The sequence below is a fragment of the Eucyclogobius newberryi genome, unplaced genomic scaffold (genome assembly GCF_026437365.1).
Source record: "Eucyclogobius newberryi isolate DKJ021-1_F unplaced genomic scaffold, fEucNew1.0.hap1 SCAF_3, whole genome shotgun sequence".
Lineage (NCBI taxonomy): Eukaryota > Metazoa > Chordata > Actinopteri > Gobiiformes > Gobiidae > Eucyclogobius > Eucyclogobius newberryi.
In genome coordinates, this window is record NW_027315945.1 from 742,501 (window position 1) to 812,500 (window position 70,000).

The 70,000-nt window shown below is 50.1% G+C and overlaps 1 protein-coding gene across 1 annotated transcript; it reads right to left on the bottom strand.

The window, feature by feature from the left end:
• Positions 1–8,179: 8,179 nt before the first annotated feature.
• On the bottom strand, positions 8,180–40,185 carry nr2f5 (nuclear receptor subfamily 2, group F, member 5). Its single transcript, XM_072459971.1, has 4 exons — positions 39,769–40,185; positions 14,118–14,398; positions 12,242–12,488; positions 8,180–8,736 (listed from the first exon to the last, which is right to left on the bottom strand). The coding sequence occupies exons 1-4, from the start codon at positions 40,130–40,132 to the stop codon at positions 8,417–8,419; spliced, it is 1,212 nt and encodes a 403-aa protein (XP_072316072.1). The 5' UTR covers positions 40,133–40,185; the 3' UTR covers positions 8,180–8,416.
• Between the last annotated feature and the right edge of the window lie 29,815 nt (positions 40,186–70,000).

Below are 70,000 nucleotides of genomic sequence, written 5' to 3' on the forward strand. Positions count from 1 at the left end.
CGCAGAGCCTCGTTCACCTGCAGAACCTCGTTAACCTGCAGAGCCTCGTTCACCCGCAGAGCCTCGTTCACCTGCAGAGCCTCGTTCACCCGCAGAGCCTCGTTCACCTGCAGAACCTCGTTCACCTGCAGAGCCTCGTTCACCTGCAGAGCCTCGTTCACCTGCAGAGCCTCGTTCACCTGCAGAGCCTCGTTCACCTGCAGAGCCTCGTTCACCCGCAGAGACTCGTTCACCCGCAGCCTCGTGCGGATCGTCCCCAGAAGAGCAGCACGTTTCCGCGTGTCTAAGCGCATGGATCCATCATAATATAGTTCCCTCAGTGTACGGGACAAAAAGAAGACGGAGAAAGACTGTTCGAGCTGACTCAGAAGAAGACGGAAATCTACGGGAGACGAGATGCGATGTGATCCGTCGCGCTAATAAACAAACGCACGTGTGCGTTGTATCAGTCCACTTGGGGGAGTGGCATGTGCACGGGGGAGTGGCATGTGCACTTCCGCCTGAGTTCTCAAATCGCCGAAAAATCGTCCATTACACCTTTTAATATAGATTAAGCCCACTACTGTTGTACTTTCTTTTGTCTTGTTTTCAAAGGTTGTGCTCATACTGAGCACAGCCCGAAGGAGCGACGTGGGGCCGCCCTCCCGTGGGCCCACCACCCGCAGGAGGATCCATAAGGGGCCGGTGCAAAGAAATCTGGGCAGCAGTCGACGGCAGGGGCCTCGGCAACCGGATCTCCAGACACAGAGACTAACTCTGGGAACATGGAATGTCCCCTCGCTGGAGGGGGGGGAAAGAGCCTGAGCTTGTGCGGGAGGTTGAGCGATACCGACTAGATATAGTCGGCCTCACCTCCAGCACAGTTTGGGCTCTGGAACCATCTCCTCCAGAGGGGCTGGACGCTCCACTTCTCTAGTGTTGCCCGCGGGGAGAGGCGGGGCTGGTGTGGGCTTATAGCCCCCCAGCTCAGCTGCCACGTGTTGGAGTTCATCCCAGTGAACGAGAGGGTCGCGTCCCTCCGCCTTCGGGTGGGGGCCAGGTCTCTCACTGGGCCGAACAGCAGTGCAGAGTACCCGGCCTTCTTGGAGTCCTTGGGAGGGCTGCTGGACAGTGCACCGACCGGGGACTCCGTTGTTCTACTGGGGGACTTCAACGCCCACGTGGGCAATGACAGTGACACCTGGAGAGGGGTGATCGGGAAGAACGGCTTCCCCGATCTGAACCCGAGCGGTGTTCAGTTATTGGACTTCTGTGCGAACCACGGATTGTCCATAACAAACACCATGTTCAAGCACAAGGGTGTTCATCAGTGCACATGGCACTGAAGCCGGACAGACTTTGCAGACCCAAGTGCATTGTGGGCGTCTGTTGGGAACGTCTTGCGGAGCCCTCTGTCAGGAGGGTCTTCAGCTCACACCTCAGGGAGAACTTCTCCTATGTCTCGGGGGAGGCTGGGGACAATGAGTCCGAGTGGACCATGTTCACCGCCTCCATTGTTGATGCGGCTGCTCGGAGCTGTGGTCACAAGGTCCGTTGCCTGTCGTGGCGGCAACCCCCGAACCCGGTGGTGGACACTGGAAGTAAGGGATGCCGTCAGACTGAAGAAGGAGGCCTATCAGGCCACTCTGGCTTGTGGGTCTCCTGAGGTCATCGACAGGTATCGGCAGGTCAGGCGGGCCGCAGCTTGTGCTGTCACAGAGATGAAAACCCGGCCCTGGGAGGAGTTCGGGGAGGCCATGGAGGAGGACTATCGGTCGGCCCGAAAGAAATTCCGCCAAACCGTCCGGCGCCTCAGGAGGAGGAGGCTGTGCGGGTGGAGGCCTGCTGACCTCGACTGGGGATGTCGTCGGACGGTGGAAGGAATTCTTTGAGGATCTCCTTAATCCCACCGTCACATCTTCCGAAGAGAAAGCAGAGACCGGGGACTCAGGGGCTGGCTCGCCCATCACCCAAGCTGAAGTCACTGAGATTGTTCGCAAACTCCTCGGTGGCAGGGCTCCTGGGGTGGATGAGATCCGCCCTGAGTACCTTAAGTCTCTGGATGTTGTAGGACTGTCTTGGCTGACACGTCTCTGCAACATCGCTTGGCGGTCGGGGACAGTGCCTCTGGACTGGCAGACCGGGGTGGTGGTCCCTCTGTTCAAGAAGGGGGACCGGAGGGTGTGTTCCAACTACAGAGGGATCACACTCCTCAGCCTCCCATAAGGTCTATTCCAGGTCCTGGAGAGGAGAATCCGACCGATAGTCGAATCTTGGATTCAGGAGGAGCAGAGTGGTTTTCGTCGTGGAACACTGGACCAGCTCTATACCCTCCATCGGTTGCTCGAGGGTTCATGGGAGTTTGCACAGTCCACATGTGCTTTGTGGATCTGGAGAAGGCTTTCGACCGTGTCCCTCGGGGTGTCCTTTGGGGGGTGTACGGGGTCCGGGGCTCTTTGCTCAGGGCTGTCCGGTCCCTGTATGACCGGAGCAGGAGCTGTGTTCACTGCAGTAAGTCAGACCTGTTCCCAGTGCATGTTGAACTCCTCAGGGCTGCTCTTTGTCACCGGTTCTGTTCAAAATTTTTATGGACAGAATTTCTAGGCACAGGATTCCATCTCTGCTGTTTGCAGACGATGTTGTCCTGATGGCTCCATCAAACCCGGACCTGCAACATGCACTGGGACGGTTTGCAGCCGAGTGTGAAGCGGCTGGGATGAGAATCAGCACCTCCAAATCCGAGGCCATGGTTCTCGACCGGAAAAAGGTGGCTTGCCCTCTTCAGGTGGGCGGGGAGTCCTTGCCTCAAGTGGAGGAGTTCAAGTATCTCGGGGTCTTGTTCACGAGTGAGGGAAGGATGGAGCGTGAGATCGACAGTTGGATCGGTGCAGCAGCTGCAGTGATGCAGTCGCTGCATCGACTGTTGTGGTGAAGAAGGAGCTGAGTCCAAAGACAAAGCTCTCGATTTACCGGTCACTCTACGTTCTGACCTCACCTATGGTCATGAGCTTTGGGTAATGCCCAAAAGGACAAGATCGAGGATACAAGCGGTCGAAATGAGTTTCCTCCGCCGGGTGGCTGGGCGCTCCCTTTGAGATTTTGAGATAGGGGGAGGAGCTCGGCCACACGGGAGGAGCTCGGAGTAGAGCCGCTCCTCTAGCTGAGGTGGCTCGGGCATCTGTTCCGGATGCGCCCTGGGCTCCTGCCTGAGGGAGGTGTTCCGGGCATGTCCCACCGGGAAGAGGCCCCGGGGAAGACCCAGGACACACTGAAGAGACTATGACTCTCGGCTGGCCTGGGAACGCCTCGGGATCCCCCCGGAGGAGCTGGAGGAAGTGTCTGGGGATTAGGAAGTCTGGGAGTCCCTGGTTAGACTACTGCCCCCGCGACCCGGCCCCGGATAAAGCGGTAGAAAATGGATGGATGGAGGAAAATGATACTGGGAAATGTCTCCACCTCCTTTGGGACGCTTCCAAAGCAGTTTTGAGAGGACAGATTATTGACATAGCCTCCGGGAAAAAGAAACGGAGGAAAAGCCAAAACATCTGCAAGAAAAATTACAATTTGGAGGAAACCCCTGCCAAAAAGGGATGTTGTAAATGCTACAAGAAGTTAAAAAGAAAAGAGGAGAAATGAATGAATTTCTTAACAGGAAATAGTTAAGAAAATGCTCTTTACCAGACAAACATATTATGAGAGTGGAACAAAGGTCAAAATTACAATCTTAGAAACTAAGAAAACAACAAGCTGAAAAAACATGTTATTAAATACAGGACAGGAAAAAATATGTAATCTTAACCAAACAAGACCAAACTCTATCAGCATTTTGAATAACTTTTTTTTTTTAAATTCGCTGTGATCAAGAAGACGATATAAACTCTTTTCTGGAAACACTACATTTGGCTGTTAAGTCAGAAGAACAAAATAAAAAAATTAGAGCTGAGAAAACAGTTTTTAAAATACAAGGCCCGGTCAAAAGATTAAAGAACAATACATATCCGGGAGCGATGGCTTCACCTCAGAGTGTTATAATGCTCTAAAAGACTTTGGACTGTGGCTCATAGAGACTATTTCTCTTCTGAATGTGGACTATCATTTATTAATCTCAATTATGTCCAAAAGAACGGAACCAGTCCTCCCAAACCAATCCACAAAGATCAGACACAAGACGTCATAAGACCATCTTTACACACAATGAGACACACACAAGAGACATAAGACCATCTTTACACACAATGAGACACACACAAGACGACATAAGACCATCTTTACACACAATGACACACACAAGAGGACATAAGACCATCTTTACACACAATGAGACGCACACAAGACGACATAAGACCATCTTTACACACAATGAGATGAGACACACACAAGACGACATAAGACCATCTTTACACACAATGAGACACACACAAGAGGACATAAGACCTTCTTTACACACAATGAGACACACACAAACGCAACTAAACAAAAATGGAAGAATAAGTCTGGACTTATTTATTTAAAGTGATAAACACATTTCAAATTGACGATTTAATTATAAGAAATATTGGGGCTCTTTACGATGATCAAACATCAAGAGTTAAAATCAATGGTCATGTGACAGATCCACTGACTCTGGACAGAGGGGTCAGACAGGGCTGTGCCTGGTCTCTCCTCCTGTTTGCTTTGTATTTGGAACCATTGACCCAGTTTATTTTATTAGACAATCAAAAACTATTCAGAGTGTTACAATTCATAAAGAATCATGTAACACAGATGATGTTCTATTATATTTGTGCAAACCAGAAATTTCCATTTGCATGTGATGCATTTTCATCCAAAAAGGTGAATATGGACCAGTGGATTCACTCTGTCACTGCATCCAACAGATCAGTGTGTGGAGCGGCCTCCTGCTGGTGCCAGAGTCAGGGCTAAACATGAACCGGCCTCCTGCTGGTGCCAGAGTCAGGACTAAACATGGACTGGCCTCCTGCTGGTGCCAGAGTCAGGACTAAACATGGACCGGCCTCCTGCTGGTGCCAGAGTCAGGACTAAACATGGACCGGCCTCCTGCTGGTGCCAGAGTCAGGACTAAACATGGACCGGCCTCCTGCTGGTGCCAGAGTCAGGACTAAACATGGACTGGCCTCCTGCTGGTGCCAGAGTCAGGACTAAACATGGACCGGCCTCCTGCTGGTGCCAGAGTCAGGACTAAACATGGAGCGGCCTCCTGCTGGTGCCAGAGTCAGGACTAAACATGGACCGGCCTCCTGCTGGTGCCAGAGTCAGGACTAAACATGGACCGGCCTCCTGCTGGTGCCAGAGTCAGGACTAAACATGGACCGGCCTCCTGCTGGTGCCAGAGTCAGGACTAAACATGGAGCGGCCTCCTGCTGGTGCCAGAGTCAGGACTAAACATGGACTGGCCTCCTGCTGGTGCCAGAGTCAGGACTAAACATGGACCGGCCTCCTGCTGGTGCCAGAGTCAGGACTAAACATGGACCGGCCTCCTGCTGGTGCCAGAGTCAGGACTAAACATGGACCGGCCTCCTGCTGGTGCCAGAGTCAGGACTAAACATGGACTGGCCTCCTGCTGGTGCCAGAGTCAGGACTAAACATGGACCGGCCTCCTGCTGGTGCCAGAGTCAGGACTAAACATGGAGCGGCCTCCTGCTGGTGCCAGAGTCAGGACTAAACATGGACCGGCCTCCTGCTGGTGCCAGAGTCAGGACTAAACATGGACCGGCCTCCTGCTGGTGCCAGAGTCAGGACTAAACATGGACCGGCCTCCTGCTGGTGCCAGAGTCAGGACTAAACATGGAGCGGCCTCCTGCTGGTGCCAGAGTCAGGACTAAACATGGACCGGCCTCCTGCTGGTGCCAGAGTCAGGACTAAACATGGACCGGCCTCCTGCTGGTGCCAGAGTCAGGACTAAACATGGACCGGCCTCCTGCTGGTGCCAGAGTCAGGAGTAAACATGGACCGGCCTCCTGCTGGTGCCAGAGTCAGGACTAAACATGGAGAATCTGTGTTTCAGTTTTATGCAGCTGAAATCTGGAACATTCTTCCTGAAGATGTGAGACAGGTTCTGCTCTGACAATGTTCAAATCTAAGATAAAAACAGTTTTGTTTAGCTGTGTTTGTGACTGAGAGGATTTTACCTGCTCTCTTCTCTTTTAGGTCTTAAACTGTCTTTGTGATTTGAATGCATGCTTTAAATTGCCTTGTGTCCAAATGCCTTGCCTAGAAATAACAATTAAAAGAACAGTTCATTTGGAACTAAAACCAACAAACCGTCAATACTAAAAAGTTGGTATCTGTGTTTTACTCCAGCATTTACATTTCTATTCTCAGCTTTTGATCCTACGATGTGGACTCTAAGAGGAAGTGAGCCAAGTCAAGTGAACACATGACAGGAAGTGAAGAAAAGTGAGCGAAATAGAGGAACACGGCACGAGAAAAGCTTTGATGTGCATTTTTATCAACAAAATAGTCTTTAGTCTGATCAAATAGGCCAAAGTATGTCTGTCGCCGTCGCCATGTTTCAGTTTGTCCTTTTGACTTCCCCCCAAACTACAATGCTGCGCTGTGATTGGTCAGCCTCACAGCAGAGTCTGACCAGTGATTCTCAAGAGTTTGTCAAACAAATATCTCGAGAATCCGTCTGGCTGGTCAGGTTATTACTTCCTCATATTTGTATATGCTTTTGTATTTAGGTTCCATCGAGACAAGACGCAAGGGACTTCAGAAGGGCCCCGGATGGAAAGGACCGGTCCATACGGGGCTTCAGAAGGGCCCCGGATGGAAAGGACCGGTCCATACGGGGCTTCAGAAGGGCCCCGGATGGAAAGGACCGGTCCATAAGGGGCTTCAGAAGGGCCCCGGATGGAAAGGACCGGTCCATACGGGGCTTCAGAAGGGCCCCGGATGGAAAGGACCGGTCCATAAGGGGCTTCAGAAGGGCCCCGGATGGAAAGGACCGGTCCATACGGGGCTTCAGAAGGGCCCCGGATGGAAAGGACCGGTCCATAAGGGGCTTCAGAAGGGCCCCGGATGGAAAGGACCGGTCCATACGGGGCTTCAGAAGGGCCCCGGATGGAAAGGACCGGTCCATACGGGGCTTCAGAAGGGCCCCGGATGGAAAGGACCGGTCCATAAGGGGCTTCAGAAGGGATGGAAAGAAACTCTAAAATCCTTTTGGATTTCGGCAGAATCAATGAGAGAAGCACAAAATGCAGTGGATCTTGTTGAGCTGAGAGAACCTTGATTTTGTCCTGGTGGAGAATGAGTTCCTCCTTTTCACACGCGTCACTGAAATGAACAAATGTCATGACTCGGTTCTGAGTTTGATTTGAGGGAGTGACCAGACTGATCCCTCTGGAGAACAAAATACAGTTTATTTCTGGACTTTCCAGGCAGCCAGATGTTGGGTCAGGCTTACCAAATAAAATAACTACTAGATGAATAACAGCAGTAAATTTTATTTAAAATAAAGTAGAATCCAAACAAAAATAAAAGTCCTCATAGGGATAAAACAATCCACAATACTGTACAATAATACTGACATAGGGAGCACAGAGCCCTGCTCCTTAAACAGATCGGAGCTTGTGATGTACAGGTCACATGACACAGGTGAGCGCCTCTCGCCCCGCCCAGCTCATACACAGGTCACATGACACAGGTGAGCGCCTCTCGCCCCGCCCAGCTCATACACAGGTCACATGACACAGGTGAGCGCCTCTCGCCCCGCCCAGCTCATAGACAGGTCACATGTGGCACAGGTGAGCGCCTCTCGCCCCGTCACAACAGTTCATACATTATGGCACATTCTTAAGAAACGCTTAGTGAGACGGTGTCTCTGCTCTAGGCATGTTCAACCCACATGGACAATCTAAGTGTCTGAGGTCATTCACCAACTTGAGCTGTGGATACACACACACACACACACACAGACACACACAGACACACATACGGACACACACACACACACACACAATCATAAGACTTACATCACTGTGGTCTTTGAAAAACAGCAGTTCTTACAACATCAGAGAATCACCAAAGCAATGGGGGGGATCTATTAAAGGCGCCAGCCGAGTAGGACTGAGTGGTACTAGTGGACTATAGGGCCACCATTGTACTGTAAAGAGCAAAGCCTGGGCCCCTGAGCCCCCCCAGGCTCAAGTGACATCACAGCCTCAAATGTCCAGACGGCCCCTGAGCAGCTCCGTCCTGTGCTGCCTGCTGAGCTCCAGTGCTTTGTCAAAACAGGCTTCAGTCCAGGAGCCCAACAGTTCTGACCCCAGTGCATCGTCACACGGCCGGCCCCTGCCCCTGTCCCTGCAGAGGGTCCGTTTCAAGTCCAGAGGGTTATGTGGGCATGTTCTGAGGGAGTCCTAATGTGTGAGTGGACAGCAGGATGACAGTCATGAGGGGCCACAGAGCCTTCTCAGGGGCCGTTCTCATTGTAGTGTAGGGACAGGGACCGCTCCCTCTGCACCGGGGGCATGTAGGGCCAGTTATAGCTGGAGCCAGACAGTAGCATGTCCCTCAGCAGAGTCTCTATGGGGGTCTTCCCCACCAGGCGCACAAAGAAAAGCTGCTCGATGACAGGGGACGACACAATGCGCAGAGATGGCAGGCGCAGCAGCAGCCGGCCGAAGCGGTTGGGCTGGTTGGGATACTGGTTCCTCACATACTCCTCCAGAGCACACTGGGACTTCTCCTGGATGCTCTCCACGTGAGCCACGTCCGACAGCCCCATGGCATCTGCACACAGGACAGACAGGGGCACACACAGGACAGACAGGGGCACACACAGGACAGACAGGGGCACAAACAGGACAGACAGGGGCATGAGGTCAGGAAAACAGGCTCTTTCACTACTCTTTTGCATGACCAACAGAGACTTGAGAACACTCACACACCACAGTCTCACACAGACAAAGGAGGTGAAGTGTTTTGCCCCAGGGCACAAGGACAGCATAGATCCTGGGCATTAGGTTGGTGGACTTAAACTTGAACCACTGTGGCCCTGTGTATTTAAGAGTGAGTTGGCACACTTGCCCCGGGCGCTCTGGGTCCAGAGGTTATGGAGGTCAAAACTAGCGGTGTTAAACTCTGGTCCTCCTCCACCGCCCCATACATAATTCAGGGTCTGTAGGGCTGAGGGGCAGGGGTCAGGATCAGCTGCCTTGGCTTTGGAAGGGGGGCTGGTGGTGGTGTGGGGCGCCGACATATTTGAATTATAGATGTTGACTGATAGAGAAGGCTGTCTGTTATTACTGTTGCTATGGTCTTTCCGATGAGTGTGCCACATTTGATTCCATGAGAATGATCTTGACATTTGGACTTGATGCTTAAGCCATCACCATCTGCATGTGCGACACACTGATCTCTAAAATCTCTGATTCTATTGGGGGTTTCAGTCGTTTTTTTCTGATATGGATGCCATTTTTAGGACTTTTGCCAATTAAAATATAAATAAATATATAAAAAACTCTCACCTCACCCTCCGCGGGTGGTCCCAAGCTTGGGTTCTCTACCAGAGGCCCCTGGGAGCTTGAGGATTCTTCAGTATCTTTGCTGTTCCTGCATTTTTCTGGACTGAGATGTCCGATGTTTTTCCTGGATCTGCTCAAGTCATTCCTCCAGTTTAGGGGTCATTCCTCCAGTTTGGGGGTCACTCCTCCAGTTTGGGGGTCATTCCTCCAGTTTGGGGGTCACTGCCCCAAGTGCTCCGATCACTACGGACTCCACCCCGATACCTTCACGCTCCAGGCCTTCTTCAGCTCCCTGCAGTTGTGTGGGTCTCAGCAGCCCCTTTCCACCACCTACACCCTGCCATGATCAGGGCCTCTCTCCTTCAGACTCTTTCTAGTCATTGGCAGGATTTCGTGATATCAGCCGGTGGTATATATATATATATATATATATATATATACATCTTGCACTGCAGGGTGTAAGATGCTGCAGGGACAGCACACATGGAGCTCCATCACAAGGAGCTGACATAGTTACAGAAACATCTGTGCAGAGTACGAGCTGGAGACCCCAAGGACAAAGTGGGAAACACTGTCAAAGGTGGTGGAGAACGATGGAACCAAGGTCCTCTGGGACCTCCAGATACAGACAGACAGAATGGTAATGGAACCAACCGGTCATAGTGGTGGTCTCAAGGGTCAGAGGAAAGCCGTGGTGGTGGACATTGCAGTGCATGGGATGGAAACATCCGGAATAAGGAACATGAGAAACTAAAGAAATACCAAGGCCTCAGAGAGGAGCTGAAAAAAGGTCTGGAGCGTGAAGGTATCAGTGGTGCTGTAGTGACCGGAGCACTTGGGGCAGTGACCCCCAAACTGGGGGAATGGCTTGAGCAAATCCAGGAAAAACATCAGACAACTCGGTCCAGAAAAGTGCAGGAACAGCAAAGATACTGAAGAACCCTTAAGCTCCCAGGGGCCTCTGGGAGAGGACAAGAGCTGGAAGGGGGAGAAATAGAGACCACCCCCGGAGGGTGAGAAAGAGTTTTTTTTTAATTAATTATATATATATATGTATTAGATACTAGTTTTAATATTGATTAGTATTGCTAATGTGTGCTCTCTGTGGAGATGTAGAGAGGTCATCCGTACTGATTGAGGCCAAGCCTGTTAGCTACAGTGCTAGCAGTGTCCCAACTGACCCGTGTAAATCTGTTAGCGCTGTGCTGCACCTGGCTCATGTTAGAGGGATGTGCTCTCGGACAGAAAAAGCCAACGCTAATCCTCCTAGCTTACAGTGTTTGAGCCGGCACGCCTTTGTTTACGGTAAACACTCCTTAAAACAAGAAGATTTAAGCAGAGCAGAGAGAGAAGACGAGGCAATGGAGAGAGAGAGAGAGGGAGAGAGTGGCTCATTGACGTGAGTGTGTTTAAATCAGTGTGTTGTTAGGATTCTAATGTGAGTGTGTTGACCGGGGCGTGTTGACGCGGGGCGTGTTGACGGGGGCGTGTTAACGTGGGGCGTGTTGACGGGGGCGTGTTAACGTGGGGCGTGTTGACGGGGGCGTGTTAACGTGGGGCGTGTTGACGGGGGCGTGTTAACGTGGGGCGTGTTGACGGGGGGCGTGTTAACGTGGGCGTGTTGACGCGGGGCGTGTTTGACGCGGGGCGTGTTGAGGTGGGCGTGTTGACGCGGGGCGTGTTGACGTGGGCGTGTTGACGCGGGGCGTGTTGACGGGGGGCGTGTTGACACGGGGCGTGTTGACGTGGGCGTGTTGACGTGGGCGTGTTGACGTGGGCGTGTTGACGCGGGGCGTGTTGACACGGGGCGTGTTGACGCGGGGCGTGTTGACGCGGGGCGTGTTGACGCCGGGCGTGTTGACGCGGGGCGTGTTGACGTGGGCGTGTTGACGCGGGGCGTGTTGACACGGGGCGTGTTGACGCGGGGCGTGTTGACGCGGGCGTGTTGACGCGGGGCGTGTTGACGGGGGGCGTGTTGACGGGGGGCGTGTTGACACGGGGCGTGTTGACGCGGGGCGTGTTGACGCGGGGCGTATTGACGGGGGGCGTGTTGACGCGGGGCGTGTTGACGTGGGCGTGTTGACGTGGGCGTGTTGACGCGGGGCGTGTTGACGCGGGGCGTGTTGACGCGGGGCGTGTTGACGCGGGGCGTGTTGACGCGGGGCGTGTTGACGCGGGGCGTGTTGACGTGGGCGTGTTGACGCGGGGCGTGTTGACACGGGGCGTGTTGACGCGGGGCGTGTTGACGCGGGCGTGTTGACGCGGGGCGTGTTGACGGGGGGCGTGTTGACGGGGGGCGTGTTGACACGGGGCGTGTTGACGCGGGGCGTGTTGACGCGGGGCGTGTTGACGGGGGGCGTGTTGACGCGGGGCGTGTTGACGTGGGCGTGTTGACGCGGGGCGTGTTGACGCGGGCGTGTTGACGCGGGGCGTGTTGACGTGGGCGTGTTGACGCGGGGCGTGTTGACGGGGGGCGTGTTGACGGGGGGCGTGTTGACGCGGGGCGTGTTGACGTGGGCGTGTTGACGCGGGGCGTGTTGACGCGGGCGTGTTGACGCGGGGCGTGTTGACGTGGGCGTGTTGACGCGGGGCGTGTTGACGGGGGGCGTGTTGACGCGGGGCGTGTTGACGCGGGGCGTGTTGACGGGGGGCGTGTTGACACGGGGCGTGTTGACGCGGGGCGTGTTGACGCGGGCGTGTTGACGGGGGGCGTGTTGACGCGGGGCGTGTTGACGTGGGCGTGTTCATGTGGACGTACTGCTGGTCCTGACCTGAGGTGAAGAGCACGATGGACTTGAGGCAGGAGAACTCGGCCGTGTCCACCTGCAGAGCCTTCAGCTTCTCCACCTGCTCCTGGAACACTCGGATGTGGTCCATGAAGGCCACCACACGCTCGGCCGACATGGGGGAGGCGTGCAGGCCGGCCGCAGCCAGGAGAGGAGCCACGTGGAGAGGCATGGAGCACTGAGCAGCATTCAGAACAAACAGCTCGCTCCAGGACATCCGCAGCAGCGCCACCTAGAGGGACACAATGCATTTTCAGTTTAAGGCCAGACACAGCAGCTCAATATGAACAGAAATCGTGAGGAGGTCCCAGACCAGCTGAGAGACCTAGTCTCTCCATCGTGTCCTGGGTTTTCCCCAGGACCTGTTCCTGGTAGGACATGCCAGGAACCCCTCCCCAGGGAGGCATAGTTGGAACACACTCTCTGGTCTCCCTTCTTAAACAGAGGGACCACCACCCCGGTCTGCCAGTCCAGAGGCACTGTCCCCGACCGCCACGCGATGTTGCAGAGACGTGTCAGCCAAGACAGTCCTACAACATCCAGAGACTTAGGTCCTCAGGGCAGATCTCATCCACACCTGGAGCCATTGAGGAGCCACTGAGGAGCCAACAATGTCAGTGACTTCAGCTTGGGTGATGGACGAGCCAGCCTCTGAGTCCTGTCTCTGCTTCCTCTGCAGAAGATGTGACAATGGGATTAAGGAGGTCCTCAAACTATTCTGTTTGAAAGAATTTCGTTGGAATGACATAAAGTCGTCCCCCATGGCCTCCCCTGACCCTAACCCGCCTTTTTATCTCTGTGACAGCACGAGCTGCGGCCCGCCTGACCTGCCGATACCTGTCAATGACCTCAGGAGACCTACAAGCCAGAGTGGCCTGATAGGCCTCCATCTTCAGCCTGACGACATCCCTTACTTCTGGTGTCCACCACCGGGTTCAGGTGTTGCCGCCACGACAGGCACCGGAGACCTTGTGACCACAGCTCCGAGCAGCCGGAGGACGATGGAGGCGGAGAACATGGTCCAGTCTGACTCCCCCGGGATCTGGGAGGAGCCGGAGGTGTGAGTTGAAGACCTTGCTCACGCCAGACGTTCTGTTAGGAACGTCTTGCTCACGCCAGACGTTCCTAACAGACCCTCAGGATGCCAAGTGTGTCCGTACAACAATAATTAAAAGACAAATGTATTATTTTGCAGGTTTTTCGTCACCAAAGTTATGAACAATGATATTCAAATGTTCATTATTATAAGAATTGTTAGAGCCCAGAACGATCATGTTTCTGTGGGACCTGCTCTGTTTGTGATCTTGATGGCAGAAGAACCGGCCGACTAAAGCATGGCTTTTTTCTATTCATATGTTTATATCATTTTATAGCAGATTTTACAGATAAAAGACATATTTGACTGAAAAAGTGATGTATGGTTATTAGGTCTATTAACTATAATCTCATGACTCATTTTTGCTTGTAAATCAAATGTTACTGTAAAAGTAATCAGATGTGATTGTGGAGAACGAGGGGCTCCTGGTCCCTGGCCTCCAAACATTGAGGACCCCTGCACTTTTGTGGTGGCACTCTGCCATCTCCTTGTCTCCATGGAGATACACAGTAAATTGATAAATAATAGATAAATACAGCAAATTGAATGCCATATTGTGGAACTTTCAAGGCAAAACACTAACAGCTCTGTGCCGACAAGTAGATGAAAAGTTACATTGTGCATCTTTAGTCAATTCAAATTCTGTCATAAATATTAAAGGGTTTGCACATCTTCAAACCCCTGAATATTTGTAATTATTGTTATTAATAATTTTCTTGAGTGTAATATCCCAGGATCCCAGGGTCGTATGGTGCACGCGCTGACCTGGTCCATGAGCTGCAGGTCGGGGAAGAAGGGGATATTCTTGGCCCACTCCACGGCAGAGAAGAGCAGGCGCGCCGCCAGCTCACAGATGTTTTCAATGCCCATCAGGTTGTTTCCTTGCATGCACTGCGCCCCGTATCGGGACGTGGGGTACGGCTCGGCGCGCAGCAGCAGCGAGATGAAGCCCGACAGGTAGGGCTGAGCGCTGTAAGCGTCCGAGCCATTGGAGAGGTACTGTCCCGGGCTGCTCTGGGAACTGGAGGTCCGGCCACGCTGCACCGCTGCAACACACAACACCATCACAACTGTTACACTCGACACTTCACAGGGCAACACAAGGCAAGACACGTTTATGTCGAGCACAATTCGTACACAAGGCAATTCAAAGTGCTTCACACAACAGGAAAAATGCATTAAAATCAAAAAGACATGACAGAAATCACTAAAGCTTCATTTCTATTCATTCAATTTGACAGTTTTGTTTTCTTGAATCATACACTTAGTCCGTGCTTAGTGATCGGCTAGAGGAAAAAACAAATATCTTGGCCCTCACTGGCCCTCACTGGCCCACACTGGCCCTCACTGGCCCACAATGGCCCTCACTGGCCCACACTGGCCCACACTGGCAGACACTCTCTCCCATGTTTATTTGACGTTGCCATGGTGACAGGCGTCTCCGGGACGGGCACATCGCTTTTAGCTTGATTCTTTCCCATGTTTGACCGTCCCTAGACGTCAGCGCACTATCTGTCTCTGCACACGTCTGTGCTGAGCGTATGTATCTTTTACCATGACTCTCTGGTCGACGCCTTCATCTTATGAGTGATGCTTTTGTATCTTTAATGACGACTCGTCTGGCCCGCCCTAGATTTTGCTTTCACTAAACTAATTGTCCCAGAAAAAACTCGACCAAAGCTTTTAGTGTTAAAACTGGCTCTTGACCAGTGGGTCGGTCCCAGGCTCTTCTGGACTTTGCAGTGGCCTTAGTGCCGACTGACATCTGACCAGCGTGTGTTCTGACCCTGTCCCCTGGCTCCTGCTCTGAGGCTGCACTGTTGTGTCCAGCGGGATTATTTACATGTTCAATTGTGTCGAAATAGAAGTTTTAGAATTGGAAAGAATTTCTCTAATGAAGGGTTTTAATTTAAAGAAGTTTAAAGGAGCTATTAATTATCAGGCCGTCAAAGGGTTTAAGTAAAATCACAAAGACATGACACAAGTCACAACAGTTTAAGACATAAAAGAGAAAAGAGCAAAGAATAAACACAGCTAAATAAAACTGTTTTTATCTTAGATTTGAACATTGTCAGAGCAGAACCGGTCTCACATCTTCAGGTATGTTCCAGATTTTAGTCCTGACTCTGGCACCAGCAGGAGGCCGGTCCATGTTTAGTCCTAACTCTGGCACCAGCAGGAGGCCGGTCCATGTTTAGTCCTGACTCTGGCACCAGCAGGAGGCCGCTCCATGTTTAGTCCTGACTCTGGCACCAGCAGGAGGCCGGTCTATGTTTAGTCCTGACTCTGGCACCAGCAGGAGGCCGGTCCATGTTTAGTCCTGACTCTGGCACCAGCAGGAGGCCGGTCCATGTTTAGTCCTGACTCTGGCACCAGCAGGAGGCTGGTCCATGTTTAGTCCTGACTCTGGCACCAGCAGGAGGCCGGTCCATGTTTAGTCCTGACTCTGGCACCAGCAGGAGGCCGGTCCCTGAGGTCCTCAGAGTCCTAACTAACATGTCTGAGATGTACTTTGGTGCTAGGCCATGGAGAGACTTGTACACAAGCAGAGCTGCTTTAAAGTCTATTATCAAACACAAACAAAAAATACTAGAACTTGCTTCAGTGTAATCGTTTCTATTCAACTCAATGTATTTTTGTAACGCCCAAATCAAAAATGGGGGCCACTACTGCACACTTCACCCACCTGTGTGTGTGTGTGTGTGTGTGTGTGATGTGGCACTTTCCCCAAGACTTATAATAAATGGTAGCATTTCAAATTCAATATATATACAAGGGAAAACAATACTTTATTTTATTAGCACACTAGTTTGGATCTAGATCCAGACCAAAATAAAACTGATAAAATATTGTTAACAAATAATGAATGCAGAAAAAACAAGGACACAAATGTCCTCCAGAGTTTTTTTAATGAAAATGTTGAAAAGGCAGATTCATCCATGATTTTCCTTATTCAGGCAGAATCTGCTTATTTCATCTCACTTTTCTCACTGTCCCACACTAGAGCCTCTGTGGAGAGTAACAAACATGTCCCACACTAGAGCCTCTGTGAGCTCCTTTAACTGGAACAAAGGTTGAACATTTTAGAGCTTTATTCTGAACATTTATATTTGTATATAATACACACTTATGAATTATTGCTACAGAGTATTTATATAGTGCTTCCCACCTTCACGTCACCAAGGACCAGGTTCAGGGTTCAAGTGATTTGTTTTAGGCAGAGGCACCTAAGGGGGCTCTGGGGGGTCTGGGAAACTTTGAAGAAATCATAAGTGATTTCCTGCATTCTGGTGAATTTGAGCAGGTCACTGCCCGTTCACTTGGCTGCATGATGTGATTTTATTTTTAGTTAAATAAAATCCCCCCATCCCCCCATCAACCCATCACCCCATCCCCCCGTCCCCCCGTCCCCACATCACCCCATCCCCCCGTCCCCCCGTCACCCCGTCCCCCCGTCACCCCGTCACCCCGTCCCCCTGTCACCCCATCCCCCCATCAACCCATCCCCCCATCCCCCCATCAACCCATCACCCCATCCCCCCGTCCCCCCATCACCCCGTCCCCCCGTCACCCCGTCCCCCCGTCACCCCGTCCCCCTGTCACCCCATCCCCCCATCACCCCATCCCCCATCAACCCATACCCCCATCACCCCATCCCCCATCAACCCATCACCCCATCCCCCCATCCCCCATCACCCCATCCCCCATCAACCCATCACCCCATCCCCCCATCAACCCATCACCCCATCCCCCCATCAACCCATCCCCCCATCACCCCATCAACCCATCCCCCCATCAACCCATCCACCCATCCCCCCATCCCCCCATCACCCCATCCCCCTATCAACCCATCTCCCCATCACCCCATCCCCCCATCACCCCAGCCCCCTATCAACCCATCCCCCCATCAACCCATCCCCCCATCACCCCATCCCCCCATCCCCCCATCCCCCTATCAACCCATCCCCCCATCCCCCCATCACCCCATCCCCCCATCACCCCATCCCCCATCACCCCACCCCCCTATTAACCCATCCCCCCATCACCCCATCCCCCCATCCCCCCATCAACCCATCCCCCCATCCCCCCATCAACCCATCACCCCATCCCCCTATCAACCCATCTCCCCATCACCCCATCCCCCATCACCCCAGCCCCCTATCAACCCATCCCCCCATCAACCCATCACCCCATCCCCCATCACCCCATCCCCCTATCAACCCATCCCCCCATCACCCCATCCCCCCATCACCCCATCCCCCCAATCCCCCATCCCCCCTTCCCCCCATCACCCCATCCCCCCATCAACCCATCCCCAATCACCCCATCCCCCCATCACCCCATCCCCCTATCAACCCATCCCCCCATCACCCCATCCCCCCATCACCCCATCCCCCTATCAACCCATCACCCCATCCCCCCATCACCCCAATCCCCCATCCCCCCATCAACCCATCACCCCATCCCCCCATCAACCCATCCCCCCATCCCCCTATCAACCCATCCCCCATCCCCCCATCACCCCATCCCCCATCCCCCCATCACCCCATCACCCCATCCCCCCATCAACCCATCACCCCATCACCCCATCCCCCCATCACCCCATCACCCCATCCCCCCATCAACCCATCCCCCCATCACCCCATCACCCCATCACCCCATCACCTCATCCCCCCATCACCCCAATCCCCCATCCCTCCATCCCCCCATCACCCCATCCCCCCATTCCCCCATCACCCCATCACCCCATCAACCCATCACCCCATCCCCCCATTCCCCCATCACCCCGTTACCCCCAGGACCTGAGTTTGGCTGCACAGCCCCTGGCCCTTCACATCTTCACCTCTTTTGTCTCCTTCCTGTGGAGAGACTCCGGGACACACTCAGGACTGTTAAACTTATGTTTTATGTTGGAGGTAAATGTATAACCTTTGTCTTGACTTCGTGGCGCTTCCACGTGGGGCTGCAACGGTTACTCGAGTAAATAGAGTAATTTGATTACAAAAAAGATTATTGTTTTATTGCCTGGATGATTTGTTTAATTTATATATATTGAATTAAAACCGCATGAATCTGCGGCGCACATGGAACGACTTGTGACACTTCACACAGAGCTTTGTGCTGCAGGAGCTAAAGCTCCGCCGGAGAGAGCGGCGTGTTTTAAACTCACCAGTGTGATTAGTGTGAATGAGCACGAGGATTTGAGCTGTAACTCAAAGAGTCTTTGCTCTGTCATAGCAGACTTTCTGTTTTAGACTTGCGTGTTCTGTCTTCTTTTACACAACAAACTCTGCTTCCCAGTCTTACTTGTTTCAAATATGCCGCTCTCTCTGTTCCATGGACCGCGATGTACAAACAGAAGAGTTTGGACTGAAGTGAAATGTTGCTGTTTGGGGACAAACTTCAGAATAAAATGTTATTTTAAGCAGAAACTCATTATTTGTTATTTGTTTAATACTATAAACTATAACGTTTGATAAAAAGTGATTTAATATGCTTTTTAAATTGTTACTAATGCACAAAAAATGTAAGCGATTACTCGATTAATCGAAGAAAAGAATGGACCGATTACCCGATGACTAAAATGATGGATCGCTGCAGCCCTGCACACACGTGTCGCCACGCTGGCCTCAGTTTGCTCTTCTATTCATTCTTTTGCATGTTTCTCTGAGAATATGAGGCCGATTAACATCAAATAAAAGCCTTTTTAGCTTGACACCAGCAGAACAAGGCTGAGTGACATCCCAGTGGTCCTGATCGCCTGTGTGCCTGTTTTTTCAGTTTGATTCTAAACCTTACCAAGCCCAGAGAAAAAGAAGCGCTCAGACAAGTAACTGTGGAGAAAGAGGAGAGTAAAAGTTGTGCAGGTCTACAGGAGAAAGCACTAAAGAGGGGCAGATCTGAAAAAAGTTAAGGCTGGAGTGTGGGCCGGGCCGGGTCGGGCTGGGCCGGGCCAGGCTGGGCCGGGCTCTCTCTCTTATTTTGCCGGTGATAAACAGCTAAAGACCCGTTTAATCTCGTCTGGTGTAAAAACAGTTTCAAACGCAGAGCCGTCAGAATGAGTCCATAGTGGACGGGTCAGTTTGAGCAAAGAACGGCGCAGACGGACTGAACCACGTGGACAAAAGCAGCAGACGGACTGAACCACGTGGACAAAAGCAGCAGACGGACTGAACCACGTGGACAAAAGCAGCAGACGGACTGAACCACGTGGACAAGAGCAGCAGACGGACTGAACCACGTGGACAAGAGCAGCAGACGGACTGAACCACGTGGACAAAAGCAGCAGACGGACTGAACCACGTGGACAAGAGCAGCAGACGGACTGAACCACGTGGACAAGAGCAGCAGACGGACTGAACCACGTGGACAAAAGCAGCAGACGGACTGAACCACGTGGACAAGAGCAGCAGACGGACTGAACCACGTGGACAAAAGCAGCAGACGGACTGAACCACGTGGACAAAAGCAGCAGACGGACTGAACCACGTGGACAAAAGCAGCAGACGGACTGAACCACGTGGACAAAAGCAGCAGACGGACTGAACCACGTGGACAAAAGCAGCAGACGGACTGAACCACGTGGACAAGAGCAGCAGACGGACTGAACCACGTGGACAAGAGCAGCAGACGGACTGAACCACGTGGACAAAAGCAGCAGACGGACTGAACCACGTGGACAAAAGCAGCAGACGGACTGAACCACGTGGACAAAAGCAGCAGACGGACTGTACCACGTGGACAAAAGCAGCAGACGGACTGAACCACGTGGACAAAAGCAGCAGACGGACTGAACCACGTGGACAAAAGCAGCAGACGGACTGAACCACGTGGACAAGAGCAGCAGACGGACTGAACCACGTGGACAAGAGCAGCAGACGGACTGAACCACGTGGACAAAAGCAGCAGACGGACTGAACCACGTGGACAAGAGCAGCAGACGGACTGAACCACGTGGACAAAAGCAGCAGACGGACTGAACCACGTGGACAAAAGCAGCAGACGGACTGAACCACGTGGACAAGAGCAGCAGACGGACTGAACCACGTGGACAAGAGCAGCAGACGGACTGAACCACGTGGACAAAAGCAGCAGACGGACTGAACCACGTGGACAAAAGCAGCAGACGGACTGAACCACATGGACAAAAGCAGCAGACGGACTGAACCACGTGGACAAAAGCAGCAGACGGACTGAACCACGTGGACAAAAGCAGCAGACGGACTGAACCACGTGGACAAAAGCAGCAGACGGACTGAACCACGTGGACAAGAGCAGCAGACGGACTGAACCACGTGGACAAAAGCAGCAGACGGACTGAACCACGTGGACAAAAGCAGCAGACGGACTGAACCACGTGGACAAAAGCAGCAGACGGACTGAACCACGTGGACAAAAGCAGCAGACGGACTGTACCACGTGGACAAAAGCAGCAGACGGACTGAACCACGTGGACAAAAGCAGCAGACGGACTGAACCACGTGGACAAAAGCAGCAGACGGACTGAACCACGTGGACAAGAGCAGCAGACGGACTGAACCACGTGGACAAGAGCAGCAGACGGACTGAACCACGTGGACAAAAGCAGCAGACGGACTGAACCACGTGGACAAGAGCAGCAGACGGACTGAACCACGTGGACAAAAGCAGCAGACGGACTGAACCACGTGGACAAAAGCAGCAGACGGACTGAACCACGTGGACAAAAGCAGGGGAGTTGTTATCTTGAAACTTTTTTTTTAAAGATAAATGACATGGAAGAGATTTAATCTCATATTTAGATGCATATTTGAAACTGACTTAACTGTATGAGTCCTCGTGAGGATCGGGGGGGGCACTGTCAGAAAGGGGGGACACCATCAGCTGAGGGTGAGCCAGATGGAGGCGCTGTGGGCAAGATGGAGGCGCTGTGGGCCAGATGGAGGCGCTGTGGCCCAGATGGAAGCGCTGTGGGCCAGATGGAGGCGCTGTGGCCCAGATGGAAGCGCTGTGGGCAAGATGGAGGCGCTGTGGGCCAGATGAAGGCGCTGTGGGCCAGATGGAGGCGCTGTGGGCAAGATGGAGGCGCTGTGGGCCAGATGGAGGCGCTGAGGCCCAGATGGAGGCGCTGTGGGCCAGATGGAGGCGCTGTGGCCCAGATGAAGGCGCTGTGGGCAAGATGGAGGCGCTGTGGGCCAGATGGAGGCGCTGTGGCCCAGATGGAGGCGCTGTGGGCAAGATGGAGGCGCTGTGGGCCAGATGGAGGCGCTGTGGGCCAGATGGAGGCGCTGTGGGCAAAATGGAGGCGCTGTGGGCAAGATGGAGGCGCTGTGGGCCAGATGGAGGCGCTGTGGGCCAGATGGAGGCGCTGTGGCCCAGATGGAGGCGCTGTGGGCAAGATGGAGGCGCTGTGGGCAAGATGGAGGTGCTGTGGGCAAGATGGAGGCGCTGAGGCCCAGATGGAGGCGCTGTGGGCCAGATGGAGGTGCTGTGGGCAAGATGGAGGCGCTGAGGCCCAGATGGAGGCGCTGTGGGCCAGATGGAGGCGCTGTGGGCAAGATGGAGGCGCTGTGGGCCAGATGGAGGCGCTGTGGCCCAGATGGAAGCGCTGTGGGCAAGATGGAGGCACTGTGGGCAAGATGGAGGCGCTGTGGGCCAGATGAAGGCGCTGTGGGCCAGATGGAGGCGCTGTGGGCAAGATGGAGGCGCTGTGGGCAAGATGGAGGCGCTGTGGGCCAGATGGAGGCGCTGTGGGCCAGATGGAGGCGCTGTGGGCCAGATGGAGGCGCTGTGGGCCAGATGGAGGTGCTGTGGGCAAGATGGAGGCGCTGAGGCCCAGATGGAGGCGCTGTGGGCCAGATGGAGGCGCTGTGGGCAAGATGGAGGCGCTGTGGGCCAGATGGAGGCGCTGTGGCCCAGATGGAAGCGCTGTGGGCAAGATGGAGGCACTGTGGGCAAGATGGAGGCGCTGTGGGCCAGATGAAGGCGCTGTGGGCCAGATGGAGGCGCTGTGGGCAAGATGGAGGCGCTGTGGGCAAGATGGAGGCGCTGTGGGCCAGATGGAGGCGCTGTGGGCCAGATGGAGGCGCTGTGGGCCAGATGGAGGAGCTGTGGGCCAGATGGAGGCGCTGTGGGCAAGATGGAGGCGCTGTGGGCAAGATGGAGGCGCTGAGGCCCAGATGGAGGCGCTGTGGGCCAGATGGAGGTGCTGTGGGCAAGATGGAGGCGCTGAGGCCCAGATGGAGGCGCTGTGGGCCAGATGGAGGCGCTGTGGGCAAGATGGAGGCGCTGTGGGCCAGATGGAGGCGCTGTGGCCCAGATGGAAGCGCTGTGGGCAAGATGGAGGCACTGTGGGCAAGATGGAGGCGCTGTGGGCCAGATGAAGGCGCTGTGGGCCAGATGGAGGCGCTGTGGGCAAGATGGAGGCGCTGTGGGCAAGATGGAGGCGCTGTGGGCCAGATGGAGGCGCTGTGGGCCAGATGGAGGCGCTGTGGGCCAGATGGAGGCGCTGTGGGCCAGATGGAGGCGCTGTGGGCAAGATGGAGGCGCTGTGGGCAAGATGGAGGCGCTGTGGGCCAGATGGAGGCGCTGTGGGCCAGATGGAGGCGCTGTGGTCCAGATGGAGGCGCTGTGGGCAAGATGGAGGCGCTGTGGGCCAGATGGAGGCGCTGTGGGCAAGATGGAGGCGCTGAGGCCCAGATGGAGGCGCTGTGGGCCAGATGGAGGCGCTGTGGGCAAGATGGAGGCGCTGTGGGCCAGAGTGACCACGCTGGAGTCAGAGAACAACAACATGAAAATAAGATCCTGGATTTGGAGTCCAGATCACGTCGTCCTGACCTGAGGCTTGTGGGCGTAGAAGAAGAAGAAGGAGAAGAAGGAGAAGAAACAGGATGATTTTTGGAGAAGATCCTCCCAAAGCTCCTTGATGGCTCAGGAGTTGAAGTCCCTTCACAATAGAAAGAGCACATCGCCTGGGCAACCAAGACCAGCAGCTGATAAACCACGAGGCCTGAAAATGAGTTTTATTAACGATCGTGTGAAGGAACGTGTCTTGAAGGCTGCAAGGGTTAAAGGAGACCTCCAGGGATAAAGGAGAACTCCAGGGTTAAAGAAGAACTCCAGGGTTAAAGGAGAACTCCAGGGTTAAAGAAGAACTCCAGGGTTGAAGGAGACCTCCAGAGTTAAAGGAGAACTCCAGGGATAAAGGAGAACTCCAGGGATAAAGGAGAACTCCAGGGTTAAAGAAGAACTCCAGGGTTAAAGGAGACCTCCAGGGTTAAAGGAGACCTCCAGGGTTAAAGGAGACCTCCAGGGTTAAAGGAGAACTCCAGGGATAAAGGAGAACTCCAGGGTTAAAGGAGACCTCCAGTGTTAAAGGAGACCTCCAGTGTTAAAGGAGACCTCCAGGGTTAAAGGAGACCTCCGGGGTTAAAGGAGACCTCCGGGGTTAAAGGAGACCTCCAGGGTTAAAGGAGAACTCCAAGGTTAAAGGAGACCTCCAGGGTTAAAGGAGACCTCCGGGGTTAGAGGAGACCTCCAGGGTTAAAGGAGAACTCCAGTGTTAAAGAAGACCTCCAGGGTTAAAGGAGAACTCCAGGGTTAAAGGAGACCTCCAGGGTTAAAGGAGACCTCCAGGGTTAAAGGAGACCTCCGGGGTTAAAGGAGACCTCCGGGGTTAAAGGAGACCTCCAGGGTTAAAGGAGACCTCCAGGGTTAAAGGAGACCTCCAATACAAAGGCAAGCGTGTCTTCTGTGCTCCAGATATTTCATACGAGGTTCATCAACAACGACAAAAGTTCCACTACATCTGTGAAGAGCTCAGGAGGAGAAAACTGAGAGATGAGTTCTCTTTCCCCGCAACTCTTCTATGACTTCTGAAGATAAAAAACATGTGCTCAGAACACCAGGAGGAGCGAGGTGCTCCTCAGAACACCGGGAGAAGCAGAGGTGCTCCTCAGAACACCAGGAGAAGCAGAGGTGCTCCTCAGAACACCGGGAGAAGCAGAGGTGCTCCTCAGAACACCGGGAGAAGCAGAGGTGCTCCTCAGAACACCGGGAGAAGCAGAGGTGCTCCTCAGAACACCGGGAGAAGCAGAGGTGCTCCTCAGAACACCGGGAGAAGCAGAGGTGCTCCTCAGAACACCGGGAGAAACAGAGGTGCTCCTCAGAACACCGGGAGAAGCAGAGGTGCTTCTCAGAACACCGGGAGAAGCAGAGGTGCTCCTCAGAACACCGGGAGAAGCAGAGGTGCTCCTCAGAACACCAGGAGAAGCAGAGGTGCTCCTCAGAACACCGGGAGAAGCAGAGGTGCTCCTCAGAACACCGCGAGAAGCAGAGGTGCTCCTCAGAACACCTGGAGAAGCAGAGGTGCTCCTCAGAACACCAGGAGAAGTAGAGGTGCTCCTAAGGAAGATGCTAAACACAGAGGACCGAACAGTACAAAGGATGGAGCCACCAGCGTGGTGCATGTGAGTTCGGGTTGTGGGTACATAGTAATACATTTCTGTTAATTTGAAGAGACTTATTACCAGATTTGTTTTGTTATTAACATCAGTCTTTATGCTCCATGTTGGCGTCTGTTTTTGTACATAAACTGTGTGACTAAATACATCGACTCATCGATGTGTCAAATGTGGGAGATTGAAAGTATATACAGAGTCCAGCAGGGGGCGAGGTGAGTCAGAGATCTTATCCAGTTCCTTCTGAGGATTGGTGTCAGGAGCGAATGGGGAGTTTTTGGGTCCTTCATTAGGATTGGACTTCTCTCCCTTTTATGATCTTTTTTGATCGGGTTTTGTTTTTGATGCCTGTTTCCAGCATGAACCCTTTTGTTTGGTTTTTTACCTTTTCAGTTGCCCTGAGTTCTTATGGTTCTTGTGTGTTTGTTGTTTTTGACTAGAGATTAAAAATAGAGTTTTCAATGGTAAAGATCTTCTGGCATCAGAAGTGTTACAAGTCGCATCCTTCAATGTGAACGCCACTGAACCACATCAAACCAACAAAACATTGACAATAAGAGAAACAAAAGACCCATTTTAATGACACTGAAAGAAAACTAACAACATTCTGTTATAAAAATCCTATTATTCATCATACAGAGATAAACATAGAAGGACAGTTACTATGTTGGTCTCAAACTGAAGAGTTTTGAACAGTGTTGAATGTAAGGATAAAGAGGCAGATATGAACTGGTTAAAGGGAATGTTAATGTAAAGGTTTTCACTCATTTAAATGTGTCTGCTCCACCAGGGGGCGATATCACCTTCTATACAGAGATTATGGAGCTGATTGTGAACCACTCTGAGGGAACGCTGACCTCTGACCCTGACCTCTGACCCTGACCCTGACCCTGACCTCTGACCCTGACCCTGAACCACTCTGAGGAAACCCTGATCTGTGGTGATTGGAATCTTACATTAGACGTGTGGAGCTCAAGAGGCTCTGGAGGAACAAGAAATAAGAAGTTCTAGGATTGATTGACATCTGGAAGAAGATGAACCCTAGAACATGTCAGTATACTCATTTTTCTAACTCACATACAATCTATTCCAGAAAAGATTACTTTTTGACCTCAATAAAGACAGATCTAAAATCTCTGAAGCAGATTTAGACACAAAAGTCCTGATTGATCATGCTCTACATTTCTGTAGATTTGGAGGAAAGATGTAAAATCACAGTTGGAGGTTCAATGCAGCTGCTTCATGTCCAACAACATTAAGACTTATCTGGAGGAACATGACTCTTGAGAAATGTCTCCGTCTCCTTTGGGACGCTTCCAAAGCAGTTTTGAGAGGACAGATTATAGACATAGACTCCGGGAAAAAGAAACGGAGAAAACGGTAAAACATCTGCAAGAAAAATGACATATTTGGAGGAAACCGCTGCCAAAAGGGAATATCGTGAATGCAAGAAGAGAACAGACTTCAGAGGAAATACAACGATATAATGAGAGTGAATCAACGTTCTATAAACTAACATCCTGGAAACTTACAATATCATTTTTATTTTATTTTTTAATGATAAAGAAGATGATGAAAAAGAAGACGATATAAATTCCTTTCTGGACCTTCAATTTGTCTGTTATGTCAGAAGAACATAAAAAATTTAGAGCTGAGAAAACAGTTTTTAAAATACAATAAATCTCCAGAAGCGATGGCTTCACCTCAGAGTGGTATAAAGCTCTAAAGACACACCTCAGAGTGGTATAAAGCTCTAAAGACACACCTCAGAGTGTATAAAGCTCTAAAGACACACCTCAGAGTGTTATAAAGCTCTAAAGACACACCTCAGAGTGTTATAAAGCTCTAAAGACACATCTCAGAGCGGTATAAAGCTCTAAAGACACACCTCAGAGTGTATAAAGCTCTAAAGACACACCTCAGAGTGTTATAAAGCTCTAAAGACACACCTCAGAGTGTTATAAAGCTCTAAAGACACATCTCAGAGCGGTATAAAGCTCTAAAGACACACCTCAGAGTGTTATAAAGCTTTAAAGACACACCTCAGAGTGTATAAAGCTCTAAAGACACACCTCAGAGTGTATAAAGCTCTAAGCACACATCTCAGAGTGGTATAAAGCTCTAAGCACACACCTCAGAGTGGTGTAAAGCTCTAAAGACACATCTCAGAGTGTTATAAAGCTCTAAAGACACACCTCAGAGTGTTATAAAGCTCTAAAGACACACCTCAGAGTGGTATAAAGCTCTAAAGACACACCTCAGAGTGTTATAAAGCTCTAAAGACACGCCTCAGAGTGTATAAAGCTCTAAGCACACACCTCAGAGCGGTATAAAGCTCTAAAGACACACCTCAGAGTGGTATAAAGCTCTAAAGACACACCTCAGAGTGTATAAAGCTCTAAGCACACACCTCAGAGTGGTATAAAGCTCTAAATACACACCTCAGAGTGTATAAAGCTCTAAAGACAAACCTCAGAGTGTTATAAAGCTCTAAAGACACACCTCATAGTGTATAAAGCTCTAAAGACAAACCTCAGAGTGTTATAAAGCTCTAAAGACACACCTCAGAGTGGTATAAAGCTCTAAAGACACACCTCAGAGTGTATAAAGCTCTAAAGACAAACCTCAGAGTGTTATAAAGCTCTAAAGACACACCTCAGAGTGTTATAAAGCTCTAAAGACACACCTCAGAGTGGTATAAAGCTCTAAAGACACACCTCAGAGCGGTATAAAGCTCTAAAGACACATCTCAGAGTGGTATAAAGCGCTAAAGACACATCTCAGAGCGGTATAAAGCTCTAAAGACACACCTTAGAGTGGTATAAAGCTCTAAAGACACACCTCAGAGCGGTATAAAGCTCTAAAGACACATCTCAGAGTGGTATAAAGCTCTAGACACACCTCAGAGTGGTATAAAGCTCTAAAGACACACCTCAGAGTGTTATAAAGCTCTAAAGACACACCTCAGAGTGTTATAAAGCTCTAAAGACACACCTCAGAGTGTATAAAGCTCCAAAGATACATCTCAGAGTGTATAAAGCTCTAAGCACACACCTCAGAGTGGTATAAAGCTCTAAAGACACACCTCAGAGTGTATAAAGCTCTAAAGACAAATCTCAGAGTGGTATAAAGCTCTAAAGACACACCTCAGAGTGTTATAAAGCTCTAAAGACACACCTCAGAGTGTATAAAGCTCTAAGCACACACCTCAGAGTGGTATAAAGCTCTAAAGACACACCTCAGAGTGGTATAAAGCTCTAAAGACACACCTCAGAGTGTATAAAGCTCTAAAGACACACCTCAGAGTGGTATAAAGCTCTAAAGACACACCTCAGAGTGGTATAAAGCTCTAAAGACACACCTCAGAGTGTATAAAGCTCTAAGCACACACCTCAGAGTGGTATAAAGCTCTAAAGACACACCTCAGAGTGTTATAAAGCTCTAAAGACACACCTCAGAGTGTAAAAAAGTTCTAAAGACACACCTCAGAGTGGTATAAAGCTCCAAAGACACATCTCAGAGTGGTATAAAGCTCTAAGCACACACCTCAGAGTGGTATAAAGCTCTAAAGACACACCTCAGAGTGGTATAAAGCTCTAAAGACACACCTCAGAGTGTATAAAGCTCTAAAGACACACCTCAGAGTGGTATAAAGCTCTAAAGACACACCTCAGAGTGGTATAAATCTCTAAAGACACACCTCAGAGTGTATAAAGCTCTAAAGACACACCTCAGAGCGGTATAAAGCTCTAAAGACACACCTCAGAGTGTGTAACCTGCTTCCGAAGAGTGCACACGCTTTTTTGCTCGCTCCGCTTGCTATCGCTGCTTTCCCTATTTATTTTGCTTTTTAATCAGTTTTTGTCTTCCAAACATTTTTGCTTTAGACTTTTTCAAGTAAACCAAGGATTTTAAGAAAATTTTTCCAGTTTTAACAACATATCTGACGCCAGCGACATGAAGTGAGAAAGACTGTGAACGCTGTCGGAAATATCAACAAGAAATTAATGAGCTGAAAACACGGATATTTGTTTTGGAATCTGAAAAAGTTCTTCACGATACCATTCCTGTGTCAACCGACGGTAAGAAGAGCACACTTTTTACAAGAAAAAACTGCTACTTTCAACCTAAACCGCAGTGACTCTGTGTCGTTTCCAAAACTGTCTAAAAACCAGAAAGACCAGGCTGTTTCTTGGAACAAACTTGGAGCAAAGCCTAAACGATACAAAGATAACGTGAAGTCACCTAAAATACAGCTCACCAACAGATTTTTACCACTTTCAGAGATGGAATTAAATGAAAAAAGGAAAGATGACGTGGCCAAAATACAGCGAGGAGGATCTGTGCCAGGAGCCAAGGTCAAGATTGTTTTAGTTGGGGACGGCGCGATAAGTCACGTGACGCATGAAAAGATAAACACACATTCCTTTCCAAGCGCCACTGTTTCTGAGATAACGTCGCTCCTTCCAAATATTATGGCTAAGCATGGAGGAGCTAAACAGCTGATTGTGCACGTGGGTGCAGTGGACATGCGGCGGGAACAGACTGAAGTTTTGAAAAAAGACTTCTTGAAGTTATTTGACGTGCTTGATAAAATGGAAATCAAAACATTCATAAGTGGACCTCTTCCAAACATCGACAGGAGGATAAAGAAGTTTAGCCGGCTTCTTCAGCTGAACACATGGCTGTCCAAAGAGTGTGCCCCGAGAGGACTACACTACATTGAGAACTTCTATCTATTCTGGAAACGAGAGGACCTGTTTAAGAGAAATGACCCCCACCTATGCAGAGGTGGACAGAGAACCTGCTCCACGCTCTGAGGCATTGGACTGGGCCTGGACAGGGTCCTTCCTGAGCAGATAGTTAGAGAAGAGAGGAATGAGAGAAGAATTCCTGCTCCCTCAGCCAGAGACCGAGCCAATGTTTCAACATCAAAAGCACCACAACCTCAGCCTCCACCAAAGGATTCATCAGCAGCTGCTCCACCACCACCAGCAAAGGATTCAGCTCCAGCTGCTCCACATTCACCTCCACCGCCTCCAGCTAAGGAACAATCTTCAAAGGCCTTAGACCCATCTGTGACAAGCCCAACAACATCCCTGTCATCGCCCCTGCCTTCACACCAGCCCTGGGTTCCCCCTGCAACATCTACTCCCACTAAAGATTCATCATTCTCCTTCTCATCTCCACTCTCACCCATGGGCCTTCCCAGCCATTTTGAAAGTCTGATCAAATCAGGCATTAAGATGGCTCCACTCACGCCCAATATAGCAAGGGCTATGCCGACTACACCAACAAAAGCCCCACCACCCATCCCCCCTCGCCTCTCACCTGGTCCCAAACTCTCCTTGGCTACAAAAGCCCCACCACCCATCCAACCTCGCCTTTTACCTGGTATCTCCCATAGCTAGGATGCACTGGGTCTCAGCGTTGCCGGGACTTATTGTCACATTAAAAATCAAACCAACCCGGGGCCCTATGTAAAAAGAGCCCCCCCTAGTGCTATTTCTGTAGTCACATCATCACACAGATGGAAAAACAAAATGCGAGTCAGGCCCAATCTGAGAAATGTGATTCATATTCCCTGTGAAAAGATAAAGCCCAGTCCCACTGAAACTAGTCTGAAACTTGCTGTGCTAAATGTCAGATCCTTATGTAACAAATCTCTCTTAATTAATAATTTTATTTCTTCTTATAAACTTGATTTTATGTTTTTAACTGAAACATGGCTTGACAAAAACACAGGAAATGTAGTTCTGATAGAATCTGCTCCACCCAACTTTAAGTTTGAATCTGAAACACGAGAAAACAAAAAAGGGGGTGGAGTCTGTGCTGTCTTTAGAGATGAAATAATTACCCGCAGGTTGTCTTTTGGGGTGTTTTCATCATTTGAGTATGTATCCTTTAAAATGGAGCTAAAACGGTCTCCATCCATTCTCTTCATTGTTTTATACAAGCCTCCCCAGCACTGCCAAAGTTTTATTGATGATTTTACTGAGATGCTTTCAGTCATATGCACAGACTTTGATGGTTTGGTCATTACAGGTGATTTCAACGTGCATGTTGATAATATTTGTGACAGAAACGCTAAAGAGCTTGATGCTGTCCTTGAAACCTTCAGTCTTACTCAGCATGTGAGAGGCCCCACCCACAGCAAAGGACACACTCTAGATCTCATAATTACAAAGGGGGTAAATATTTCAAATGTTAATGTGATCGATGTTGCTCTGTCTGATCATTTCTGTGTCTTCTTTGACCTTTCTGTTTCTCCCAAACCTCCGGTTGGTCCTGCAGTTTGTCAGAGGAGACACATAAGTGATGGCACAGGTGCACTGTTTATGGAAATGATAAACTTTGAAAATGTCTCATGTTCTAATGTAAATGATTTGTTGAACTCTGTTACATCTAGTGTTTTGAATGTTCTGGACACCATCGCCCCTATAAAGGCTAAAATGGTTAAAAATAAGCAGAAGGCGCCGTGGAGACATGATGATTCGGTCAGGGCACAGAAAAGGGAGTGCCGCAGGGCCGAACGGAAATGGCGCAAGTCAAAGCTCCAGGTTCAAAAAGAGATTTACAAAGAAAAGCTGAACATGTACAACCTAATCTTATGTAGAACTAGGGAAAGATATTTTTCTGAAATAATTGGAAGCTGCAGTAACAACTTGCGTGTCCTGTTTGCCACAGTAAACAGATTAACAAACCCTCCAGCTCAGCTGCCGTTAGAACTCATTTCCACATCCAAGTGTAATGAGTTTGCATTATTCTTTAATGACAAAGTTCAGGGCATTAAAAATGCTATAAATCCCACAATGCAAAAAATTACCCTAAAACCACCAAGACAATTAGAGCTAACTCACTTTGCACCAGTAACTGACAAAACTGTCCATGAGATCATCACCAGTCTGAGTTCATCTACATGCTGCCTTGATGTGTGAGCCTCCAGATTTCTAAAGTCTGTGCTGAACAGTTTGTTAGTACCATTCACTCACATAGTTAACATGTCGCTTCAATCTGGAACATTCCCAATGTCTTTGAAAACTGCGGTCATAAAGCCTCTCCTAAAGAAGAGCAGTCTTGATGCCGCAGTACTGAGTCATTACCGGCCCATCTCTAATCTGCCATTTTGGGCCAAAGTCCTTGAAAAGGTCGTTTACCAACAGCTCACAGATTTCCTCTTAATAAACAACTCATTTGATGTTTTTCAGTCAGGTTTTAGACCTCATCACAGCACTGAGACTGCTCTTGTCAAGGTGACAAATGACATCCGCCTGAACACTGACACGGGCAAGGCCTCAGTCTTAATTCTGTTAGATCTGAGTGCTGCTTTTGACACTGTCGATCATGGGATTCTCTTACCAAGACTAGAGGACTGGGTGGGCATCACTGGCACTGCCCTAAACTGGTTAAGGTCCTATCTGGAAGACAGGAAGTACTTTGTTGAAATTGGTAGCTGTGTCTCAGACCACATGACCCTGACCTGTGGAGTGCCCCAAGGGTCAGTCCTGGGTCCCCTTCTGTTCAACCTCTACATGCTGCCGTTAGGTCAGTTGATACGCAGTGAAAATGTGTCCTATCACAATTATGCAGACGACACTCAGATCTATGTTTCACTATCGGCAGGTGACTATGGACCAGTAGATTCACTCTGTCACTGCATCCAACAGATCAGTTTGTGGATGCAAAACAACTTTCTCCAGCTGAACTCAGACAAGACTGAAATAATCGTTTTTGGCCCACAGAAACATAGAGAAAGTGTTAGCGGTCACATCCGGAGTCTCGCTCTAAAACCTACAAACCAAATTAGAAATCTGGGGGTAATAATGGACTCAGACTTGAACTTTAATAGCCACGTCAAATCAATAACATCAGCAGCTTTTTACCATCTAAAAAACATTGCCAAAATCAAAAATATAGTGTCAAAACCAGATTTAGAGAGACTTATCCATGCGTTTGTCTCCAGTAGATTAGACTGTAACGGCCGCTCACTGGTCTCTCCAAACGAGTTGTAAAACAGCTGCAGTACATCCAGAACGCTGCTGCTCGGGTCCTGACTAGAACCAGGAAGTATGAGCACATTAGTCCTGTTCTCAGGTCTCTGCACTGGCTCCCTGTGGCTCAGAGAAGAGACTTTAAAGCAGCTCTGCTTGTGTACAAGTCTCTCCATGGCCTAGCACCAAAGTACATCTTGGATATGTTAGTGTCATATGAACCATCTCGGACTCTGAGGACCTCAGGGACCGGCCTCCTGCTGGTGCCCAGAGTCAGGACTAAACATGGACCGGCCTCCTGCTGGTGCCCAGAGTCAGGACTAAACATGGACCGGCCTCCTGCTGGTGCCAGAGTCAGGACAAAACATGGGGAATCTGCGTTTCAGTTTTATGCAGCTAAAATCTGGAACATTCTTCCTGAAGATGTGAGACACGTTCTACTCTGACAATGTTCAAATCTAAGCTAAAAACAGTTTTGTTTAGCTGCGCATATGACTGAAAGGATTTTTTCTTTGCACTCTTCTCTTTTGTTTGTGATTTTATTAGTTTAGAAAATCAGTTGGATTGATAATTTTTAATTTAGTTAATTTTATTGTATTTCTGTTTCTGTAATTTCTTTGTGATTTGAATGCATTTCCCCTGCTGTGAAGCACTTTGAATTGCCTCGTGTATGAAATGTGCTCTACAAATAAACTTGCCTTGCCTTGCCTTTAAAGCTCTAAAGACACACCTCAGAGTGTATAAAGCTCTAAGCACACACCTCAGAGTGTATAAAGCTCTAAAGACACACCTCAGAGTGTATAAATCTCTAAAGACACATCTCAGAGTGTTATAAAGCTCTAAAGACACACCTCAGAGTGGTATAAAGCTCTAAAGACACACCTCAGAGTGTATAAAGCTCTAAAGACACACCTCAGAGTGGTATAAAGCTCTAAAGACACACCTCAAAGTGTATAAAGCTCTAAAGACACACCTCAGAGTGTATAAAGCTCTAAAGACACACCTCAGAGTGTATAAAGCTCTAAAGACACACCTCAGAGTGGTATAAAGCTCTAAAGACACACCTCAGAGTGTATAAAGCTCTAAGCACACACCTCAGAGTGGTATAAAGCTCTAAAGACACACCTCAGAGTGGTATAAAGCTCTAAAGACACACCTCAGAGTGTATAAAGCTCTAAAGACACACCTCAGAGTGGTATAAAGCTCTAAAGACACACCTCAGAGTGTTATAAAGCTCTAAAGACACACCTCAGAGTGTATAAAGCTCTAAAGACACACCTCAGAGTGTTATAAAGCTCTAAAGACACACCTCAGAGTGTTATAAAGCTCTAAAGACACACCTCAGAGTGGTATAAAGCTCTAAAGACACACCTCAGAGTGTATAAAGCTCTAAAGACACACCTCAGAGTGGTATAAAGCTCTAAAGACACACCTCAGAGTGTTATAAAGCTCTAAAGACACACCTCAGAGTGTATAAAGCTCTAAAGACACACCTCAGAGTGTATAAAGCTCTAAAGACACACCTCAGAGTGTATAAAGCTCTAAAGACCATCGTTACACACAATGAGACACACACAAGACGACATAAGACCTTCTTTACACACAATGAGACACACACAAACGCAACTAAACAAAAATGGAAGAATAAGTCTGGACTTATTTATTTAAAGTGATAAACACATTTCAAATTGACGATTTAATTATAAGAAATATTGGGGCTCTTTACGATGATCAAACATCAAGAGTTAAAATCAATGGTCATGTGACAGATCCACTGACTCTGGGCAGAGGGGTCAGACAGGGCTGTGCCTGGTCTCTCCTCCTGTTTGCTTTGTATTTGGAACCATTGACCCAGTTTATTTTATTAGACAATCAAAAACTATTCAGAGTGTTACAATTCATAAAGAATCATGTAACACAGATGATGTTCTATTATATTTGTGCAAACCAGAAATTTCCATTTGCATGTGATGCATTTTCTTCAAGAAATTGGTCCAATGTTATACCAACCTAATATTAATGTTCCAAGTCTTAGGCATCGAAACTGTCAAATGCAAAACTTCAAATTATTCACTTTAATTGGACAAATTCGACTTTGTTGGGTTGTTTCGAAAAGGTTTGCACCCCCTGTCATAGATATTTAGGTGTGGTACTTCATAGAGACCTTACAATTCTGGAGAAAAATGATACTCCTTTTATATTACTAGAAAGATTTAAACTACAAAGATGAATGTTTTTTTCCAGATTTCTCTTTCTGTTCCAGACTCATCCCCAACCGGCTGTTTGATGATGGAATAAAACCTGTGTCCGATTCAAAATATTACAACTGTGAAAACATCCAAACTAAACAAAGACGTTCAAATCTTAAACTGGTTTGTTTAGCTCAGACCCAAGATTTAAAGTCTGGACAACAAAAGGTCTAAAGGTCTTGACCAGATTGTAAAGAATCATCTGAAGAACTTCGAGGAGCTGAAAGAATCATGTGACTTAAGGAAACACGACGTTTATAGGTTTTTACAAATAAAGTTATTATAACCAAGACATTAAAAAGAATGAAGATCATCATGGCCTTTTGACTGAAACGTTCATTAAATCGTATAAATCTGAACTTTGAGAGGAATAATATCTAAAATATAGCCGCAAGCGGCAATGATCGGCCCTGGCCACGCCGCCGCTGCCACGCTATAGGGGGGGGCGTGGCTAACGCGCCCCAATTGTCCTTTTATTTCACCTACTGCTGAATCTGTGACGCTGTCACATCTTCCACCCTTTGTTTTACCATCAAAAAGCAATTTTATTTTGAATTCTTGGCAAAATGTAGACACCGTGACTCTTTGAATACAAATGTGTATAACTTTTACCCCTGAAGATGAGTCTCACCAAATTTCAGGTTAATAGGGCAAACGCCCGAGGAGGAGTTTTTAAAAGTATAAAGTGTAAACATGTTCCAGCAATTTCCCCATTGGAATAACATGGGAGGTTTGGGTCATCCCTACGGCAAAGTCATAACAATTATGACATGAGTCTCATTGACTTTTTTGATGGGGCCAAAATTGAGTTTTGTGTCAAATTTCATATAATTTCGCAAAACTAAACATTTAACCTCCATATAAAATCTGTAGGGGATTTTGGGAGATTTCTGAAATTCTAGCTACAGTTTGTGGCTTCGCCGCTCAGAGACCGTGAGAGGTATCAATGTAATTTGAATAACTTTTGATGTCCCACTCCTCAGTAGCATTTTCACCAAATTTCAGCTTTTTAGAGCCAACGCCCTGAGGGGGAGGAGTTCATAAAAGTACGACGTTTGGAAAAACTCCAGAGTCATGTTTAGCCATTTTTGAACCAATATGGCCGACATTTGGTTGGGCGGACGGCGTTGCCGTAATAATATTTTTACTCCTCTTGATTCTACGATCAGATTTTTTTGGGGTCATTTCCCATCTCTCAATGCATTTTTGGTACATTTGGGGGCGCTGACGAGCACATTTTTTTAATTTTAGAAAAGGGAAATAGCCAGAATGTAGAGAGTCACCATTTTAAAGGTGTGGGAGGGAGGAGTGTGTTTGGGAGTGTTTGGAAGTCTCGACTTTTGCAGCCGTGCTTCGCACGGCCTTACGGAACTAAAAAGCCTCTCGCCAGCTTGTTGCGCTCGGGCAAAATGATACAAATGTATGAGGAGTCTGGACAGTCACATGACACATGAAGACTGTTGGAGAGGATGTGGCAGCAGGAGACAAACCAATATCATGAGTTTTGGGATTGTCCTGTTTTTCACTAGTTTAGACTGAGACAAAGCCCTACAATTTTTGACATCACCATTTCACTGGACCTCTGGTCTCTGTATTTGGGCCTCAGGACTCTGTATTTGGGCCTCAGGACTCTGTGTTTGGGCCTCAGGACTCTGTGTTTGGGCCTCAGGACTCTGTATTTGGGCCTCAGAACTCTGTATTTGGGCCTCTGGACTCTGTATTTGGGCCTCAGGACTCTGTATTTGGGCCTCAGGACTCTGTATTTGGGCCTCAGGACTCAGGACTCTGTCTTTGGGCCTCAGGACTCTGTGTTTGGGCCTCAGGACTCTGTATTTGGGCCTCAGAACTCTGTATTTGGGCCTCTGGACTCTGTATTTGGGCCTCAGGACTCTGTATTTGGGCCTCAGGACTCTGTATTTGGGCCTCAGGACTCAGGACTCTGTCTTTGGGCCTCAGGACTCTGTCTTTGGGCCTCAGGACTCTGTGTTTGGGCCTCAGGACTCTGTGTTTGGGCCTCAGGACTCTGTATTTGGGCCTCTGGACTCTGTATTTGGGCCTCAGGACTCTGTATTTGGGCCTCAGGACTCTGTGTTTGGGCCTCAGGACTCTGTGTTTGGGCCTCAGGACTCTGTATTTGGGCCTCAGAACTCTGTATTTGGGCCTCTGGACTCTGTATTTGGGCCTCAGGACTCTGTATTTGGGCCTCAGGACTCTGTATTTGGGCCTCAGGACTCAGGACTCTGTCTTTGGGCCTCAGGACTCTGTTTTTGGGCCTCAGGACTCTGTATTTGGGCCTCAGGACTCTGTGTTTGGGCCTCAGGACTCTGTGTTTGGGCCTCAGGACTCTGTATTTGGGCCTCAGAACTCTGTATTTGGGCCTCAGGACTCAGGACTCTGTCTTTGGGCCTCAGGACTCTGTCTTTGGGCCTCAGGCCTCAGGACTCTGTATTTGGGCCTCAGGACTCAGGACTCTGTCTTTGGGCCTCAGGACTCTGTCTTTGGGCCTCAGGACTCTGTATTTGGGCCTCAGGACTCTGTATTTGGGCCTCAGGACTCTGTCTTTGGGCCTCAGGACTCTGTATTTGGGCCTCAGGACTCTGTCTTTGGGCTTCAGGCCTCAGGACTCTGTATTTGGGCCTCAGGACTCAGGACTCTGTATTTGGGCCTCAGGACTCTGTATTTGGGCCTCAGGACTCTGTCTTTGGGCTTCAGGCCTCAGGACTCTATATTTGGGCCTCAGGACTCAGGACTCTGTATTTGGGCCTCAGGACTCTGTATTTGGGCCTCAGGACTCTGTCTTTGGGCCTCAGGCCTCAGGACTCTGTATTTGGGCCTCAGGCCTCAGGACTCTGTCTTTGGGCCTCAGGCCTCAGGACTCTGTATTTGGGCCTCAGGACTCTGTATTTGGGCCTCAGGCCTCAGGACTCTGTATTTGGGCCTCAGGACTCTGTATTTGGGCCTCAGGACTCTGTATTTGGGCCTCAGGACTCCTGCCATGGATACAACCAGCAGCTCTCTGGCGCCCCCTCCTGCAGCAGTGAAAAAGCCTCTAACAAAGAAATGACACAAAACACACCGACGACCAAGGACTGGACTGACATTATAATGGACATTTGTAAAATGGACCAATTTGACAGACTTTGGACAAATGGGGACGTTTTTCTTTTAGGATTCTCCAGGATTGATTGATTGATTGATTGACTGATGAGTTTATTTTTTAATTTATTTGTTGTATATCTGCTGCTTTTATTTGTGTCTGTTCTCTCTCTGGTCGTGTTTCTCTTTCTCTGTGTTTGTTCTTTCATTCAAAAAATAAAAACAGTTGAACATAAATTAAAAAAACCTCTTTGTTTGGTTTGTATGTTCTGATCTGCTGCTTCCATGTGGTAAGAACAGATCATGGAAAAAGCACAGACTGAACTGAGCTCAGGTTTGTGAGAGATATTCTTCTTCTCATTGAACTAGAGGCTTTTGACTTCAGCCGCTACGTCTGTGTAACATCTGAACATTTATGATACTTTGAGCAATCTCTTGAATTTAAATGAATCTATTAAGAAAAAGTAAATAAATTGATTCATCACCATGATGGCCCAATTTTTTAAGATATGTAATGTCTTCTGTCCGTAACATAAGTTTGGTTTTCGTGTTATTTTAATGTTTGTTTTTGTTTTTTTACAACAAAATGGGTAGAAATCGAAGGTGAGCTAATGGGTTTCAAACATGATGAGAAATAAGGGCCGTGGCCATAGATGCTCACAATTTAATACAATTAAAGGTTTTAGGCTTGTGGCTAAAATCATATGTCCCTGAATATGCACTGTCCCTTTTCTGAATGAATAAAACATAAACATATTTTTCTCTCTGACATCTCTTTCTCTATAACAGGGACTGATACTCGTGGACATCAGGAGGAACATATATTTAGGAGATAAAGCTGAAACAGCTTCTCTCACTTTAAAGAATATGAATGACATGTGTGCTGCTGCTCTAACCACTCGACCCCCGGGCAGGGCGACCATGTGGTCCCGGCCCTTACTCATTTAGACAAGCCACATTCCCATGCAGAGGACAACTTTAGAGCGTCGAGTAACTACAAGAATAAATAATAATATAAATAATCATAATATTAACATTCAAATGGATTGAATCTTTGCCCGGGTTGAGACCTCAGGAGTGTGACCCGCGGTGAGCGCGCGCCTCGGGGACTACGAGCCCGTGTGAGGCGTGACCTCCCGGGACAGAGACTCTGCCGGGACAAGCCCCGCGGCTCACAAAACTAAATGATCATTTCCCAAACCGGGTTGAGAGGATTTAGTGCGTTTTAATCCCTGACCTCAGCCGCACCTACGAGCGGCCCCGCGGGGCCCCGCACGGGGCCCTGACGCACGCAGCGGCTCTAACATCTCCAACTGAAACATTCACACAAGTGTAGGGACTTTTTGGGTGAGGGCGAAATTGTTCTTTCTTAGGTTACAACAAGTTTTAAGTGAATGTTTGCGTCTGCGCGCACGTGGGGCCCCGCGAAGACAGACTTTCTTGGACAGAAACACAAAGCGCGCTTAGGGGCCGCTCTTGGGCGCAGCTCCACGACCAGGGCCCTGGTTCTAAGTGACATCTGAAACAGAATGTCATAACACGAACACAGCTCAAGGCCCGAGCCAAACCGAAATAGATGCGCGTGGGTCTGACCGTCTCGGACTCCAAACTCCGGAGTGTGTCAGCGCAGAGGGGCCCTTACCTTCTCTTCTCATGCCCACTTTGATGCACTTCTTGAGGCGGCAGTACTGGCACTGGTTCCTGTGGTGCTGGTCGATGGGACAGTCCCGGTTCCCGCGGCACGTGTAGGACAGGTTCCTGCGCACAGAGCGTTTGAAGAAGCTCTTGCAGCCCTCACACGTGAACTGTCCGTAATGTTTCCCACTGGACTTGTCTCCACACACCATGCAGTCTACGTTGGGAATTTTGTCCCCGGAAAGAGCGTCCGTGCCTGGGGTAGACCCGCTGGGCGTCCCCGGGCCCCCCACGGACTCCGGGCCGCATATCTGCAGTTGCGCGGTGGGATCCTGGATGTTCTCTTGCCACTGGTTTACCACCATTGCCATGTTCTCCGAGTCCGACTCAGAGTTTCACTAAATCCGAGTCGCGCACATCGAAAATGATCAAAAAAGATGATCGAAAATCGAAAAGTTCTGCTGCAGATCTCCCGTGAAGTCCAGAGCGAGTCCAGGGTCCAGGGTCCAGGGTCCAGGGTCCAGGGTCCAGGGTCCAGGGTCCAGGGTCCAGGGTCCAGGGTCGGCTTTAGCGCGCTGAGGGGCGTCTCCCCATGCGTGTCACTGCTGCTCACAGTGGTCAGCACTGGCACAGTGACCGTGAGGCTGACACCACGGCCTCTGGGCAACCAGAGCCCCGCCCATCTTCCCGCCCATCGCTCCACCCACTGTGTGCCCATGTAAGGAAATTAACCCCAAATAAGGACGTTTGCCCCTGTGGACAGGGCTCTCTGATTGGCCGAGTCATTTACGTTCTTGAGATGAGTGTGACCTGATTGGACAGCGATGTTCACGCTGCGACATGACGTCATAATTAACGTTTACATTTTAATGATGGTCTAAATGTGGTGAACACGTGTTGTTCATCCCATTGTGAGGACTAAACTGACACAAATCCTTTATTGTTACATCATAATTTAAAGTTCAGATATTGGGTAGAATAGATTAAAGCCCCAGTATGTAACTTTTTATGACAAAACATACTCAAAATTGTGGTTGTTCTTATTGCATTTAAAAACGGGAAACGCCTCTTTGTTTCCATGGAAAAGTTGTTAGGTTTTATGTGGAATATGATGACAATCCATCTCCATGTGTTAAGATAAGAAAGGATAAAATAACCTTTATTTGTCACACAATGGGGAAATTCCAGTGCTGCAAAACAGATTAGGCCCAGAAGTATAATAATAATAAAGAAATAAATAGCTTACACTCATAATAAAAATAACAATCTTCTTTACAGCTGTTATATGGACAGAAAATATTACACCAGGATAATAAGATAAGATAAGATAAGATGAGATAAGATGAGATGAGATAAGATAAGATAAGATAATCCTTTAATGTGGTTGTTGCAGTAGAAACAGGAGGACAGGACAGATTATAGGACGTTTCAAACACTCTTAATAAAACTCTTATGAACAAAACAAAAAAACTCTTATTAAAATAAAATAGATAATTGACATTATGAGTGTTGCACATGAACCTTTAATAATTAGGCCCGAGCGCCACAAGCTGGCGAGAGGCCTATTAATCTCGTAAGGCCGTGCGAAGCACGGCTGCGAAAGTGCGCACGTAGTGCGCACGAAATCGAGCGCGAAGCGCTCGCCCACTTCCAAACACTCACTAACGCACTCCTTCACTCATGCACGCCCCGTACATACTAATTAGTAGTAGGAAAATGGAACATTACCGTTCTAAACGGGCGAAGCCCGTGCAAAAGTGCGCACTAAACGAGCACTTTACATTGGGGATATGGGATATGGGGATGACGACCGCGAAGCACTCATTTGCGCTAAGTAGCTCACGAATACGTTCCCCATCTCTTGCATGTTCCGTGCATATAAGCATGTAATGCAAAAATTGAACATTATTACTGTATAGAGGGCCAAAAACACAAAGTGGGCGGAGCCCACTCAAAATTAACGAAAGTACCCGTCAGTGACCAGGGACCCACACCATGAGGTAGGAAAGCGCGAGCGCTTTCCGAAAATGTATAGTTTATGATATTTGAAAAATGGGAAACATTGTTTTCGCATCGGAATATTATTCTTTCTTCTTCTTCTTCTTCTCGGGACCAACCCCCCTATTTTTCACCCAGTGAACATTGACGAAAAGTCACAAAAATGTTCACACCACTTCTGGCTATTTCCCTTTTCTAAAATAAAAAAAATTGGCGCGTCAGCGCCCCCAAATGTACCAAAAATGCATTGAGAGATGGGAAATGACCCAAAAAAAATCTGATCGTAGAATCATGAAATTTGGCGCCGAGGTAGATGGTGACAAGAGAAGTAAAAAATATTATTACGGCAACGCCGTCCGCCCAACCAAATGTCGGCCATATTGCTTCAAAAATGGCTAAACATGACTTCGGAGTTTTTCCAAACGTCGTACTTTTACGAACTCCTCCCAGGGCGTTGGCCCTAAAAAGCTGAAATTTGGTGAAAATGCTACTGAGGAGTGGGACATCAAAAGTTATGCAAATTACATTGATACCTCTCACGGTCTCTGTGCGGCGAAGCCGCAAACTGTAGCTAGAATTTCAGAAATCTCCCATATTTAAAATTTCTGTCGTTTGCGCAGATAAAGTCGAATTGCGTCAAATTAGAATCAGTTGTTAAACTCTTTGCCCTAAACCTACTTGAAGTGAAATAAATTCATTTGGCGCCACAGCGCCCCCTACAGATTTTATATGGAGGTTAAATGTTTAGTTTTGCAAAATTATATGAAATTTGACACACAACTCAATTTTAGCATCCCCATCAAAAAAGTCAATGAGACCCATGTCATAATTGTTATGGCGTTGCCGTAACGATGACCAAAACCTTTCATGTTATTCCAATGGGGAAATCGCCAGAACATGTTTACACTTTAGACTTTCACAAACTCCTCCCAGGGCGTCAGCCCTATTAACCTGAAATTTGGTGAGACTCATCTTCAGTACCATCAAAAGTTATCCACATTTTCATTCAAAGAGTCACGGTGTCTGTGCACATTTTGCCAAGAATTCAAAATAAAATGTCTTTTTGATGGTAAAACAAAGGGGAGAAGATGTGACAGCGTCACAGATTCAGCAGTAGGCGTAATAAAAGGACAATTGGGGCGCGTTAGCGCCCCCTCCTCTTGCGGCGTGGCGGCGGCGTGGCGAGGGCCGATCATTGCCGCTTGCGGCTATATTTATTATTACTTCAGTAAAACATCAAACCTTTTCTGGATTTTAGATTGGAGTCAAGTTTGAGAATCACTATTTTAGACTCTGTGCGTACACACACACACACAGACACACTCACACAGACACACACACAGACACACACACACACACAGACACACACACAGACACACACACAGACACACACACACACACAGACACACACACACACACACAGACACACACACACACACACACACAGACACACACACACACAGACACACACACACACACACACACAGACACACACACACACACACACACACACAGACACACACAGACACACACACACATACACACACACACAAAGACATCAAAGTTTCTTAGCTTTGAATTACAGGGTCTTTCATTTGATTGTAGGGTCCATCATAAGCACGTCCTCCAAGCACACTGCAAGGACCATGGATTAAGACGTGGATTAAGAGGATGATCTGTCACACAGATCTGCACCTTAGAGATCTTTTGGCAGCAAACCTTTTCTCGAGCAAGAGGCAGGACTTGGCAATGTGAACAAGTGCACCTGAAAAAGCAGAAAAAATGAAATTGTTTTATTTTACTAGCATTAGCATTTCCTACTAATAACATTCCTTTCACTTTCTGTGTACTTTCAATTCCATATTTTGATATTTTATGGGTGAAATTATAATACTGCAAACAATATTTACCGTACATACATTACGCAATATTGTAACCTTTTCAACTCCATGTATCTGTGAGCCTAGTTTGTGCGAGAGTGCTCACTTTATGCATATCACTGGTTGTAATAATTATACCAGGAAGTTGAATGGATATGAAATTGAATGGAGCCACCAGCACGTTCTCTTCTCCCGTTTTCAGGTCAGTTTGACAAGTAATTTGCAGTTTCAAACTTATACAGTAAGAGGACCTGGTCATCATTGTATTTCATATAATTTCATGGGAAATATTCCAGTTCAACACGCACCATTCAGAAAGTCTGTCTGTCCAGTCGCCGTCTCATTCTCATCTCCTCATCGTCCTTCTCATCCGCTCTATTTTCATAGTCTGATGAGGCATCAGGCTCAAATATATGAGGCAGCAGCTGCAGGACCTGTTCTTCAACTGGATGCTGTTCATCAGCTGTTGAAATCCTCTCACTTGACGAGGATTCACTTGTATTTTGGACACTATCACTGTCCACTTCAGTGTAAATATCCTCAGTGTTGCTGGACAATGTCCCGCTGTGACCACACATTTCCAGGTTATGTGAAGGCAAAAACACAGACGCAGCAAAAGAGCGTAATTCATTTCTAAAATAGTTTATTTTTTTATCAATAGTATCTGAATGTATTAAGACTTGGAAACTAACGGCCGACGAGGACTTGAAAACACAATTATAAGTCACTTTGCAGCCCATATTTAAATCTGGACCACTCATGTTCCAGACCAGGGCTGTGGTCAAATCTGGTGAGATCCGAAGCTCAGCCAAGGCGCTTTGTAAAACCAACATTGAAGAATGGACATACCATTGAATCCGAGGCTGAAGAAGCTAGAGCTGCAATGGAGCCAGATATGATGGCTGCCTTGTGCGAGGCAATATTATAAAGACATGTAAGTCTGTGCGCTCTGCTATTTGTGAGCCAACAAGAGTCACAAACTGGATAATCGGGCCATTGCAGCCAAGACTTGGAAAACACAACGACTGCACGACGGACCAATGTGTCGGTCACATTGATTATTTAGAACATCAAACAAACCATTTTTTTCCTAATAGACTGTATAAAAACGGCATCATTCTTCACACAAGGGCAAACAGCGTTGAAAATGATGTAGAGGAAAACAACAATGGTGCAACCTCTCCACCCACTCCTCCACCATCCTCTGTTCTAAGAGGTCAAATTATTGCCAAAAACCAAATGATCTGAAGGACAGACTAAAACAAAACCATGGCTGGAATGAGAACCCTCAAAAGTTACAAGAATAAAAAAGAGTTTCAAAATATGACACAGAATAGTGTAATTTTAACCAAACAAGACCAAATATAATCCAAAAACCTTTCACCAAAATATCTGAAAATTAAGAAGAAGATTTTTTTCTGGATACTTTCTATTTAGTCATCATGAGCACAGAGCAAAATAAAAAAATCAGGAGATGAAATAACTTTGTTCAGAATAATTTCTTTGTTTTGGAAATACAACATGCATCTCTGGTAGTGACAGGTTCACCTCAGATTGGAATCAACTTTAAAATGAACACGTAGAAATTCAATTTGTATAAAACAAATAATAATGTGTAATGAGTTATTGCCCAACATTGTTGCTACTATGACAACTATAGGTTTAAAGGCTTGTCTTCCAGCCAAGTGAACACACGACAGGCAGTGCTCAGAACAGTGCTCTGGTGTTGACCTGTCCAGTATTGGGACATATTTTCATACCAGTTCCATGACTGAAGCTGTGGACATTTGGATGTCCGACATCATCCTACACATGACATATGGGGTCTTCCCAATGGGTCTTTCTGTGTGAAGCAGTCTGTAGTTCTCATCTAAGTTCACCAAACTCCTTCTAAGAAAAAACAAAAACCTCTCCAAAGTGTATCTAAAGATGGATGAAACACATGGTGTGAGAGTCATGGTGAGGTCCATGGACGCGCAGCAGCTGAGGACCAGGTCATGGTGAGGTCCATGGACGCGCAGCAGCTGAGGACCAGGTCATGGTGAGGTCCATGGACGCGCAGCAGCTGAGGACCAGGTCATGGTGAGGCCCATGGACGCGCAGCAGCTGAGGACCAGGTCATGGTGAGGTCCATGGACGCGCAGCAGCTGAGGACCAGGTCATGGTGAGGTCCATGGACGCGCAGCAGCTGAGGACCAGGTCATGGTGAGGTCCATGGACGCGCAGCAGCTGAGGACCAGGTCATGGTGAGGTCCATGGACGCGCAGCAGCTGAGGACCAGGTCATGGTGAGGCCCATGGACGCGCAGCAGCTGAGGACCAGGTCATGGTGAGGTCCATGGACGCGCAGCAGCTGAGGACCAGGTCATGGTGAGGTCCATGGACGCGCAGCAGCTGAGGACCAGGTCATGGTGAGGTCCATGGACGCGCAGCAGCTGAGGACCAGGTCATGGTGAGGTCCATGGACGCGCAGCAGCTGAGGACCAGGTCATGGTGAGGTCCATGGACGCGCAGCAGCTGAGGACCAGGTCATGGTGAGGTCCATGGACGCGCAGCAGCTGAGGACCAGGTCATGGTGAGGTCCATGGACGCCCAGCAGCTGAGGACCAGGTCATGGTGAGGTCCATGGACGCGCAGCAGCTGAGGACCAGGTCATGGTGAGGTCCATGGACGCGCAGCAGCTGAGGACCAGGTCATGGTGAGGCCCATGGACGCGCAACAGCTGAGGACCAGGTCATGGTGAGGTCCATGGACGCGCAGCAGCTGAGGACCAGGTCATGGTGAGGTCCATGGACGCGCAGCAGCTGAGGACCAGGTCATGGTGAGGTCCATGGACGCGCAGCAGCTGAGGACCAGGTCATGGTGAGGTCCATGGACGCGCAGCAGCTGAGGACCAGGTCATGGTGAGGTCCATGGACGCGCAGCAGCTGAGGACCAGGTCATGGTGAGGTCCATGGACGCGCAACAGCTGAGGACCAGGTCATGGTGAGGTCCATGGACGCGCAGCAGCTGAGGACCAGGTCATGGTGAGGTCCATGGACGCGCAGCAGCTGAGGACCAGGTCATGGTGAGGTCCATGGACGCGCAGCAGCTGAGGACCAGGTCATGGTGAGGTCCATGGACGCGCAGCAGCTGAGGACCAGGTCATGGTGAGGCCCATGGACGCGCAGCAGCTGAGGACCAGGTCATGGTGAGGTCCATGGACGCGCAGCAGCTGAGGACCAGGTCATGGTGAGGTCCATGGACGCGCAGCAGCTGAGGACCAGGTCATGGTGAGGTCCATGGACGCGCAGCAGCTGAGGACCAGGTCATGGTGAGGTCCATGGACGCGCAGCAGCTGAGGACCAGGTCATGGTGAGGTCCATGGACGCGCAGCAGCTGAGGACCAGGTCATGGTGAGGTCCATGGACGCGCAGCAGCTGAGGACCAGGTCATGGTGAGGTCCATGGACGCGCAGCAGCTGAGGACCAGGTCATGGTGAGGTCCATGGACGCGCAGCAGCTGAGGACCAGGTCATGGTGAGGTCCATGGACGCGCAGCAGCTGAGGACCAGGTCATGGTGAGGTCCATGGACGCGCAGCAGCTGAGGACCAGGTCATGGTGAGGTCCATGGACGCGCAGCAGCTGAGGACCAGGTCATGGTGAGGTCCATGGACGCGCAGCAGCTGAGGACCAGGTCATGGTGAGGCCCATGGACGCGCAGCAGCTGAGGACCAGGTCATGGTGAGGTCCATGGACGCGCAGCAGCTGAGGACCAGGTCATGGTGAGGTCCATGGACGCGCAGCAGCTGAGGACCAGGTCATGGTGAGGTCCATGGACGCGCAGCAGCTGAGGACCAGGTCATGGTGAGGTCCATGGACGCGCAGCAGCTGAGGACCAGGTCGGTCACATGAGAGTGAGGAGGACAAACACTGGACAGCACTGCTCTTTCCTTTTCCGCTGGAGCTTTGAGCCTGATTAGGAGCTGAAGTGTGGGAGGATTTATCTGTTCCGGGCTACAGATTTATTCATGTATTTGTTTATGTGGCGCTGGGGTCACGCGGGGGCCCGTTACTCATGCACAGCAGTGTGGGACCGTGGCCGGCTGCATGTGATGACTCGGCAGAGCTCGGCCCCTCTCTGTCTGCTGACCTCTCACCTCTGACCCTTACACTCCCAAAATTGGCTACTTTCATTTACTGACTGGTGGTGCTGTCCTGCTGGCTCCAGACCGTTTTTATTCAAACAGCATTTATTAATGTTCACTTTCTATTTTCGCATGACTTTAATGACATCGCCTACGTGCGCAACTTGAGTGATTGAAGTGAGGACAGAGCGATATGACACGTCTAATCTCAGGTTCAGTTGGAAGAAATATTACCTCTAATATTACCTCCAGACGTGAGGGTTGGTGATTTCATCTCAGCTCAAACATAAGATAAGATAAGTTGTCCCATAATGGGGAAATTCCACTGTTGCAACACAGATTAGAGAGATTAGGAACAGAATCATAATGATAAAAACTGATCATTTGGAAAATAAACTATGATCTTAATAATAATAACACTCTTATTTACAGCTGTTTTATGCACAGAAAATATTGCACCAGGATGATTGACATTATGTCACAGTATTGCACTTGATCATGACAGGGCGGAGCTTTGTGACCTCTCTGTGATGCTGCTGCTCCAGCAGGCCACACCTACAGGAGCTGATGCCACCACAGAGTCAGAGAAGGTCTTCAGGAGCGGCCCTGTCAGGAGCGGCCCTGTCACTCCAAAAGACCTGAGTCTCCTCAGGAGGTGGAGCCGACTCTGGCTCTTCCTGTTCAGTCTGTGTTATGAGTCCAGTTTGTGGTTCAGATGAACACCAGGTCCTTGTATGAGTCACTCACTCAATGTCCCTGGATGTTCACTGGTGAGGGGGGCGTGGCCTGTCCCTGGATGTTCACTGGTGAGGGGGGCGTGGCCTGTCCCGTCCCTGGATGTTCACTGGTGAGGGGGGCGTGGCCTCTGTGGAAGTCCACCACCATCTCCTTGGTCTTCTCCGCGTTGATGAGGAGGTGGTTCCACAAAGTCCTGCTCCAGTCCTCTGTCCTCCACATCGTCGTCTGTGATGAGTCCCATGATGGCAGAGTGGTCAGAGAACTTCTGCAGGACACAACTGTCCATGTCTGAGGTCTGCAGTGTAGAGGGTGAAGAGAGAGGGCGCGAGGACAGTGCCCTGGGGCGCCCCCACACTGCAGGTCCCCCACACTGCAGATGCCCACACTTTAGGGCCCCCACACTGCAGGGCCCCCACACTGCAGGTCCCTCACACTGCAGGGCCCCCACACTGCAGGGCCCCCACACTGCAGGTCCTCCACACTGCAGGTCCTCCACACTGCAGGGCCCCCACACTGCAGGGCCCCCACACTGCAGGTCCCCCACACTGCAGGGCCCCCACACTGCAGGTCCTCCACACTGCAGGTCCTCCACACTGCAGGGCCCCCACACTGCAGGTCCTCCACACTGCAGGGCCCCCACACTGCAGGGCCCTCACACTGCAGGGCCCCCACACTGCAGGTCCCCCACACTGCAGGTCCTCCACACTGCAGGGCCCCCACACTGCAGGTCCCCCACACTGCAGGTCCCCCACACTGCAGGGTCCCCACACTGCAGGCCCCCACACTGCAGGGCCCCCACACTGCAGGTCCGAGTGTCAGACACATACTCCCGGGCTCTCACAAACTGGGGTCGGTCCGTGAGGTGGTCCAGGATCCACTCTGCAGGTCGTACTCCACACCAGCCGTCTCCAGCTTGTCCCTCAGGAGCCGTCTCCAGCTTGTCCCTCAGGAGCCGTCTCCAGCTTGTCCCTCAGGAGCTGATGGTGTTGAAGGCGCTGGAGAGATGAAAGAACAGGATCCTCACAGAGCTGCCAGGCTTCTCCAGGTGAGAGAGAGAGCGGTGCAGCAGGAGATGACGGCGTCCTCCACTCCGATGTCAGGACGTATACAAACTGCAGCGGGTCCATGGCTGAGCTCACGGTGGAGCGGAGGTGGTTCAGGACCAACTCCAGTGTCTTTATCAGGACATGAGAGCCACTGGCCTGAAGCTGTTGAGGTCTTTGGGGCGCGGTGTCTTGGGCATAGGTACCAGACAGGAGGTACCAGTGTGTATCACCATTGTTTCCTTTATCGTGACTGACTGTGTCAAAAGTCTTGCGGTATATCATTCACTATGTCTTGTGTTTTCTTGTGTTTGTTTGTTCACTTGCAAGGGCCACGCCCCCAGCTACGATGCAAGGTGTTGATTGGCAGGCGAGAAACATGAACAACACAAATGTACAGACGTTGATGCTGTTTTGGGGCTTCTTGCGATGAGGGCTGAAGGTCCCGGGCCTCCAAACCCCCGTCAAGGAGATGAAGAAGAAAAATTAGAACAATTAAAAAAGAGGGTGTGAGGGAGGGGCCCGACATCATGAACACAGGTGTATGTGATCTGGATGATTAAGTAGTGTAGCTGCAGGAAGGGGCGTGGTCCTGCAGGAAGGGGCGTGGTCATGCTCCTGAAAGTCAGATAACAAACTTATCTTCATTTAATAAATCCTGTCTGATCGTTGTGAATTAAATGTTGGAGTATTTGTTTGATTCTTTTGGACATAATTGAGGTGTTTATACGATAATCCACATTCAGAATAGAAATGGGTCTAAGGCACAATCGAGTGGATCCTTTGGCCTCAGGGATATGATGGTTCCAAACAGGAGGATTTTAAGTTTCCAAGATAAAAATGTTGAACATTTGGATCCAATCTCATAATAGCTTTGTTTTCTTTGCCATGGTTCACCTCAGATCATTCACCTCTCTCTCCCTTCATCAGCTCTAAGGTTCAGCTCTAAGGTTCAGCTGAACCTCAGAGCTGAACCTCAGAGCTGAACCTCAGAGCTGAACCTTAGAGGTGAACCTTAGAGCTGAACCTTAGAGCTGAACCTTAGAGCTTAACCTCAGAGCTGAACCTTAGAGCTGAACCTTAGAGCTGAACCTCAGAGCTGAACCTCAGAGCTGAACCTTAGAGCTGAACCTTAGAGCTGAACCTCAGAGCTGAACCTTAGAGGTGAACCTTAGAGCTGAACCTTAGAGCTGAACCTTAGAGCTGAACCTCAGAGCTGAACCTTAGAGCTTAACCTCAGAGCTGAACCTTAGAGCTGAACCTTAGAGCTGAACCTCAGAGCTGAACCTTAGAGCTGAACCTTAGAGCTGAACCTTAGAGCTGAACCTCAGAGCTGAACCTTAGAGCTGAATCTTAGAGCTGAACCTCAGAGCTGAACCTCAGAGCTGAACCTTAGAGCTGAACCTTAGAGCTGAACCTTAGAGCTGAACCTCAGAGCTGAACCTCAGAGCTGAACCTCAGAGGTGAACCTTAGAGCTGAACCTTAGAGCTGAACCTCAGAGCTGAACCTCAGAGCTGAACCTTAGAGCTGAATCTTAGAGCTGAACCTTAGAGCTGAACCTCAGAGCTGAACCTTAGAGGTGAACCTTAGAGCTGAACCTTAGAGCTGAACCTTAGAGCTGAACCTCAGAGCTGAACCTTAGAGCTTAACCTCAGAGCTGAACCTTAGAGCTGAACCTTAGAGCTGAACCTCAGAGCTGAACCTTAGAGCTGAACCTTAGAGCTGAACCTTAGAGCTGAACCTCAGAGCTGAACCTTAGAGCTGAATCTTAGAGCTGAACCTTAGAGCTGAACCTCAGAGCTGAACCTCAGAGCTGAACCTTAGAGCTGAACCTTAGAGCTGAACCTTAGAGCTGAACCTCAGAGCTGAACCTTAGAGCTGAACCTTAGAGCTGAACCTCAGAGCTGAACCTCAGAGCTGAACCTTAGAGCTGAACCTCAGAGCTGAACCTTAGAGCTGAACCTTAGGGCTGAACCTCAGAGCTGAACCTTAGAGCTGAACCTCAGAGCTGAACCTTAGAGCTGAACCTCAGAGCTGAACCTCAGAGCTGAACCTTAGAGCTGAACCTTAGAGCTGAACCTTAGAGCTGAACCTCAGAGCTGAACCTTAGAGCTGAACCTTAGAGCTGAACCTTAGAGCTGAACCTTAGAGCTGAACCTTAGAGCTGAACCTCAGAGCTGAACCTTAGAGCTGAACCTCAGGGCTGAACCTCAGAGCTGAACCTTAGAGCTGAACCTTAGAACTGAACCTCAGAGCTGAACCTTAGAACTGAACCTCAGAGCTGAACCTTAGAGGTGACCGGTTCTAAGATAAAAAGTGTGTTGATTCTTTTCTCTTTTATGTCTTAAATTTCTTTGTTATTTTAATGCATTTTTCCTGTTTTTGTGAAACATTTGAATTGTTTTGTTTATTAAAAATACGACACAAATAAACTTTTCTATAAATAATCTTTCATGACGTGTCACGACCTCTGAACCCTAAAATACAACATTTGAGGCCCTAGAGGACATCGAGGCCCTAGAGGACATCGAGGACATCGAGGCCCTAGATGACATCGAGGACATCGAGGCCCTAGAGGACATCGAGGCCCTAGAGGACATCGAGGACATCGAGGCCCTAGATGACATCGAGGACATCGAGGACATCGAGGACATCGAGGCCCTAGAGGACATCGAGGACATCGAGGCCCTAGATGACATCGAGGACATCGAGGACATCGAGGCCCTAGATGACATCGAGGACATCGAGGCCCTAGATGACATCGAGGACATCGAGGACATCGAGGCCCTAGATGACATCGAGGACATTGAGGCCCTAGATGACATCGAGGACATCGAGGCCCTAGATGACATCAAGGCCCTAGATGACATCGAGGACATCGAGGACATCGAGGCCCTAGATGACATCGAGGACATCGAGGACATCGAGGCCCTAGAGGACATCGAGGACATCGAGGACGTAGGTTTATGTTTGGTCATGACAAAGTGAACACCTGCTCAGTCACAGTCACTTTTACAAACAAGTTTCTTACTTCAAAGGAAAATAGAGGATTTTTTCGCCGATTTGAAAACTCAAGCAACTGTGAATCCAATTATGAAGAGTGCACAAGCGCTCAGCCTGCTCAGCCTGGACACACTGCTCAGCCTGGACACACTGCTCAGCCTGGACACACTGCTCAGCCTGGACACACTGCTCAGCCTGGACACACTGCTCTCTCCTTTCTGCCTCTGAAGACATCTTTTTATGGCACTACATTCCTGCTCAGAACAGAGCCCCTTGTTCAGGCCAAAGCCGTCTTTTTTCATCCTCCTCGTTTTGGAGCCTGAGGTCAGAGGTCAAGACCCCCTCCAGCTTCAGAGACATGTCAGGTCATGCGAGCCACATAGCATTCTACACCCCCACCCTCCACCCCACCCTCCCCTACGCACAGTCCCAGCAGTGACGGAGGCCTCAGGAGGAGTGAACAGCTACACCTCACACAACTACACACAACTACACCTCACACAACTACACCTCACACAACTACACCTCACACAACTACACACAACTACACCTCACACAACTACACCTCACACAACTACACCTCACACAACTACACACAACTACACCTCACACAACTACACCTCACACAACTACACCTCACACAACTACACACAACTACACCTCACACAACTACACCTCAAACAACTACACCTCACACAACTACACCTCACACAACTACACCTCACACAACTACACCTCACACAACTACACACAACTACACCTCACACAACTACACCTCACACAACTACACCTCACACAACTACACACAACTACACCTCACACAACTACACCTCACACAACTACACCTCACACAACTACACACAACTACACCTCACACAACTACACCTCACACAACTACACCTCACACAACTACACCTCACACAACTACACCTCACACAACTACACACAACTACACCTCACACAACTACACCTCACACAACTACACCTCACACAACTACACACAACTACACCTCACACAACTACACCTCACACAACTACATCTCACACAACTACACACAACTACACCTCACACAACTACACCTCACACAACTACACCTCACACAACTACACCTCACACAACTACACACAACTACACCTCACACAACTACACCTCAAACAACTACACCTCACACAACTACACCTCACACAACTACACCTCACACAACTACACCTCACACAACTACACCTCAAACAACTACACCTCACACAACTACACCTCACACAACTACACCTCACACAACTACACCTCACACAACTACACCTCACACAACTACACCTCACACAACTACACACAACTACACCTCACACAACTACACCTCACACAACTACACACAACTACACCTCACACAACTACACCTCACACAACTACACCTCACACAACTACACCTCACACAACTACACACAACTACACCTCACACAACTACACCTCACACAACTACACACAACTGCACCTCACACAACTACACCTCACACAACTGCACCTCACACAACTACACCTCACACAACTACACCTCACACAACTACACCTCACACAACTACACACAACTGCACCTCACACAACTACACCTCACACAACTACACCTCACACAACTACACCTCACACAACTACACCTCACACAACTACACACAACTACACCTCAAACAACTACACCTCACACAACTACACCTCACAAAACTACACCTCACACAACTACACACAACTACACCTCACACAACTACACCTCACACAACTACACCTCACACAACTACACCTCACACAACTACACCTCACACAACTACACACAACTACACCTCACACAACTACACCTCACACAACTACACCTCACACAACTACACACAACTACACCTCACACAACTACACCTCACACAACTACACCTCACACAACTGCACCTCACACATCTACACCTCACACAGCTACACCTCACACAACTACACCTCACACAACTACACACAACTACACCTCAAACAACTACACCTCACACAACTACACCTCACAAAACTACACCTCACACAACTACACCTCACACAACTACACCTCACACAACTACACCTCACACAACTACACCTCACACAACTACACCTCACACAACTACACCTCACACAACTACACACAACTACACCTCACACAACTACACCTCACACAACTACACCTCACACAACTACACACAACTACACCTCACACAACTACACCTCACACAACTACACACAACTGCACCTCACACAGCTACACCTCACACAACTACACGCAACTGCACCTCACACAACTACACCTCACACAACTGCACCTCACACAACTACACCTCACACAACTACACCTCACACAACTACACCTCACACAACTACACACAACTGCACCTCACACAACTACACCTCACACAACTACACCTCACACAACTACACCTCACACAACTACACACAACTACACCTCAAACAACTACACCTCACACAACTACACCTCACACAACTACACCTCACACAACTACACACAACTACACCTCACACAACTACACCTCACACAACTACACCTCACACAACTACACCTCACACAACTACACACAACTACACACAACTACACCTCACACAACTACACCTCACACAACTACACCTCACACAACTACACCTCACACAACTACACCTCACACAACTACACACAACTACACCTCACACAACTACACCTCACACAACTACACACAACTACACCTCACACAACTACACCTCACACAACTACACCTCACACAACTAATCACAACTACACCTCACACAACTACACCTCACACAACTACACCTCACACAACTGCACCTCACACAACTACACCTCACACAGCTACACCTCACACAACTACACACAACTGCACCTCACACAGCTACACCTCACACAACTACACACAACTGCACCTCACACAACTACACCTCACACAACTGCACCTCACACAACTACACCTCACACAACTACACCTCACACAACTACACCTCACACAACTACACACAACTGCACCTCACACAACTACACCTCACACAACTACACCTCACACAACTACACCTCACACAACTACACCTCACACAACTACACACAACTACACCTCAAACAACTACACCTCACACAACTACACCTCACACAACTACACCTCACAAAACTACACACAACTACACCTCACACAACTACACCTCACACAACTACACCTCACACAACTACACCTCACACAACTACACCTCACACAACTACACACAACTACACCTCACACAACTACACCTCACACAACTACACACAACTACACCTCACACAACTACACCTCACACAACTACACACAACTACACCTCACACAACTACACCTCACACAACTACACCTCACACAACTGCACCTCACACATCTAAACCTCATACAGCTACACCTCACACAACTACACCTCACACAACTACACACAACTACACCTCAAACAACTACACCTCACACAACTACACCTCACAAAACTACACCTCACACAACTACACCTCACACAACTACACCTCACACAACTACACCTCACACAACTACACCTCACACAACTACACACAACTACACCTCACACAACTACACCTCACACAACTACACCTCACACAACTACACACAACTACACCTCACACAACTACACCTCACACAACTACACACAACTGCACCTCACACAGCTACACCTCACACAACTACACGCAACTGCACCTCACACAACTACACCTCACACAACTGCACCTCACACAACTACACCTCACACAACTACACCTCACACAACTACACCTCACACAACTACACACAACTGCACCTCACACAACTACACCTCACACAACTACACCTCACACAACTACACCTCACACAACTACACCTCACACAACTACACACAACTACACCTCAAACAACTACACCTCACACAACTACACCTCACACAACTACACCTCACACAACTACACACAACTACACCTCACACAACTACACCTCACACAACTACACCTCACACAACTACACCTCACACAACTACACACAACTACACACAACTACACCTCACACAACTACACCTCACACAACTACACCTCACACAACTACACCTCACACAACTACACCTCACACAACTACACACAACTACACCTCACACAACTACACCTCACACAACTACACACAACTACACCTCACACAACTACACCTCACACAACTACACCTCACACAACTAATCACAACTACACCTCACACAACTACATCTCACACAACTACACCTCACACAACTGCACCTCACACAACTACACCTCACACAGCTACACCTCACACAACTACACACAACTGCCTCTCACACAGCTACACCTCACACAACTACACACAACTGCACCTCACACAACTACACCTCACACAACTGCACCTCACACAACTACACCTCACACAACTACACCTCACACAACTACACCTCACACAACTACACACAACTGCACCTCACACAACTACACCTCACACAACTACACCTCACACAACTACACCTCACACAACTACACCTCACACAACTACACACAACTACACCTCAAACAACTACACCTCACACAACTACACCTCACACAACTACACCTCACAAAACTACACACAACTACACCTCACACAACTACACCTCACACAACTACACCTCACACAACTACACCTCACACAACTACACCTCACACAACTACACCTCACACAACTACACCTCACACAACTACACACAACTACACCTCACACAACTACACCTCAAACAACTACACCTCACACAACTACACCTCACACAACTACACCTCACACAACTACACCTCACACAGCTACACCTCACACAACTACACACAACTACACCTCACACAACTACACCTCACACAACTACACCTCACACAACTACACCTCACACAACTACACCTCACACAACTACACCTCACACAACTACACCTCACACAACTACACACAACTACACCTCACACAACTACACCTCACACAACTACACCTCACACAACTACACCTCAAACAACTAATCACAACTACACCTCACACAACTACACCTCACACAACTTCACCTCACACAACTACACCTCACACAACTACACCTCACACAACTACACACAACTACACCTCACACAACTACACCTCACACAACTACACCTCACACAACTAATCACAACTATACCTCACACAACTACACACAACTGCACCTCACACAACTACACCTCACACAACAACACCTCACACAACTACACCTCACACAACTACACCTCACACAACTACACACAACTACACCTCAAACAACTACACCTCACACAACTACACCTCACACAACTACACCTCACACAACTACACACAACTACACCTCACACAACTACACCTCACACAACTACACCTCACACAACTACACCTCACACAACTACACACAACTACACCTCACACAACTACACCTCACACAACTACACCTCACACAACTACACACAACTACACCTCACACAACTACACCTCACACAACTACACCTCACACAACTGCACCTCACACAACTACACCTCACACAGCTACACCTCACACAACTACAAACAACTGCACCTCACACAGCTACACCTCACACAACTACACGCAACTGCACCTCACACAACTACACACAACTACACCTCAAACAACTACACCTCACAGAACTACACCTCACACAACTACACCTCACAAAACTACACACAACTACACCTCACACAACTACACCTCACACAACTACACCTCACACAACTACACACAACTACACCTCACACAACTACACCTCACACAACTACACCTCACACAACTACACCTCACACAACTACACACAACTACACCTCACACAACTACACCTCAAACAACTACACCTCACACAACTACACCTCACACAACTACACCTCACACAACTACACCTCACACAGCTACACCTCACACAACTACACACAACTACACCTCACACAACTACACCTCACACAACTACACCTCACACAACTACACCTCACACAACTACACCTCACACAACTACACCTCACACAACTACACCTCACACAACTACACCTCACACAACTACACCTCAAACAACTAATCACAACTACACCTCACACAACTACACCTCACACAACTTCACCTCACACAACTACACCTCACACAACTACACCTCACACAACTACACACAACTGCACCTCACACAACTACACCTCACACAACTGCACCTCACACAACTACACCTCACACAACTACACCTCACACAACTACACACAACTGCACCTCACACAACTACACCTCACACAACAACACCTCACACAACTACACCTCACACAACTACACCTCACACAACTACACACAACTACACCTCAAACAACTACACCTCACACAACTACACCTCACACAACTACACCTCACACAACTACACACAACTACAGCTCACACAACTACACCTCACACAACTACACCTCACACAACTACACCTCACACAACTACACCTCACACAACTACACACAACTACACCTCACACAACTACACCTCACACAACTACACCTCACACAACTACACCTCACACAACTACACCTCACACAACTACACACAACTACACCTCACACAACTACACCTCACACAACTACACCTCACACAACTGCACCTCACACAACTACACCTCACACAGCTACACCTCACACAACTACACACAACTGCACCTCACACAGCTACACCTCACACAACTACACGCAACTGCACCTCACACAACTACACCTCACACAACTGCACCTCACACAACCACACCTCACACAACTACACCTCACACAACTACACCTCACACAACTACACCTCACACAACTACACCTCACACAACTACACCTCACACAACTACACCTCACACAACTACACACAACTACACCTCAAACAACTCCACCTCACACAACTACACCTCACACAACTACACCTCACACAATTACACACAACTACACCTCACACAACTACACCTCACACAACTACACCTCACACAACTACACCTCACACAACTACACCTCACACAACTACACCTCACACAACTACACCTCACACAACTACACACAACTACACCTCACACAACTACACACAACTACACCTCACACAACTACACCTCACACAACTACACCTCACACAACTACACCTCACACAACTACACCTCACACAACTACACCTCACACAACTACATCTCAGAAATAATAAAAAGATGCTCTTCATCAAACAACGATATTATAAATGAATCTCTTGAACGCTTCATAAAAGAGAGAAATACAAATATTTTCAATCCTTTTACAAAAAAAACGCTGCACCAAAATCCCACAAACACAATCTTCCCTTGACGCGCTCAATTCACCCGATGTGTGAAAATAAGAAATAAGAAGCTGGAATAACTGACAATGAAATTCAAAGTGCAATGAAAAGACTAAAACACAGCGAGCGGTTTAAAGACACTTCCTCCTGAGAAAAGACTTGTTCATTTGTGGAGCGTGGGTCACGTGAAGGTCAAAGTGCAAAGAGCGTAATAATCCACAAAAAAACAATGTACACATGAATCCCATTTGGAGAAATAACCAGTAAAAACTGTTTACTGGACTTTAAGAAAGTTCTGTGTCTGTAACAAACAGAATGAGAGCGTCCGCGTTCAGAATGAGAGCGTCCGCTTTCAGAATGAGAGCGTCCGCGTTCAGAATGAGAGCGTCCGCGTTCAGAATGAGAGCGTCCGCGTTCAGAATGAGAGCGTCCGCTTTCAGAATGAGAGCGTCCGCGTTCAGAATGAGAGCGTCCGCGTTCAGAATGAGAGCGTCCGCGTTCAGAATGAGAGCGTCCGCGTTCAGAATGAGAGCGTCCGCGTTCAGAATGAGAGCGTCCGCGTTCAGAATGAGAGCGTCCGCGTTCAGAATGAGAGCGTCCGCATTCAGAAACAGAGCGTCCGCGTTCACAAAGAGAGCGTCCGCGTTCAGAATGAGAGCGTCCGCGTTCAAATGACAGCGTCCGCGTTCAGAATGAGAGCGTCCGCTTTCAGAATGAGAGCGTCCGCTTTCAGAATGAGAGCGTCCGCGTTCAGAATGAGAGCGTCCGCGTTCAGAATGAGAGCGTCCGCGTTCAGAATGAGAGCGTCCGCGTTCAGAATGAGAGCGTCCGCGTTCAGAATGAGAGCGTCCGCGTTCAGAATGAGAGCGTCCGCTTTCAGAATGAGAGCGTCCGCGTTCAGAATGAGAGCGTCCGCGTTCAGAATGAGAGCGTCCGCTTTCAGAATGAGAGCGTCCGCGTTCAGAATGAGAGCGTCCGCGTTCAGAATGAGAGCGTCCGCGTTCAGAATGAGAGCGTCCGCTTTCAGAATGAGAGCGTCCGCGTTCAGAATGAGAGCGTCCGCGTTCAGAATGAGAGCGTCCGCGTTCAGAATGAGAGCGTCCGCTTTCAGAATGAGAGCGTCCGCGTTCAGAATGAGAGCGTCCGCGTTCAGAATGAGAGCGTCCGCGTTCAGAATAAGAGCGTCCGCGTTCAGAAAGAGAGCGTCCGCGTTCAGAATGAGAGCGTCCGCGTTCAGAATGAGAGCGTCCGCGTTCAGAATGAGAGCGTCCGCTTTCAGAATGAGAGCGTCCGCGTTCAGAATGAGAGCGTCCGCGTTCAGAATGAGAGCGTCCGCGTTCAGAATGAGAGCGTCCGCGTTCAGAATGAGAGCGTCCGCGTTCAGAATGAGAGCGTCCGCGTTCAGAATGAGAGCGTCCGCGTTCAGAATGAGAGCGTCCGCGTTCAAATGAGAGCGTCCGCGTTCAGAATGAGAGCGTCCGCGTTCAGAATGAGAGCGTCCGCATTCAGAAAAAGAGCGTCCGCGTTCACAAAGAGAGCGTCCGCGTTCAGAATGAGAGCGTCCGCGTTCAAATGAGAGCGTCCGCGTTCAGAATGAGAGCGTCCGCTTTCAGAATGAGAGCGTCCGCTTTCAGAATGAGAGCGTCCGCGTTCAGAATGAGAGCGTCCGCGTTCAGAATGAGAGCGTCCGCGTTCAGAATGAGAGCGTCCGCGTTCAGAATGAGAGCGTCCGCGTTCAGAATGAGAGCGTCCGCGTTCAGAATGAGAGCGTCCGCTTTCAGAATGAGAGCGTCCGCGTTCAGAATGAGAGCGTCCGCGTTCAGAATGAGAGCGTCCGCTTTCAGAATGAGAGCGTCCGCGTTCAGAATGAGAGCGTCCGCGTTCAGAATGAGAGCGTCCGCGTTCAGAATGAGAGCGTCCGCTTTCAGAATGAGAGCGTCCGCGTTCAGAATGAGAGCGTCCGCGTTCAGAATGAGAGCGTCCGCGTTCAGAATGAGAGCGTCCGCTTTCAGAATGAGAGCGTCCGCGTTCAGAATGAGAGCGTCCGCGTTCAGAATGAGAGCGTCCGCGTTCAGAATGAGAGCGTCCGCGTTCAGAATGAGAGCGTCCGCGTTCAGAATGAGAGCGTCCGCGTTCAGAATGAGAGCGTCCGCGTTCAGAATGAGAGCGTCCGCGTTCAGAATGAGAGCGTCCGCGTTCAGAATGAGAGCGTCCGCGTTCAGAATGAGAGCGTCCGCGTTCAGAATGAGAGCGTCCGCGTTCAGAATGAGAGCGTCCGCGTTCAGAATGAGAGCGTCCGCGTTCAGAATGAGAGCGTCCGCGTTCAGAATGAGAGCGTCCGCGTTCAAATGAGAGCGTCCGCGTTCAGAATGAGAGTGTCCGCGTTCAGAATGAGAGCGTCCCCATTCAGGGTTCGTCTGGCACAGCCCTTTGAATGAAACAAGCGCCTCCATTGCCGCGCATGATCCGATGAGTCTTTCAGCTGTCCTAGCGTGCGCATGAGTCTTTCAGCTGTCCTAGCGTGCGCATGAGTCTTTCAGCTGTCCCAGCGTGCGCATGAGTCTTTCAGCTGTCCTAGCGTGCGCATGAGTCTTTCAGCTGTCCCAGCGTGCGCATGAGTCTTTCAGCTGTCTTAGCGTGCGCATGAGTCTTTCAGCTGTCCCAGCGTGCGCATGAGTCTTTCAGCTGTCCCAGCGTGCGCATGAGTCTTTCAGCTGTCCTAGCGTGCGCATGAGTCTTTCTGCTGTCCCAGCGTGCGCATGAGTCTTTCAGCTGTCCTAGCGTGCGCATGAGTCTTTCAGCTGCCCTAGCGTGCGCATGAGTCTTTCAGCTGTCCCAGCGTGCGCATGAGTCTTTCAGCTGTCCTAGCATGCGCATGAGTCTTTCAGCTGTCCTAGCGTGCGCATGAGTCTTTCTGCTGTCCCAGCGTGCGCATGAGTCTTTCAGCTGTCCTAGCGTGCGCATGAGTCTTTCAGCTGCCCTAGCGTGCGCATGAGTCTTTCAGCTGTCCCAGCTTGCGCATGAGTCTTTCAGCTGTCCTAGCATGCGCATGAGTCTTTCAGCTGTCCCAGCATGCGCATGAGTCTTTCAGCTGTCCCAGCGTGCGCATGAGTCTTTCAGCTGTCCTAGCATGCGCATGAGTCTTTCAGCTGTCCTAGCGTGCGCATGAGTCTTTCTGCTGTCCCAGCGTGCGCATGAGTCTTTCAGCTGTCCTAGCGTGCGCATGAGTCTTTCAGCTGCCCTAGCGTGCGCATGAGTCTTTCAGCTGTCCCAGCTTGCGCATGAGTCTTTCAGCTGTCCTAGCATGCGCATGAGTCTTTCAGCTGTCCCAGCATGCGCTTGAGTCTTTCAGCTGTCCCAGCATGCGCATGAGTCTTTCAGCTGTCCTAGCGTGCGCATGAGTCTTTCAGCTGTCCCAGCATGCGCATGAGTCTTTCAGCTGTCCCAGCTTGCGCATGAGTCTTTCAGCTGTCCCAGCATGCGCATGAGTCTTTCAGCTGCCCTAAAGTGCTAAAACAGTGAGGTAGAACAGTTTGATGGACATATTATTCTAGCCAATGAGTCAAGCTTTTGAACGGTGGGCGGGGTTTAGGAATAACCCAAAGGCAGCAAAGAGCCAAGATTTTACAAACTACATTTTCTGATGGAAAAATGACCTCGATATAATTCATGGTAAACTCATATTTACACAATTACACACAATGAGACACACAATGAGGAGAGTCATCTGCACATGCTCAGTGGAGGAGAGTCATCTGCACATGCTCAGTGGAGGAGAGTCATCTGCACATGCTCAGTGGAGGAGAGTCATCTGCACATGCTCAGTGGAGTCGAGTCATCTGCACATGCTCAGTGGAGTCGAGTCATCTGCACATGCTCAGTGGAGGAGAGTCATCTGCACATGCTCAGTGGAGGAGAGTCATCTGCACATGCTCAGTGGAGTCGAGTCATCTGCACATGCTCAGTGGAGTCGAGTCATCTGCACATGCTCAGTGGAGTCGAGTCATCTGCACATGCTCAGTGGAGGAGAGTCATCTGCACATGCTCAGTGGAGGAGAGTCATCTGCACATGCTCAGTGGAGTCAAGTCATCTGCACATGCTCAGTGGAGTCGAGTCATCTGCACATGCTCAGTGGAGGAGAGTCATCTGCACATGCTCAGTGGAGGAGAGTCATCTGCACATGCTCAGTGGAGGAGAGTCATCTGCACATGCTCAGTGGAGGAGAGTCATCTGCACATGCTCAGTGGAGGAGAGTCATCTGCACATGCTCAGTGGAGGAGAGTCATCTGCACATGCTCAGTGGAGGAGAGTCATCTGCACATGCTCAGTGGAGTCGAGTCATCTGCACATGCTCAGTGGAGGAGTTGTGCTTGTGCTGCTTTTCTCGTGGTGTAAATGGCTTTGGTTTATTCACTTTACAAAGTCAGCTGCTACAGGCGTGAGCAGGTCCCGGCGGGGGCCCGCGTGAGCAGGTCCCGGCGGGGGCCCGCGTGAGCAGGTCCCGGCGGGGGCCGTAGCTGGGCAGATCCTTGAGAAGGGCCCGGCGCGCGTCTTTATCAGATGAAAAGGTGAATCGTCTGGTGCCGTAGCAACTGGCTCAGTGCAGAGGAGTCAAAAAACACCCAGTTTTAGGAATCTACTTTTCTGGTTCTTTTCGATGCAGTGGCAGCTTCAGTTTTGTGTTTTTAACATTGTTTAAGTTCAAACATAAAATGTATTTATTTGTTTTTCACATGTTCAGTGTTTGTTTCACTCGTGTTGTGTCTTTAGTGTCGAGTTGTAAGAAAGTACAAACTGAACTGAAGTGTTTTCTGCTTCTGCTCAAATGTGTTTTGTGTCTAATGTTTCATGAGATTATAATGTTTCCTCTTTAATGTGTCAATACTTCATATTTTATTTTACTGACACTGAATAAAAACGCTGAAGCACTTTACACTTCTTTTCAATTCAGTTCGAATTTTGCAGTAAAATGTGATTCATCGTGATTCAAAATTTTAATCGTTGCCCAGCCCTAATATATATGTGTGTTCTAGACCCTGGACCCCGGGCTCTGGGCTCTGGACCCTGGGCTCTGGACCCCGGGCTCTGGACCCTGGGCTCTGGACCCCGGGCTCTGGACCCTGGACCCTGGACCCTGGGCTCTGGACCCTGGGCTCTGGACCCCGGGCTCTGGACCCCGGGCTCTGGACCCCGGGCTCTAGACCCTGGACCCCGGGCTCTGGACCCTGGGCTCTGGACCCTGGACCCCGGGCTCTGGACCCTGGGCTCTGGACCCCGGGCTCTGGACCCCGGGCTCTGGACCCCGGACCCTGGACCCTGGGCTCTGGACCCTGGGCTCTGGACCCCGGGCTCTGGACCCCGGGCTCTGGACCCCGGGCTCTGGACCCTGGACCCCGGGCTCTGGACCCTGGGCTCTGGACCCCGGGCTCTGGACCCTGGACCCCGGGCTCTGGACCCTGGGCTCTGGACCCTGGGCTCTGGACCCCGGGCTCTGGACCCCGGGCTCTGGACCCCGGGCTCTGGACCCTGGACCCCGGGCTCTGGACCCCGGGCTCTGGACCCCGGGCTCTGGACCCCGGGCTCTGGACCCTGGACCCCGGGCTCTGGACCCTGGGCTCTGGACCCCGGGCTCTGGACCCCGGGCTCTGGACCCTGGACCCTGGGCTCTGGACCCTGGGCTCTGGACCCCGGGCTCTGGACCCTGGACCCCGGGCTCTGGACCCTGGGCTCTGGACCCCGGGCTCTGGACCCCGGGCTCTGGACCCCGGGCTCTGGACCCCGGGCTCTGGACCCCGGGCTCTGGACCCCGGGCTCTGGACCCTGGACCCCGGGCTCTGGACCCTGGGCTCTGGACCCTGGGCTCTGGACCCCGGGCTCTGGACCCTGGACCCCGGGCTCTGGACCCTGGGCTCTGGACCCCGGGCTCTGGACCCCGGGCTCTGGACCCTGGGCTCTGGACCCTGGGCTCTGGACCCCGGGCTCTGGACCCCGGGCTCTGGACCCTGGGCTCTGGACCCTGGACCCTGGACCCCGGGCTCTGGACCCTGGGCTCTGGACCCCGGGCTCTGGACCCTGGACCCTGGGCTCTGGACCCTGGGCTCTGGATCCCGGGCTCTGGACCCTGGACCCCGGGCTCTGGACCCTGGGCTCTGGACCCTGGGCTCTGGACCCCGGGCTCTGGACCCTGGACCCCGGGCTCTGGACCCTGGGCTCTGGACCCCGGGCTCTGGACCCTGGACCCTGGGCTCTGGACCCCGGGGTCCAGAGCCCGGGCTCTGGACCCCGGGCTCTGGACCCCGGGCTCTGGACCCTGGACCCCGGGCTCTGGACCCTGGACCCCGGGCTCTGGACCCTGGGCTCTGGACCCCGGGCTCTGGACCCCGGGCTCTGGACCCCGGGCTCTGGACCCTGGGCTCTGGACCCTGGACCCCGGGCTCTGGACCCTGGACCCCGGGCTCTGGACCCCGGGCTCTGGACCCTGGGCTCTGGACCCTGGACCCCGAGCTCTGGACCCTGGGCTCTGGACCCTGGGCTCTGGACCCCGGGCTCTGGACCCTGGACCCCGGGCTCTGGACCCTGGGCTCTGGACCCTGGGCTCTGGACCCCGGGCTCTGGACCCTGGACCCCGGGCTCTGGACCCTGGGCTCTGGACCCCGGGCTCTGGACCCCGGGCTCTGGACCCTGGGCTCTGGACCCTGGGCTCTGGACCCCGGGCTCTGGACCCCGGGCTCTGGACCCCGGGCTCTGGACCCTGGACCCCGGGCTCTGGACCCTGGACCCCGGGCTCTGGACCTTGGGCTCTGGACCCCGGGCTCTGGACCCCGGGCTCTGGACCCCGGGCTCTGGACCCTGGACCCCGGGCTCTGGACCCTGGGCTCTGGACCCCGGGCTCTGGACCCTGGACCCCGGGCTCTGGACCCTGGGCTCTGGACCCCGGGCTCTGGACCCCGGGCTCTGGACCCCGGGCTCTGGACCCCGGGCTCTGGACCCTGGACCCCGGGCTCTGGACCCTGGACCCCGGGCTCTGGACCCTGGGCTCTGGACCCCGGGCTCTGGACCCCGGGCTCTGGACCCCGGGCTCTGGACCCTGGACCCCGGGCTCTGGACCCTGGGCTCTGGACCCCGGGCTCTGGACCCTGGACCCCGGGCTCTGGACCCTGGGCTCTGGACCCTGGGCTCTGGACCCCGGGCTCTGGACCCCGGGCTCTGGACCCCGGGCTCTGGACCCTGGACCCCGGGCTCTGGACCCTGGGCTATGGACCCTGGGCACATGACTGTGGTGACTGAAGGCCTTCAGCTGGAAGTACTTGAGCCCTTTGACCTTCTCACAGTGTTTGGTCTGAAAGTGCCAAAGGGGACACATTCTGAAGGGTCAAAGGTCAATGTGACTGCTGAGAAGAGGCTTTGCTTGTCCAATGGTGGAAAGGAGCTGTTAACTTAAGTTGTATTGACAATGAACAATAAGCATTTGAAAGGTTGATCAGCTTTATTGTGAAGGAGCAGCAGAGGAAACAACACCACATGAGTCATGACTTCAACACTGTCATGTCTCAAATGTTGCTGTGGTCTAAACTCTGCAGCAGTTACAGCGCTCACGGTGGTCCAAGTGTCTCTGCGCTCGCACCAATAAAACTCCTGACCAACAGTTGACCTTTAGCTGGGTTCCACTCCCTGTCCCGGGCCCATGGCCCTGCTCATCGTGAACCAATGGCAGAAGCAGCTGTGGGCCTAGGGGCGGGGCCTGAGAGGTCAGCTGGGGTCAGGCTCCTGCTAAAGTCATTGCAGAGTGAGCTCAGATACTGGGGCACTGCTAACCTCTTCAAAGGCGCTGAGGAGCACACAGGCTCCTGCACTCCCCCTCTCAGGGGCCCCAGAGGTCACCACAGCTCAGGGTTAATAAAGTGATCCCAGGTGTTGGCCAGAGAGCAGAGGAGGCCCCCATTTCACACCAGTGTGTCCCCAGGGCCCATGTCCAACAGGAGCCAGTTCACATCCACCGCACATGAACAGCATTTACCTGCAGAGAACTGAGCTCTGTGAGTCTGAAGAGGACAAGAGTCTCCAACCGTCCTCTGTCCAACTGTCCTCTGTCCAACTGTCCTATGTCCAACTGTCCTCTGTCCAACTGTCCTCTGTCTAACTGTCCTATGTCCAACTGTCCTCTGTCCAACTGTCCTCTGTCCAACTGTCCTCTGTCCAACTGTCCTATGTCCAACTGTCCTCTGTCCAACTGTCCAATCTCTAACTGTCCTATGTCCAACTGTCCTATGTCCAACTGTCCTATGTCCAACCGCCCTATGTCCAACTGCCCTATGTCCAACTGTCCTATGTCCAACTGTCCTATGTCCAACCGCCCTATGTCCAACCGTCCTATGTCCAACCGCCCTATGTCCAACTGTCCTATGTCCAACTGTCCTATGTCCAACTGTCCTATGTCCAACTGTCCTCTGTCCAACTGTCCTATGTCCAACTGTCCTCTGTCCAACTGTCCTATGTCTAACTGTCCTATGTCCAACTGTCCTCTGTCCAACTGTCCTCTGTCCAACTGTCCTATCTCTAACTGTCCTATGTCCAACTGTCCTATGTCCAACTGTCCTCTGTCCAACTGTCCTATGTCTAACTGTCCTATGTCCAACTGTCCTATGTCCAACTGTCCTATGTCCAACCGCCCTATGTCCAACTGTCCTATGTCCAACTGCCCTATGTCCAACTGTCCTATGTCCAACTGTCCTCTGTCCAACTGTCCTATCTCTAACTGTCCTATGTCCAACTGTCCTATGTCCAACTGTCCTATGTCCAACCGCCCTATGTCCAACTGTCCTATGTCCAACTGCCCTATGTCCAACTGTCCTATGTCCAACTGTCCTATGTCCAACCGCCCTATGTCCAACCGTCCTATGTCCAACCGCCCTATGTCCAACTGTCCTATGTCCAACTGTCCTATGTCCAACCGCCCTATGTCCAACTGTCCTATGTCCAACTGTCCTCTGTCCAACTGTCCTATGTCCAACCGCCCTATGTCCAACTGTCCTATGTCCAACTGTCCTCTGTCCAACTGTCCTATGTCTAACTGTCCTATGTCCAACTGTCCTCTGTCCAACTGTCCTATCTCTAACTGTCCTATGTCCAACTGTCCTATGTCCAACTGTCCTCTGTCCAACTGTCCTATGTCTAACTGTCCTATGTCCAACCGCCCTATGTCCAACTGTCCTAAGTCCAACCGCCCTATGTCCAACTGTCCTCTGTCCAACTGTCCTATGTCCAACTGTCCTCTGTCCAACTGTCCTACCTCTAACTGTCCTATGTCCAACTGTCCTCTGTCCAACTGTCCTCTGTCCAACTGTCCTATCTCTAACTGTCCTATGTCCAACTGTCCTATGTCCAACTGTCCTCTGTCCAACTGTCCTATGTCTAACTGTCCTATGTCCAACTGTCCTCTGTCCAACTGTCCTATGTCCAACTGTCCTATGTCCAACCGCCCTATGTCCAACTGTCCTAAGTCCATCCGCCCTATGTCCAACTGTCCTCTGTCCAACTGTCCTATGTCCAACTGTCCTATGTCTAACTGTCCTATGTCCAACTGTCCTCTGTCCAACTGTCCTATGTCTAACTGTCCTATGTCTAACTGTCCTATGTCCACCTGTCCTATGTCCAACTGTCCTCTGTCCAACTGTCCTATGTCCAACTGTCCTCTGTCCAACTGTCCTCTGTCCAACTGTCCTATGTCTAACTGTCCTATGTCCAACTGTCCTCTGTCCAACTGTCCTATGTCCAACTGTCCTATGTCCAACCGCCCTATGTCCAACTGTCCTATGTCCAACTGTCCTCTGTCCAACTGTCCTATGTCCAATTGTCCTATGCCCAACTGTCCTATGTCCAACTGTCCTCTGTCCAACTGTCCTATGTCCAATTGTCCTATGCCCAACTGTCCTATGTCCAACTGTCCTATGTCCAACCGCCCTATGTCCAACTGTCCTATGTCCAACTGTCCTCTGTCCAACTGTCCTATGTCCAACCACCCTATGTCCAACTGTCCTATGTCCAACCGCCCTATGTCCAACTGTCCTCTGTCCTATGTCCAACCGCCCTATGTCCAACTGTCCTATG

What these genes read in the sequence shown, in the direction of transcription:
- nr2f5 (XM_072459971.1), bottom strand. Translation starts at nt 40,132, where the DNA reads ATGGCAATGGTGGTAAACCAGTGGCAAGAGAACATCCAGGATCCCACC. An exon ending in AGTGGGCATGAGAAGAGAAG is followed by an intron (nt 14,399 to 39,768) that starts GTAAGGGCCCCT and finishes TGTGTGTTGCAG; the next exon opens with CGGTGCAGCGTGGCCGGACC. An exon ending in CATCGTGCTCTTCACCTCAG is followed by an intron (nt 8,737 to 12,241) that starts GTCAGGACCAGC and finishes TCCTGTGTGCAG; the next exon opens with ATGCCATGGGGCTGTCGGAC.